The following is a 72,089-nucleotide window of genomic DNA, read 5'->3' on the forward strand; positions in this document are numbered from 1 at the left end:
CTTCGCCAGCAGCTGGAGCATCTCCACCCTTGGTGTTTCTGGTGTAAATTACTTGTGCTCTGTGCTTTGAAACTAGTTTGATAAGTCCTTTACTAAGGAGCTCCTCAAGGGCTGCCCTGGCCAAGGAACCACGAAACTTCAGTCTCTCAGACATAACAGCTGGGGTTATGAGCTTATAGTTGGGAACTTCCTTACAGAGTTTGTCACATGTGGCTTTGTCAAACAAGACTAGGTTATTGAGCTTGTCCTGAACTTTGCCTTTGGACCACTTCTTCTTTTTGGCCTTGCCCCCAGATTTGTTCACTGGGTCTTTGTCTTTCTTGGCCGACTTTCCGGCATCTTTTTTCTTCTTATCATCTTTGGGAGGCATCGCAAAGCTCAGAGCAGCAGCTATCACAGCAGCCTTGCTAAGATGTTGGACAACAAGGCTGGTTTGATTATTTTGAATTGAAGGCAAACGGGAATCAATAGAGGCAGAAAGAAACCTCAGCTCTTTCCATATCTGATAGAAGCAGGAGCTCCTGAGAAATAAGGACTCTTAAATCCCTTCTCCCGGGGGAGTTTTACAGCCATGAAAAAGAAAGTCTGTGAAGACCCCAGTGCTTCTGCACACAAATCTTACTGAAATAACATTTATTTTCTATTAGTTTCTCCCTTTATTTCCTAATCACTTGTACAATTTGCCACCTCTAGCTCAAATCCCATCTTTCCTTTGTCTTGTCAATCTCTACAATTTATTGCTAGAAGAGTATATAAACTCTCAAGTCTATCTGGTTTTTCGGATCTTCATTTTTCTATGAAGTCCTCCACATGCATGAAACTTTTCTTCTGATAATGTATAATTTGTGGGTCCCAGGTCCTGAACCAGGTAGAGGAAAGAGGATTTTTTCTTCCCTTATATGTTCACGTGAAAAGAATAACCACAGTAGGGGCCTCCTTGGTGGCGCAAGGGGTTAAGACGCAGCATTGTGAAGCTATCCACAGCCTCTGCAGCACACGTTTGATCCCTGGCCAGGGAGGTGACCCACATGGCACAGCAGACTTCTCCTGTCTCTCTTGCTGCTCCCCTAAGCAGTGTATTTAAGTAGATCTGCCTTTTCTGCTCCCCACTCAGTCTGTGGTGAATCCTCTCACTCCCCACATCTCTGGCCTGCTCTTGTATGCATAAATAAATAAATCTTTAAAAAAAACCACCACAGTAGTATGGGGGACTTCAGTCTCTCAGGGGATGTAGTGATGTCTGTGTTAAAAGTGCACCTTTGCCACTGATTTGGATGAGTTATTTTCTGTCTCTCAACCTTTATTTACCCTTTTATAAACCAGGAGTAATAAGACCTCTTATAGTAGTTATATGTATGAAAAATATGAGTATGAGATATTATATGTCTAATTTTAAACATATCCCCCATAGTTGTGGGGATGGACTAGATATGACTCATAAGTACTATTTTAAATGACTTGCATGCACTCCTGTCTAGAGACTGGGAATGAATTGACTAACATCTTGAGATTCCTTTCAGCCACATGATTCCATAGTTCTGTGAAAACTCTTTTAATAATACAGCTTTATGCAAAGGCAAAGCCAGTTTGTCTCCTTGATTGTCCAGAAGGGGACTGAGATAGGAGACACTTGCATAGAGCTACATAATCATATTAGATCACTTGACATTTTTGGATGAGCAATAAGTTGATAAATGAGGAGGGCTGGTCACTGTCATGGTTATTAATGAGAAAATCTACCTTCTTGATGGTAATGAATTCTGATGAGGGAAACGAAATCACCTCTGGGCAAAACCTTCAGTATGCAGCCACTGCCTGGTTATTGCTGTTGCATTTTCCTGGGTTGGTATTAAGGACTTAAGACTTAAACCTGGATAAATGTCATGCAAAGATGAGCCCTCCAGTCATAGTATCTGAGACTGTGGCTTAGGGTGGAACACCACAGTGTTGAAGACATCATGCGGAGCTGCCTTTTCCTGCCAGCCTCCCAGAGAATGGTCAGAATTGCAAACACAAGTATACATTTGGCCTCGCCAAGTTTTAGTCTGAAAATTCTGCAACAGAATTCTCATCTCTGATAGTATTTTGACATGAAGTTTCATCTAATTGGAAAAAACAGTAAGGTTTTCTGCCTACAGAACACTTCCAAACAGGACTAGCCATGTGATGTGGGAGGTGGTCCGAGCAAACGTGCAAACGTCTCTGTCACTGAAGACAAAGAAGAAACCACAAGCATCATCTAACACACGTGACAGTCAAGTCACCACAGGGGTCAGTAGTTAGAGTCTCTGGCCTCTAGGCAAGTCTACTTCCAGACTGGCCAAATATGCAAAATTTTATACTATTTCTTAGTCATTTTCCCTGATAGTCAAAGTAGGCACTTCGGCCAGACTTCCTAAAACCAGGTTTGTAGCTGTTACTCACCTGCATTTTGTAATTTCTTTTTCTTTAAAAAGATTTATTTATTTATATAAGCACTGGGTACAGTCAGAAGCGCGGGAGGGTGAGAGAATTCACCAGAGTCAGAGGGGAGAGCAGAGCAGGCAGACTGATGAAATACACTGCTGAGGGGAGCAGTGGGCGCAGCAGGAGAGGTCTGTGCGCCATGTGGGACCCTCGCTGGTGGCCGGGGATCGAACCGGCGCTGCAGAGGCTGCGGGCAGAGGCTGCGGGCAGAGGCTGCGGGCAGCTTCGCAGCCCAGCGTTCAACTGCTGTGCCACCGAGAAGGCCCTGCATTTTGTAATTTCTAAGGTTTACTTTTTTGGAGAAATACTGCCCAGGGAAAATGCAGAGAAACTCATGTCTTTGCTACCAGCCCAGGAAAATTAATTTCTTAAGAACTAAGGTTTAGGGCCTCCCTGGTGGCGCAGCGGTTGAGCGCTGGGTTGCGAAGCTGCCCGCGGCCTCTGCGGCGCCGGTTCGATCCCCGGCTGCTCCCCGGCCACCAGAGGAGGGTCCCACATGGCGCGCAGACCTCTCCTGCCGCCCGCTGCTCCCCTCAGCAGTGTGCTTCGGTCCTTCTGCCTGCTCTGCTCCCCGCTCTGGCTCTGGTGAATTCTCTCACCCTCCCACGCTTCTGACTGTACCCAGTGCATGTATAAACAAAACAAACAAACAAATAAAGAAATAAATAAAACATGCCTCTATTAAAAAAAAAATCTTAAAAAAAAAAAAGAACTAAGGTTTAAAACCTCACAGTATTTGTAGGTTTGTGGCATCATCTTACCTCATGCTTCCACCCACGTGACACAGTCAAACAAGCCTCCTCTCTTCCTTCTGCCAACCTGCCCACTCCCAGGATTTTTCTGTTTAATTCTGGGGAAATTGGATAAGAAAAAATAGGAAACTTTAAACTTATGATATGCTGATGAGTCTTCAGTAGGTCTGAGGAGTGGACCAAAAGGACACATGATCTATGACTTGAGGAAAAGTCAGAAAAATAGAGGCAGCCTCTTCTTTCCTTCCTAAGACCACTTTGGTCAGAGATCGTCATGAATTGGTAACTAGATATGCTTTTAGGAGATAGCCATTCTATTTCAGAAATGGATTTTCTAGCTACTTTCAGATCAGTATCTCTGTACACCAAGTAAATCAATGAAAATACCTGACGTGCCAATCTGTGCCAGAGACATACAGCTCCTTCAGCAATTATCAAGGGTAAGAAAGTCACCAGCTTTCCATATCTGACAATACCAGGTTTATCTGTAAGGTACTCTTGTCTAGTTTGGGCTATAGTTTTGGAGGTGGATTTTCATCCTTCAGGATTCCTGTCTTCTAGGGAATCCAGGGGAATCCCATCCAAAACAGTAGTTGTTCATCTCCCAGTCTTTGCACACCCCTCAGCTCCCGAATACACTCCTGTGAATAATAGCAGCACACCAGGGCACTGGGCTGTATATAATGTGTGTATCTGCATTGCATGTGTGTGTGTGTGTGTGCATGAGAGAGAGAGAGGTGGGTTATTTTCATAGGACTGCTGTAACTCATTCCCCAAACTGCTGGCTTAAAATAGTAGAAATTTATTGTCTCCTAGCACTGGAGGCTAGATGATAAGTCTGGAACCAAGGTGTCAACGGGGCCGTGCTTTCTGTAAAGGCTCTAGGAAAAGACTCTTCCTTGCCTTCTCTGGTGTTTTGCTGGCATTCCTTGGCATGTACATGCATCACTCCGATCTCTGCCCTCATCTTCATTGGTAGTTATCCTGACTCTGTGAATTCCCTTCTTGTTTGGATACTGATCATTGGATTAGGATCTACCCCAATTTAGTATGACCTCATTTTAACTTGATTACATCTGCAGTGATTGTATTTCCAAGTTAAATCACATTCACAGTTTCCAGGGGTTAGGTCTTGAACATATTCTTAAGGGGGACATGATTCAAACTACAAAGAGGGTTTTTTGCCAAGCAGCATTCATGCTTAGTTCCTTCTATATTTTCTCCTATATTATTGGGGCCAGAAGCCTGAGGAACTATGTTCTTAAAATCCCTGGGTATCAGAGTTCTGCCAATAAGAGATACTTGCGCAATAAAATAGTTATTGCTCTGGTGGTAGCAGCAAGTATACATATAAGCTTTGATAGATGACAAGCCATGAGGTTTTGCAATAACTCCTGGTTTTCTTCCTACAGATTGCCTTTTTTGGGGTTGCAGGAACCTGAGATCATCAGTAAGTTTTTTCTGAAACTCCTATAATTCCAGATTTCTTGGAAGCTAATGACATCTTTTCCTGATCTTTCCTTCCTCAGCCTTCTTAACAAATATGTAAACCTTCAGTTTTTGAATTAACCATTCCTTGAAATACCTTGAATGGTTCCTGTTTCCCTGAACAAATCCTATGTGTATGTGTGTGTGTGTGTGTGTGTGTGTGTGTGTGTGTGCGCGCGTGTTTGTGCCTGTGTGTGATGGCCTCCTTGTGAGACTCTAAAGGCATATGACTTTTCAGGTAACAATCTGCTAAGATTGCCTCTCAAATTTCTGAGGAGTGGGGAAACACCATGCCCCTTACTGACATTTGAGAATCATTTGTAAAATGATTTTAGACTTTCATACTATGCTTAAGAAAGGGAATAGAATGAGATTTCTCTGGGTAAGATCACAGCCTTCAGGGGCCAATACAGTAAGACAAATAATCTCTACCTTCTTTGAACTTAGATGATCATGAAAACTGCAAAGAAAAGAGTATGTGCTGGTTTTCCTGCTCTAAAACCTTCTTTAGTTCCCCAAAGTCTGCTGAATCAAATGCAAATGCCTCACCTTCTGCTCAAGACCTCTAGAGTCCATCTCTGCTGGAGGATACTGCTTGTAGACATGGCCTCCCACGGCTCCACCCCCACCACCATTAACTGTGCCTGGTACATATTAAGTATTTAATAATTATTGTCTAATAAAGGAATGTATATGTTTGTAAATATTGTTCTTATTGTTCACCTTTTTTTTTTTAATGATTTATTTACTTATGCATACAAGAGCTTGGGTACAGGCCAGAGATGCGGGGCGGGGTGGGTGAGAGGATTCACCAGACACAGAGCAGGGAACAGAACAGGTAGACTGACTGAAATACACTGCGAAGGGGAGCAGCGGGTGAGACAGGAGAGGTCTGCTGCGCCATGTGGGTTGCTCCCTGGCCAGCCAGGGATCGACCTCTTGCTGCAGAGGCTTCGGATTGCTTTATAGTGCGGTGTTTAACCCCTTGTGCCACCAGGGAGGCCCCTTATTGTTCACCTTTATTGCAAGACATTGCAGTGAAACCAGTTGATGATTTAGCCTTAATTTTTGCTGCACGCCTGCACATGTTGTTGTCTCTGTAATGACTTCCATCCCTGACCTCATTCTTTGTGGAAATTCAAGATCTTTTAAGGTTTGTCTCAAAGATTGCTCCCTCCATGAAGTCTTTCCTGTCCTGCTTCCTCAATTGGAAGGGGTCTTTCCTGGCTTTGAACTCTCATATACTTAAAAAAATAAAATCACTTTACATTTTAGGTTTGCAGAAAAAATAAGCAGACAGTACATTTCCCATAAACTCCTTGCAGTTTCCCTTGTTATGATTTCTTTTGTATAGTATATACATAATATATACTAATTTTAAGTTTTAATAATTTTAAGAGTAGATTTTGGTGGGGTAAGTGTGTCCACACTGTTGTGGAACCATCATCACCAGCCAGGAGTTCTTTCATTTTCCCGAATTAAAACTCTGCACCCATAAAATAAGAGCTTCCCATTCCCCTTCCCTTGGTTCCTGGCAATCACTCTTCCACTCTGTCTCTATGAATTTACTTATTCTATGTACCTCAAATAAGCAAAATCAAACACTTTTTGTTCTAACTTGTTTCACTTGCTATAATGTGTTCAAGGTTTACCTTTGTTGTAGCATGTGACAGGATTTCCTTTCTTTTTAAGGCTGAAAAATATTCCATTATAAGTATATATCACACTTGCTTGTCTATTCATATGTTGATGAATGTTTAGGTTGTTTCCACCTTTTGGTTATTATGAATAATGCTCAATGAACACAGGTACACATCTTCTTGAGTCCCCCCCAGGCCTGCCTCTAGGCTGGTTTCTGTCCTAACTCCAGCCCTTATCCTCCCCCAGTGGACAGACTTGTGCACACACCCCAACGCCTGCAAAGTCAGATTCCCTTTGTTTTTGCACAGACCCTGGGGGAAGTCTTTTCCTGCCCTATCCTATCTGCTTATGAAGAAGATTGAGACTACAGGATGAGCTGTTATAAAACCTACTTCCTTTCAGGTATGTGTCCACGTGAATCAGGAAGTCCTTATGCCAGTGAAAAGGTGAAAGAGGGTGGAGGTGGAGGAAGAAAAAGCCTCAGCAGCTAAGGCTGATGGAAGGAAAGCTGTAGCCCAGTCCTCTGTCCTTCTCTGGTTTGACCGTATGCAGCACTCAGGTCTGTGTGGGAGGGATAGTACATTAGGTATTTCCCTTTATTGTTCTGAGTGCCCCCTATCTGCCATCACAGCCCCTGGGAAGGTGGAGGTGAATGCCCTCAGGAAGGAAGGGACTATGGCGGAAGAGGCCTCTCTGCCATACCGTAGGAGAAAGTGGGTCCCGTCTGCCACCCTCCAGGAGTGGGGAAGGAAGGGAGGACCAAGGGTAGACACACAACACCCTTGTGACAAAACCCCGAGGGGAGAGGGGTGCAGGTTAAAGGTTTGGTCAAAAGCATAGGATGACAGGAGGGCTGTTAAGGAGCGAGAATGCTGAGGCCTTCAAGATCTGCCTGTTTGGGGTAGGAAGGGCCTCATCTTCTACTTCCTGATCCAGCGGACTTCACAGCAGTTCTCTGGTTCTCTTTGTTTTTCAGAGCAAGTAGAATTCTAAAATATGAGATCAAAGTGAGCCTACTCTAAGTACAATGAGGGGTGTTGGAGCCAGAACCCCCAACCCATCTTTCCCCAAATCTCCACTTCTCAGAACATAGCTTGAAAATCACAGCGAGGAGAGGCACTGCCTCTCACATTCCATACCTCGAACATGTTACTATAAATAAAACAGGAACGTTACCATGGCAACCCGACCGTCTGTTTAAATTACCCCTTATAGACCAGATTAAGCAGGATCGATAGCACTTCCTGAATGCAAAATGACTTTCCTTTTATAACAAAAGTTTGAACAAATCATGGAATAAACCTCTGGGAAACAAGGTCTGAGTCAATGCAATTAAACTGTTTTCTGAGGCTCCTCTTAAACCCATCAGAGGACGTTTCTCCACGTAACAGGGTCTCCAAGCTCAGGCTCTCCAGACCGCTGAGTTAGTCACTGCTCACTTCCGTGGTCTCTCCCCAGCAAGCTTTTCCTGCTGCTCTGCGTGTGTCGTGTTTCGTTAGAAAGGACACTCTGGCTGCAGCATCCCTCTTCCCCAGGCTGGGCTGCCCCAGTCTGGGCTGCCCAGTAGGAGTAGGATGCTGTCCTCGGTGATGGACAGATTGTAAATGACACTCCCCGTTGGCTCCTGGAAGCTGAGCAGGTGCAGGCCTGCCTCACCCCAGGGAGGAGCTTATTAAGAAGCATTAGTTAACCCTGAAGCCAGCACTGGTGTGCCACATTTTCCAGGACAGTGAACCAACAGTTCTTTTCCCAAGGAAATCCTGGAGGAGAAACTCAAGGAGGGTGGTAATGCTGAGCTTGGCTGCATTTTTGAGTAGGAAGACTTGAATATGACTTCCTGCCATTATCCATAATAAGCCGCCTTCCTGAAACAAGAGGGAACAAGTTTCAAGTTTCTTTGCACTTTTGGGTGGCTATTTTCAAGATACCACCTTGATTTCTAGGTTCTCAGTTTTTGATGTTTTATTACTTTTCAGTCTCTCAAGATTGTGAAGTATAATTATATACATTTCTTGTCAGTGTTTCATGATAAGAATTGGATAGAAGTGGTTTGTTATTTGGGGAATTTGGTTTGCATTACAGAGACTGTGTAGAAGATAAAGTTATCATGAGGACAGATAAAAAGTAACAAAGAAGTAGCTTCCCTCAGAGGAAGGAAGCCAGCCTTTATTTGAGCTTCTTGCTTTGCTTAACATGATAATGGATAAAAAAAGCTGATGAAAACATGAACCATAAATGGAAACTCTTATTGCTGCCAGAGCTGGTGTCAACAGAAAAACAAAGGCCAGAACACTTGAGTAAAAGGTAGATATATCTGTATACTTGGATCCGCTAGGTGTGGTAGCCTTTCATTTACAGTTATGAAGCCTCTATTAGTAAAAATTCCAGAGCAAAATGTCTTTGATGAATCTGAAATTCACTACTCTATTATCCTTATTTCCAATAAAGTAACTATATTTTTTCTTATAAATAACAGAAATGTATTGCTTAGAGTTCTGGAGGCTGGACGGTCAAGATGCCAGCATGATCACCTTCTGGTGAAGGTCCCCTTCTTAGTTCGTAGCTGGCACTTTCTTACTGTGTCCTCTGAAGAAATATAGATATCTAAGTGGCCTTATTACATATTCATGACTAGGACAGCATCCCGCCTGGCAAGTAGAAAGACTCTGCAAGGTTTTTATAGTCAGAAAGATGGTGAGACAAGGTTACTGGCAAGAGAAAAGGAAGATTATTTCAGACAAAGCCACCTTCCCTCAGGGGAAGGCAGAGGTGCTTTTGCAGATAATCTCGCAGTCCCAGACTAGGAGATTCCAGATTGATTTGTGTAAAATTCCATTTTGGGGAGAGGATGAGACTGCAGTTTGGTTGGGTATTAACTCTTGGTGGGATCAGGCACTGGAGACTCCATTTGGGGCCTGTTGTTTCTTTCTTTCATTCTTCTTTTTTTTTTTTTTTTTAACACTTCACAGGGTGGATGGGACTCTGAAGCAACTATCTTTGTTGCAGTTTTTATTAGGTGTGATTTTTTAAGATTTATAATTGTAGTTGTTACATCATAGCAGAATAAAGCTCATTTCTCCAGGTTAGTTACATCAGTTGAGGGGCCTGCTATAAAATAAAAAGGCCTTTATTTTTGGGTCAAAAATCAAGAAAAGCAGGTTTTTAAAGGTATATACTGAAAAAGAAAGATTTTTCCTTTTGCCACAGTCTCTCTCTTCACTTGTGGTGTTTTAAAAAATTTGCTATTTAATGTCATTCTAAGTAAGGAAAGATTAAAATTTTAAATTCTTAGCATAAATTTTATAGTTCATCTTTATATGGTGCAATCTTCATTTTAAATGCAAATATAAAAGCATTTAGCTCACACGTAGAGACACTGAAATTGCATAAATTATATTCTGTAGCTCACATACACATCTGTATTTTTTTTCTTACCAAGACAGTGCACATGCTACACAAAAGGAACACCCCATTTTCATTTCACTTCTTGATTTGTGCACATTCTGCTAGCACTGTTTACCTGTGGCTTACTGGTAGGTAAGGTCCAAAAGGAATAGAAACAGGATTGTATCTTGTTTTCTTCATAGGCCATCAGTTTTGGAGTGAGTGGTCAATGAATACAGGGAGTAACCCAATAAGAAAGGAAGTGATCAAATTCCCTGGTGGGTTATAGCCTGTAGAATGCCATTGCGCTCTTTCGGCATTTGAAGCAAATTCTGGTTTGAAAGGAAATTGTCCCCTTTGGGGCTGTCAGTGCCTCTGTTACTTGGTCACAGATAAGTCACTTAACTTGTACTCACTTTGCTGTCACACATAATGGCCCTACCAGAATTCTGTACTCAAAGAGCATCACTAATGCTAATGTGTGAGTGAGTAGTAAAAGCAATCTCATATTATGTCTATATCCTCTGCTCATGAGAATGTTCCATATCCTATTGTATTTTATTTTCAAAGCATAAGTTCAAGAATAAAATCACTAAGAATTTCAAGATGGTGACAGAAGAGCATTTACCCAACTGATGGGTTCTTTGTTTTTTCTCTTTTTAAAGATTTATTTATTTATGCATACAAGAACTGGGGTACAGGCCAGATATGCAGGGGGTGAGAGGATTCACCAGAGACAGAGTGGGGAGCAGAATAGGCATACTGGCTGAAATGCACTGCTGAGGGGAGCAGTGGGTGATTCAGGAGAGGTCTGCTGTGCCATGTGGGTTGCTCCCTGGTCAGGGATCAAACTCGTGCTGCAGTGCCTATGGATAGCTACATAGGTTGCATCTTAACCCCTTGAGCCACCAGGGAGGCCCCAAATGCTGGGTTCTTTCTGAGTAACTGCATAGGCCACATGCTCACAAAACTGGACCCGACAGCTCTTAAATTACAATGATAATTGTGATAATTCTAAATATAACAACAATTAACATATACTTAACAGTTACTAGGGTCCGCATGATGCTGGGAATAGGCCTGTGTTCTGCATCCTGTCATCACCAAAAGCCAATAAGCAGAGAAAAGAATTGAATCTCTAGGGCCTCCCTGGTGGCGCAGCTGTCCTGCGCCGGGTTGCGAATCTGCCCGCAGCCTCTGCAGCGCTTGTTCGATCCCCGGCCACCGGCGAGGGTCCCACATGGTGTGCAGACCTCTCCTGCTGCCTGCTGCTGCCCTCAGCAGTGTATTTCGTCAGTCTGCCTGTTCTGTACCCTGCTCTGGCTCTGGTGAATTCTCTCTCACCCTCCTGAGCTTCTGACTGTATCCAGTGCTTGTATAAATAAATAAATCTTAAAAAAAAATTGAATCTCCAAGCCCTTTTATTTTTCAGATCATTGACCCTTGATCTGAGAGAATGGGGCCATAGCACCCTGAAGAAACTGTTCTCCCACCTCATTTTGAGCTGGCCTTTTCATAATAGGTTAGACAAACATAGTGACAAAGAGCCCATCAGAGTAGCCCATCACAGTTGATGTCTTTAGTATTTGTTCGTTCAGCCCCCAGAACTTGCAATCAGCCTCCCAGTTATCATGACCGTGGTCTATCTGATGGCATCAGTGCCCCCACTTCCTTGGGCATCATCAGGGCAGGAATCTCAGTTTTATCATGCCAGTTTTATCATGCCAGTTTTATCATGGAGCTGGAAGAGATTGTGCTCAGTGAAGTCAGAAGGAAAAAGAAAAATATTGGATGGTTTTACTTACAGGAGGAATATAGGGGAACCAAACAAGGGGTCAGGAGAAAACAAAACAAAAGCAAAAACAAAACTAGCCGGCAAAAGATAAACCAGAGACATTCAGCAGGACAGGGGGAGGGAGAGAGATCAGAACAGGGAGGGAAGAGCACAAGAGACTTTGGTGACCCGTTGACTGGTGACTTGGCGGTGGGAATTCTACAGGGATTACACCTGAGAGGAACAATGATGTAAAAAAATGCATATATAAATTTTATTTTTTTTTAAAGATTTATTTATTTATTTATACAAGCACTGTGTACAGTCAGAAGCACGGGAGGGTGAGAGAATTCACCAGAGTCAGAGTGGAGAACAGAGAAGCAGACTGACGAAGTACACTGCTGAGGGGAGTAGCGGGCAGCAGGAGAGGTCTTCGCGCCATGTGGGACCCTCGCCCGGTGGCCGGGGATCGAACCGGTGCTGCAGAGGTTGTGGGCAGCTTCGCAACCTAGCGCTCAACCGCTGCGCCATATATAAATTTTAAAAATAGCCCCCCCACGGCTCCCCCCCATTACACAGGGGTTAAAGTCTCAGTGCTATCAAGCTATCGCCAGCCACTGTGACATGAGTTCAGTCCCCAGCCAGAGAGCTAACCCACTTGGCAGCAGACCTCTCCTGTTGCCCGTTGCTTCCCTCAGCAGTGTACTTCAGTCAGCCTGTCTGTTTTGTTCCCCCCTCTGTCTCTGGCCTGTACCCCAGCTCTTGTATGCATAATAAATGAGAACAAATCTTTAAAAAAATTAATTAAAAATAAACAAATAAAAAACAAAGCAAGAGTTTTAGTTTAAAGAAGACAGATCATTAGTCATGTAGTGTGAACGTGCAGCCTGTGCTCTGTGTATGTGCAGATCCCTAGACTAGATGTGGCCCCTTTTCTCCCTCCCCAGCCTGTCACAGCCACTTTGCATATGTTGTCTCTCTTAACATATACATGATCTTTTTTAATTAGGGAGTGAAGTAACTTGTCCCAAAGCACAGCGCTAGAAGATGATGCATCTGGCATTTGAACTTGCACAGTTTTACTACATGACATTCTATAGCCAGTGATCAAAGAATGGAGTTGGAAAATATATTTTTTTAAAGATTTATTTATTTATGCATACAAGAGCTGGGGTACAGGCCAGAGGCATTGGGGGTGAGAGGATTCACCTGAGATAGAGTGGGGAACAGAACAGGCAGATTGACCAAAGTACACTGCTTAGGGGAGCAGCAGGTGAGTCAGGAGAGGTCTGCTGCGCCATGTGGGTTGCTCCCTGTTTGGCTGGGAATTGAACTTATCTGGCAGTGGCTGCAGATAGCTTCATAGGTTGTGTCTTTACCCTTGCACCACCAGGGAGGCCCCCTGGAAAATATTTTTTAAAAAAGAATTCTAATCTGAATTATGCAATTTGGATTTGGTTGGACGACTTTGGGGGAGGACACTTCAACTTTATTTGCATCATTTTTTTTTCATTCATTCATTCTATCACTTATTTCATTCATTCTATCATTCTATTTTTGAGTATATAGTATAATTTCGGGTAGTATAAATTACTGATACACTGTTCTCATTTCATCTTGGTAGGTAGTTAGCACAGGAAGGGCAATGCCTAAAGAAAATTAATAGGCAACGTGTCCAGGAACTCAGGAAACACTTGCCAGAGCTGATAGAGCCATGGAAGAGCAGGAAATACCCAGAGGCAGAAAGGCAGTCCCCTGCCCCAGCCCACAAGCAGGTCAATAAAGCCCCAGGAGTGCAAGAAGCATCAAAGTGGGGAAAACAGATCCCACTCTCAACCTGCTGCCGGGGCAGATAAAGCTACATCCCAGGAGCTCAGTAAGAGGGAGAGTCATTTAGAAACCCCTCCCTGAAGTTTCTATTAACTAAGACTACAGGGGTGGCTGCACAGTAAGCCACAGAAAGGGATGGAATGAGCAGCTCCAAGCCCCCCATTTAAGCCAGTCTCCCACCTTCACGGCTGTTCTTCCCTTGGACTCTGCCTATCAAGACCTCTTCCCAGGTGTACTGACTCTAAGCAAACTTTTCTTTGTTTTGCCTAGACATGGCTTCGAATTCTTTCATGGCCATAGTCAAGGACTGAGGAACCCCTAAAACCAGAACCATCTAGGAACCCAAACCCAGAGTCAATCTCAAGATATTGGATGTAGTAATGAGTGTGTTATATAATGTCAACAGTTGAGGATGGAGTGGAGGTTGTTTGGTTTTCTATTGCAGCATAATAAATCACACCAAAGCTTAGTGGCTTAAGCCAATGATGCAATACATTTACAAATTGGGCAGGTTTGGTGGGCACAGTACATCTGTACTCCCTTTGGTGTCAGCTGGGACAACTCATATGTTGGGGACTGGTCTTCATCAGTCACAGGAACAGCAGTTGACACTGTTGGCCAATACCTCTTGGACTGCCTAGAATACCTACATGTGGTCTTGGAAAGAGGGAGTCGTTTTTCCTCTATAAATATGCAAAAAGTTTTGCTGTCAATCACATGGTTGATGAAGCTGTGAGGACTAAGCCTTTTTGTAAGTGATGATGAAAATAACCATATAGACTGTGTTTAGTTTCTAAGTTGTTCCAAGCATCAGAATATGGCCAGTTTTTGTTACTCCACCTTGCCCAGAAGTGAAAGGGTTATGAATTTTTGAATGATAAATCCTTATATGACAAAAGCATTGATAAGTTATTTATATATTATTTGACTGAAAATCTGGACACAGTGACACAGCCAAGTTGACACATAATTTACCATCATAGTAACCAAGAGCATAAGGTTATAGGATAAGGAAAAGATTCTGCCTTTGTCCACGCAGACTTGAAAACTCCTTGAGTCAAGGTCAAATCTCATTGCATGGAGGGAGTTCATCCAGGTATGGCAAGAATGTATGTGAAAATGTGTGTGTGTGTGTGTGTGTGTGTGTGAAAGAGAGAGAGAGAATGAGACAGAATATGTTTGCAGAGGATACACATTTATTTTCTTCTATAGTCAATGTGCTGTTGGTCTGCATTTTTTTCAATCTTCCCATCTAGGGGTTGGGCAGTTTCTTAGACACAATATTGGAAAATCTTGAAAGATTTCAGATTTGGGATTGTGGAGCCATCCTCCCTGACTTTGAATCCCAACTTTGCTACACTAACCGTATGACTGCAGGCAATTCACTTAACTTCCTTGTTTCAGTGTCTTCAACTAGAAAATGAGGACAATAGCAACTACTCAAAGGTCTGTTGTCCTGTTGTGAGGATTAAATGGATGAACTTATGTAAAAATTCTTAGAACTGTGCTTGGCACTTGAAAATGACTGGGTGTTATATTGTTTTTCACAGGGCAGGGACTCAAATGCTGAAAGTCTCTTTTTGAAGATTTTTTTCTATGTATCTGAGGACTGGAAGCTGGCGAGAAAAAAATGATTACCACCACAGCTTGTTTCAGTGGAATAACAACAGTCAACAGATGGCATTGGAAAAAGAACAATGATCAAACCAGGGGACATGCTCTTCCAAATGCTGGAACAGATTTCTCCCTGAGTGTCATGGATAAAAATCACATCAGAGGTTTGGACCTCTTGTTTCAATGGGACTAGGTAGCAGCAGCCTATGGATTTTGGGAGGTCTTGGTAGATTTGGAGGGGTCCACTGGACCTGAGGAATTTACTTTCTAGAGATGGAACTGGCTGGTGGGCCCCACTCTGGCCTCTCAATATCTGTTCTTGTTCATAAGCTCTGCTTCCAGCCTGGTGTAGGTATCTTCGCTGTTGGTGACTTTCTTCCTATCCAAGTTAATTCTTGTATTTATGTGGCATTTCCAATCAGGCTGGAGTTGGTGCTGAGACGCTGTTTGGCTTTGGAGGAATAAAGCAGAAGAGGTGTGTGTGTGTGTGTGTGTGTGTGTGTGTGTGTGTATGCACGTACATGTGTACTCATGCACATGTGCATATGGAGCGATGGAAGTGGTTGGAAGGACAAGTGGTGAAGTACTTATCTGCATTGGGTAATATCTAGGAGAGCAAACCTCCTCACCACATTTCTCTTTCTTCTGCATGAAGTTCATGAACAACTCAGCCACTGAGGAAACACTGACTTAGGTCATGATTGTTGTTCCCAATCTTTGTGATCTTCAGGAGCACAGATCCCAGCTGGGTGATTAAGTTGTTTGGAGAAGGGGTTTAGTCATCAGAATTATTTTACCAGATGGGAAGAACTCTTAGACTGTCACAGGAATTAAAGACCTTTGGTGATCTCAAAATATTTTCCCCATGGTGATGGTCCATGGTGACCCTTGCACTGCACCCTAGAACCCTGACAGGCAACAGGAGGGAACCAGAGGATCAGGGTGAGTGTGAGTGTGTGTCTCCCTGTAGGCATGGGATGACTTTCCAGAGCTAAAGATGACCCCTTAAATTTTGTCTTTTTTCCATCTCCAACTGTTACAAAGAAAATGATAGTCCCCAAAAAGAGGGGTTTGTATTAAGTCCACCAAGACTTAATATCCAACCTAACTGTGGTTCAACCTCCCCGAGGAATGTAGTCTTAACTGCTCAGTATGAATATTTCTGGTCAGCACCAATGAATTAATCTTTCCCATTCTTGAAAGAGAGATGAGATAATCTGCTGGAAGACATTTTTCCATTCCCTTAGGTCGGTTACCTAAGCCTGGAATAATTCCCTCTTCCCTCATCTTGTCTCTTTCTGCCTATGGAAACCATTTGCTTTGCACAGCTTTTTATAGCACCTTCCTCCTTGCTAGATGGGGTGCTACCTGATTCATGAATCATTTAATAAAGTCAATTAGATCTTTAAAATTAATTCAGTTATTAAATACTCTTTATGCACAATGGAAATGTAATGCTACAATCTCACTATGTACATTTGAGAGGACTAAGAAAAAGAGCTGGAGAAGGCAGGGTTAACTTCTAGTTCTCACCTTGGAACTAGTGTAGAGGAGAGAGAAAGAAGAAGAAAAGGAGGAAAAGGAAGAAAATAATGAAGAAAGGGGAGGAGAGGAGAGGAACAGAGTCGGGGTTCACACTTCACTCCTTTCCAGAGGTGAGGTGGGCAGTCCCCCCTCCTTCTCTAACTCCTTTACTTCCTGCCTCCGTGCCTCCCTCCCTCCTTCCTCTCATCTTCCCAACCTCTTTCCCTCTCTCCTTCCATCCATTCTCCCCCTTTTCTTTCAAACTTTGGAAATATGTTCATTCTGGGAAGCAAGATGGAGCTCAGTGGTCTTGGCAGGCTTTGCCATCCCACCTCCAGATGCTGAAGAGGTGTCCTGGAAGGTGTCCTGGAAGCAATGGCGTTACCAGGACATCCTGTATATTAGTTTTCTATGTCTGATACAACCAATTACCACACATTTAGTGACTTAAAACAACACATATATTGTCTCGGTTCTGCAGGTCGGAAGTCTGGGTGCAGGATAGCTCAGCTGGCTCCTTTGTTTAGATCCTTATGGTTGCTGGCAGGGCTGTGTCCCTTTCTGGAAGTTCTGCCCATTTTCTGTCTCAGGCTTTCCATGTGGCCCTTCTCATGCATTGAATCTCTGACTTTTGCTTCTTGTAGCATCTTTCTGATCTCCAACCAGAGAAAGTTCTCTGCTTTTGAGGGCTCAGAAGATTAGATTGGGTTAATTTGGAAAATCCAGGATAATGTCCCTATTTTAAGGTCGCTGATTAATAACCTTAATTCTACCTTCAAGGTCCCCTTTGAGTTATGGAACATAATACTTTTATGAGTAATACAATGTATTTGTCAGTTCCAGAGATTAGGGTGTGAATACCTTGGGAAAGCATTATTTGCCAGGTCATAGCCTATAAATAATTCACTGATTGTCTTGGCTGTCCAAGGGTCAGAGACTGTTGCAACATGCATCAGGGATCTGCCCAGGATTTTCACTAGATGCTAGGCAGGGCTGAATAGAGAAAGTGAACCTGAAATCAGGCAGAGGAATAGCACTTCTATCCTCTAAAGGGACGCAAAGTCCTCTTCTAAGCTCAGAACTTCTAACTGGACAGGCTTGTGGAGATCAGAACCTACCTTCTTCCTCAAGATGAGGCCATGGATGGCCTCCCCTGGTGGTGCAGCGGTTGAGCGCTGGGCTGCGAAGCTGCCTGCAGCCTCTGCAGCGCTGGTTCGATCCCCGGCTGCCAGCAAGGGTCCCACATGGCGCAACAGACCTCTCCTGCCATGCCCGCTACTCCCCTCAGCAGTGTGTTTCTTCGTCAGTCTGCCTGTTCTGTTCTCCACTCTGGCTCTGGTGAATTCTCTCACCCTTCTGTGCTTCTGACTGCACCCAGTGCTTGTATAAATAAATAAATAAATCTTTTTTTTTTTTTTTTTTTTTTTTAAAGATGAGGCCATGGAGGTCTAGAAGGTGACATCACTTGGCCAAGGTCAGTGATCCAAGTTCTTAGATCCAAAGAATTCTGAAAGCAACGATATAAAGCCTGCTGGGGCGATTTGGGAGCATGGACATGTCTCCAGATCTTGTGGCTCAGTCAGACTGCACTGGCTTTCTTGGCTCTAGAAAATTCAAATCAATAGCATTATAGCTTGGGGCAATCTGAACACACTGTGGCTTCTCTACAGCCCAAGGTCAGTTGCTTGAATGGCCGATAAAATATACTCCATCTTATTCTTATAATTCTTACAATTTCCACTTGGAGGCCCTGGGGGCCCTGTGAGCTGGGTCCCTTCATCCCTCCTCTGTGCAGCCATGACCTCCCAGGCTGGTGAGAAGACCCAGGGCCCCTACATGAGCTATTCTGATGCCCTACTGCAAACCCCTCTCTGTGAGAAAGCTGGTGGCCACATTTCAGCTCTGCAGGTGGCAGGCAGGCTCCAGACTGAGATGAGATGGGTTCGTTCAGAGTTTCACTCTCCTGCGCCTCTTCTCACCCCAGGCTTCTCTGCAACTGAGTCGGAAGACATCAGCCCCCAGGGCTTTACATAAGGCAGAGCAAAGTGCTCTGGGCTAAGAATACATCCACCTCCTTCCCTGGGCGATGTGCCTGGGAGGTGAGGAAACTGACTCACTGCCTTTCTGACTCTATGAAAAGACAAATATATGAAAAAACTGCTGGATTAATGACGGGAAAATCAGTATTTTTAGCACATGAGGGCAGAGTTAGTTGCTTAAAGTCCTAGAGAATGGTAGTTCTTATTTTTGAAAAGAACTCTTGGACCTGCTTGAGATGACTTCAGTGGGACATTGTAAGCATCAAGGGAGGCCCAGAAACTTAGCAAGAGCAGAATGGACTGGCTGGGGGTGGGGTGTCTGCAAAGTTGGGCCACAGCTGGATTTTCTCAGAAGCTAAACCCCCATTTGATCTCCAGGATGCATCTCTGGGAGATGTGAAATGCTGAGGGGGCAGTACAGGCCACTTCTGCCTGGGTAGAAAGAGGCACTGAAAGTGAGTTGCAGGTGAGATGTGGGTATATGGCAGCCTCTGAGAGCACCCTAGAGTCTTTCATCCCCGTGAAAGACTGTCCCTGGCCTCCTGTTGCCATGCTGCTCTTCTGAGGAAGCGTGTCTATTCCCCAAAACTTGTTCCAGTGTCCCCTAGTAGCATGGCGATGACCAGTTTGGAGATTTCTCTAGGTGGAGCTCCTGCTACTGTTGCTTCTAGAAAGGTTGAGTAAGGTTCCTCCTGCCTGTTGACTGGAGACACAGAGCTAGAGAGAACACCAGCAAGTAGTCACAAAATGGCAAGCGCTGTCACTGATGGCTTCGTGTGTGCCTGTCAAAGGCTTTAATTTGGGCCATTTGTTCCTGCAGAGAAGAGTGGCTGTCTGTATATATCCTCTGCCCTCTTCCTTGCTGACACAGACATTGAAGATTTATTCTCAGGTAGTATCCATCATGTGACTTTGGAGCCAGGTTGCCAAAGTGTGAATCTCAGCTCCCTCTCTTACTAACTGTGACCATATATAACCTGTCACGTCTCAGTTTTCTCATCTGTACAATAGGAATAAAACATAACTTTCCTGAGGTGGCTTTGGACAGTAAATGAGTGAATGCATGTTAAGTGCTAAAATAGTCCCTGGTGCATGTGAAGTGCTTAATAAAGGTGATTATTGTTATTATTGCTACTATGTCCTAGTCTCTACTGCAGCTTGAATGGGGACATATTTCACATTGCTGGCCAATGTGAGCTGAGAGGATGTCCAGTGGGATCTTCGGGGCAATGCATACCAAGTCAGGAACACTGTCCTTTTTGGCTACTCAGGACCAGGTCTCAAGTGTAGCCTGGACTCACAAGGCGAGCCTGGTCCTGGGACAATCTGCCCTAGGATGTTTTGTAATTTGAGATAATGAATTATCTCATCATTTAAGCCTTCTACCTGGTCTAGTCAGAAACAACCTCATTGATGCACCTAGTAATGGCACAGGGAGGAAAATTCCCTAGAGTATAGGTAAATTACTGTATTTTGATAGAGTTACAGTGATTTAAGCCACTATGTCATTAAATTCATGTGACAGTATTGTTAGGGTAGTTCTTAAACATTTTTTTTTAAAATCTAAGATACATGGTAAAAATACAAAAAATTATAAAAAAGCTTACAGTGAAAAACTTCCTTCCCACAATCATCATTTTTTTTTATATTCTGTTTCCAGGGCCCAATGTCCACATAACCAATTTTCACTTTATTGAGCCTTCCAGAGATTCTGAAAATAAATATAAAATAAACATAAACAATAAGAAAATTGTTTTACAATGCAAATTTTTTTTGTGTTGTGTATAAATGTTAGAATGCTGTAGATATCTTGTGGTACCTTGTTTTCTTCATTTAATATCTCTTAAAGAAATTTCTATATCAAAATATGAAGAGTTTTTTTATTTCTTTTTGCAGTTACAGAGTATAAAGTTATTTACACTGTCCCTTACTGATGAATATCAGGTTCCTTACAATATTTCAGTGTTGAGTGTAAAGCTGCAATAAATAAACTATATGTGTGCCATTTTGTAGATATGCAAATGTATCTGTAGGGCAAATTCCCAAGAGTGGCTGCTGGATTCGAGAGCACATACATTTGGTATTTGCTAGCTGTTGCTGAATTGTTCTCCATCTGGGTTGTATAAATTTATGTTCCCGCCAGCAAGGTATGACACTGCCTACTTCCCACAGCCTTGGCAGCAAAACATGTTATCAAATTTGGGATTTTTGCCAATTTTATGGTGAAAAATGAGATCTTAGGGAAGTTTTAATTTATGTATTTTTACTTTGAGTGAAACTGAACATTTAAAAAACATATTTAAGATAATTTGCATATTCTTTGAATTGTCTGCTTATGATTTTTTTTTCTAGTGAGTTATTGGTCTTTGTTCTTCTTAATCTCTAGAACTTTTTATATATTAAGATGATTTTTCTGTGTCATTTCTTATTATAATTGCTTTCCAATTTGTTATATATGTTTTAATGATGGGCTCTGCTTTTGTCAGGCAGAGATTTAAAAACAGTATTTGTAGTAAGTTTACTGATTTTGTTTCATGGTTTCCAAATCTTGTATCATAGTTAAAAAGTCCTCTATATGCTGAGATTATGAAAATAATCCCATCAATTCATTTACCCTCTTTATTTTTATTATTTGAAAAAAAATTTTTTTGTGGGACCCTTGCTGGCGGCCGGGGAACGAACCAGCGCTGCAGAGGCTGCGGGCAGCCTCGCAGCCCAGTGTCCAACTGTTGCGCCACCAGGGGAGGCCCCATTTACCCTCTTTATTGATTGATTTTATATTCAAACATTTGATCCATTTTAAATGTATCATGGGACACAGAGTGACAAAATGAGTCCAACATTATTTTTCCCAGATAGTTACCTAATTGCCCCACCATTATTCATAGTGGGGCTTCCCCTACTGATTTGGAATTTGTGTCTTTTTTTTTCTGAACTTTCTTTTTTATTCTTTTAGTTCATCTGTTCATGAACCAGTAGTATGTTGCCATAATTACTGGGCTTTCGAGAAGATTTTTACATCTGGTAATCCTACTTCTTTGATCTCTAACAGAACTTCCCTTGCAAATCTTGTTTGCTTATTTTACAATATGAACTTTAGAATTCCTTTGTCTAGCTAAAAAAACTCCAAAATTATTTGCAGGTATTTGAGATTATACTGAAATTAAAAATCAAATGCAGAAGGTCAGCATACTCTTGACGTAAGAACAGAATATGACATTGAGTCATCTTTCCAAAAATATGGCCTGCTTTCCCATTCAAATGTTTTGCTATGTCCTTCTGGAATGTTTTAAAGATATTCTTAAGTCTATGTTTTGTACATTTATTTCTAAATTTATCCCTGAGGCTTATCTTATTTGTTGTTCTTATTACTGTCAGTAGACTCTTTCCCTCTATTATAATCTTCAAACTCCTAAATATTGACTTTTTAATGTTATTTTCTACCTCACAATATTATTGACTCTAATTATTGTTTTTTGTAGTCTTTTAAAAAAATTGATTTCCTTGGGTTGTCCATGTAAACAATAATCTTTGCAAATAAGGTTATTTTTATCTATGCCTCTCAGTTTTTGTAACTTAAATTTTCTTATTTGCATTTTATTGAATAAATTACTAGTAAAAATTGATAAAAATAAAAGGAGATTCGGACAAATTCACATTCATAGTGGACAATTTTAACTTGTCTTTCTCAGTAAATCATAGAACAAGCCCACACACAGAAAATTAGTATTCAACAACCAAAATGTGCCTTCATTTCAAGGAGAATGAAGCACCAAAACTGATTGTATGTCAATCAATAAATCAAATAAACTTTAAAGAACTGAAATAATATATGAAACTTAAGGAAACCAATAACAAAAGGGAACTAGAAAATCCCTAAATATTTAGAGAATAGAAAGAAGAAAAGTTTTCCAACTCATTTGAAGGTATAAAAACTTGACAAGTTCTTTATGAAAAATAAAAATTACAAGTCAATCACTCTAATGAATAGAAATGCAAAAATTCTAAACAAAATGTTAGCAAATTAAATCCAGTGGTATTGAAAAAGGATATACTTTATTAATGTGATGTTGATTTTTTTCAATCAAAAATCAATGTAATTCATGTCATTAACAAAATAAAGGAAAAATGGTATAATTATTTCAATAGACATAGAAAAATAATTTGATACAATTCAATTTTATTGATTTGTTCATTTTAATAATAATTTCCTAGAGAACTAAGATAGAATAAAATCTTTACCCAGACGAAAGTTATATATACAAACCTAGAGCAAACATCACACTTGAGGGGGCTTTCATCGTGGCACAGGGTTTAAAGACACAGCACTGTCAAGCTATCTCCAGCCACTGAAGCACTAGTTTGATCCCCAGCCTGCCAGGGAGCAAACCCATATGGTGCAGCAGACCTCCCCTGTCTCACCCACTGCTCCCCTCAACAGTGTATTTCTGTGGATCTACCTGTTCTGCTCCCCACTCTCTCGGGTGAATCCTTTCAACCCCTGCACTGCTGACCTACATCCCAGTTCTTGTATGCATAAATAAATCTTTAAAAAAAATTACACTTGAGGGGCCTCCCTGGTGGCGCAAGGGATTAAGACACAACCTATGAAGCTGTCCGCAGCCTCTGCAGCATGAGGTCGATCCCCGGCCGGCCAGGGAGCAACCCACATAGCGCAGCAGACCTCTCCTGTCTTGCCCACTGCTCCCCTCAGAGTGTGTTTTGTTGGTCTGCCTGTTCTGTACCCCGCTCTGTCTCTGGTGAATACTCTCACCCCCCACACCTCTGGCCTGTACCCTTGCTCTTGTATGCATAAATAAAATAAATCTTAAAAAAAAAATCACACTTGAAATATTGAACATTTACCTTCCGGAACTGGAAATGAGATGAGTATGCTTGTTATTACCATTTCTATAAAGTTCTGTACTAGATCCTGGATAGTACAATAAGGAATCATAATTTTTAAAAAGATAAATGCGTTGGAACTATTATAACTTACATAGTGACATAATTACATATATAGGAAACACAAAAGAATCTATAACAAAACTATAGGTATTAATAAATGAATTTAGCAGAGTCATAGACACTAAGGTTAATATATAAAAATAAATATTTCCTTAATCTGGGAACAAAGAATTAGAAAATTAAGTAAAAAAATTCTGTCATTTTTAATAAAATCAAAATGTGTCAGTTACCTGGTAACTAATAAAAGATATGTAAGACTGCCACAGTGAAAGCTCTAAAACATTATAGAGAGATATTAATTAAAACCTATTTAAATGGAGGGATAGGTGTTTATGGACAAAATAACTCAAGTTAATAAAGATGTCAATTCTCTGCAAATTGATCTATAAATTCAATGTGGTTTTATTCAATATCACAGCAGCTGTTCTGGTGGAAATTGGCAAGCTGATGCTAAAATTTATATAGAATTGTGAAGAGCCAAGAATAACAAATACAATCTTGAAGAAGAAGAAAGTTGGAGGATTGACTTTAACAGATATCAAATTTTATTTTAAAGTTTCAGTAATTAAAGAAGTACATGAGTGAAAGTTATCTGTTCCTCAAAAGCAAATATAATTGAGTAGAGTTAAACAATAAACCAATATGTACATGAATAATTGATTCATGACAAAGGTGGGATTCTAGAGCAATAGGAAAAATAGATGATGTTTTGAATAGGTGGGCTAATTGGCTATCCGTTAGAAAAACACTTTTGACTGCTACATAAATAAATCCCAGGTAGAGTCTAGATTGAATGGGAAAAGCAAAACATTAATCTGGAAGACTGCATTTGAGAATAGCCCCATGACCCTGGGAAGACAGATAAACATACCATGAAAACTCTAATAATAAAACCAAAAAAATTAAAATAAAGATTGATAAATTGGACCATATTAACATTATCAAGAGTCACCATTAATTGTTGGAAAAGCAAGTCACAAAGTGGGAGAAGATATTTGTAATACTTATAGCAAAGGGCTTATTTGCAGATTATTAAAAAATCCTCATATCAATAAGAAAATCACAGTTTTATAAAAAATATATGGGCAATGTATGAAAAGCTGTTCAGTCATAGTAGTGGTCAGAGATGTTGAAGTCATAAAGAAATTAAAGTCACATAGCTGCCAGTGTGATGAACATTAAAAAGACACATGGAGTGTTGTCAAAGACTGGGGCTCCCACATACTCCTGGTGGGAGCATACACTGAAATAATCACTTGGGAAAAGTGTGACAATTTCTAATAAAATTAAATTAACGTGTATTCTAGGACCTAGCGATTCACTCCTCGATCTATGCACAATAGAAATACACATATACAAGAAAACTTAAATAAGGGACCAGGAAAATGAATATAAGAAAGTGAAAATCAAAATCAACAAAAAACTATGAACCAGAGACACTTTTTGGGGGGTGGGGGGCGGGAGGGGAAGGATTGGGGTCAGAATGGGGCGTTTGCAATTGTATGGGGGAATATAAAAATAAAATTTATTATTTAAAAAAAAAAAAAAAAAGAAATACACATATACATACCCCGAGACTCATGCAGGAGAATGCTCACTGCTGTTCTATTTCTAATAGCCCAAATCAGTAAACAACACAAATGTCTTTCAACAAACCAACATGATTTCAAACAACCAAATACCTTTGTACAATTTTCAGTGGTCAGAAAGCACATGTATATTTCATGAAAAATACATGCAGTAGAATACTGGGGTAAAAAATTAGTCATCCATTGAACATGGATGAATCTCATTAACACAGACTGTACAATTGCATTCACATCATGTTCAAAAGCAGACAAATTGAAATTATGGTGTTATAATGAATATTTATTTTCTTCCATGTGTGAGGTGCCATGGTTAGAAAGTGAATAAACAATTGTGTTAAAATTAGGATAGTGTTTTCCTTTGGAGAAAAAGTGGCAGGTACTCTGGGGAGGCTTCTGGGTTGTTGACAGTATTTACTTCTTGATCTGAATTGTGGTGACTGGGCTGTCCTAACTAAGGGTGACTTCCTGAGTTCATTTCCTGGGTACTTTTCTGTGTGTAGAACCTTATGCCAAGGTTTGCTAAGCACTGCATACGTGTGTATAAGATGGTGTTGGATGCAATGCTCTCTCTTCCTTTCACCCCTTTGTTGGTTTCACCCATGTGACGGGCCTCCTTTTGACTAACTCCTTAAGCACAGTAAGTGCAACCAGGCTCTGCAGGTCCACTCTGAGAATGGAAAACAGGACCCAGTTAAGTTCAGGCCAGAGATTCAACCACTTTGATATACAGAGTCCTCTTTATTACTTGCCAATTTACGACAGCTTTTCTGAATAGCACTTGAATTTCCGAAAGTAATAGTTCTTCAGCTGGCCTTGAGGCCTCTGTCCCAAAGCTTGAGTGACTTTCATTGATTCTGACTGCCCTCTGGCATTGCAGTTGTTAGGAAGGTGGAGGAAGAGCTTGCTGCAATGCCAGTGTGTTTGAGTGGGTGGGAGGCAATTCAAGTGTGGACTAGGGAGAGTCGGCTTTGGCAGCACATTAACTTCATTACTTATTTTCTCAGCTATAGAGTTGTAAGAATAGTAGTAATACACATGTTAGTATTGAGGAGGACTTGTTTGCTTAATTAAATTGCTAATGACATCAGTGTGTGTGGCAGTCTTGCCTATATCCAGATGGAAGTTTTAGTTATGAAGTTAAATAAAAACATTTTGATTTGCAGAGGTGGTGGAATTGTGAGCACATTTTCCTTTTTAAAAAATATTGTCATAATGTTTCTGTTTAAGTAATCAATAATAGCAATACACAGCCCAAATTCCTTCCCCCCACCCCAAGAGAAGTATGATCTTTATTTCATGTATATTCAGACAAAAGGAAAAAAACCCCACTAATCCAGTATTTTATACAAATGACATGTAGACATTTCTTAACTAATTTGAAATTTTAACCAGGGAATTTGGTCAAATTTAAATGTGACATTTGCTTGTTTCATGTGTCAAAAGCAGAAAAATAACCTTCCATTTATAATATGAAACTGAATTTAGATCAAGTTTTAGAACGCATCATTTTGACAGGTGTGGATATAAGAGGCTGACATTTGCTGCTGAAAATATTTCTTCACGTTTATTTAACATATGGCCTCCAGCTATTGGGAGAATTTTTGTTGTTATAACAAAAAGCGGCTTCTGAATTGATGGAGGAATGTTTTAACCTACTCTGGCCTAAACCTGGTGGCTAAACATACCAGACTGTGTTTGATTTGTTTAGTTGTGAAGGAATGCACTTATATCCAAGAATGCCAACGCCTTTATTTATTTCTAATAAGCAAATATTTATTGAGCTTAACTAAGGACAAGTCACTGCACATGAGTCTAAATACAGGCAGTTGCCAGCTAAGCAAATAGTGGTTTGGAATTAGGAACTCATTTTCTTGCAAAAGTAATATATGCAATGGTAGGTTCCCAGGATAATTAAAAAAAAGAGGAAATTAAATTCAATATGTAGATGTAGATGTGTATTGTTGCAAATTTTAAGATGGCTGCTGGTAGTGAGACAGCCTAGGTGAACGATTTTGTGAGTTGGTAGGATGAGTTGCCTGAAGTCCTGTTTGAAGAGGTGGCCTGATCTTGGACCGCCGGGTCCTGCCCAACAATTTTGCTTAAAACACTTGGTCCACCAGATGGACTAAAAGCTCCACACCTAGACTAAAGGTGCTATATCCTGACTTATGACTGTTTCATGATTTCTTAAATGGAGGAAGGCCTGGGGTCCTGCTGCGCAGTTAGTAAAGATCCTACCAAGTGTGACCAGAGTCTCCCTAGGATCTTTGCATGCGCATCCCTGGGTGGAGACTTTAGGTGCTAATGAAACAGGCAATGTATGAAAAAGCATGTGGCTCGTCTGTAGATGCACCGTCATAGTCAGCATCCAACGTGCTCCCCTCTCTCCCACCCTGGTAGACTAATCCCTTAAAACTCATCACACAGCTCTCCTAATGGGGCCAGGCTGAACATTTCTTCTTCCAGTGCTGGTTCCCTGGGCCACAGGTCTTAGACAAACCATGCCCAGTTACTTGATATGTTCTGGTGAATTATTTTTTTTAATATTTATTTAGTTTTTAAAAAGGATCTATCTATCTATCTATCTATCTATCTATCTATCTATCTATCTATCTATCTATCTATCTATCTATCTATCTATCTATCTAAACACTGGGTACAGTCAGAAACGCAAGAGGGCGAGAGAATTCACCAGAGCCAGAGCGGGGAGCAGAGCAGGCAGAAGGACCGAAGTACACTGCTGAGGGGAGCAGCGGGCGGCAGGAGAGGTCTGCGCGCCATGTGGGACTCTCGCCGGCTGGCCGGGAAGCAGCTGGGGATCGAACTGGCGCTGCAGAGGCTGGAGGCAGCTTCGCAGCCCAGCTCTCAACCGCTGCGCCACCAGGGGAGGCCCTGGTGAATTTATTTTTTAGGGGGTTCTTGAACCCACATTTTGAATAACAGCTGGGGAACAGAAAGCTGTTAAGCAGCTGAGTTGGGAAGGCGGGAACGGGAAGAGAAGAAGAGGAGGAAATGAGAAAGGCGGGAAGGATATAGGGGAAGATGAAGGATGAAGGGGCCAGAGGAAGGCGAGAAGACTAAGACAGGAAAAAGGAAGTAGGAGAAAAAAATTCAGAGGTGAAAACAGTATCTTCCCCCTCCTTTTTTTCTTTTCTACCACAGGACCGCATTCCCTGCTGTTTTCTTGGCCACTTATTCTGTTTTTCTGCACCGCTTTCACTTCCTGATGCCCCCCTCCCAGATTCCAAGTGCTTCCAGTTTGCTTGAAGCGTTCCAATGAGACACCTCACCTAGGTACGCAAACCCCCAGGAGGGGCTTTATAGTACAAAAATTCAGTGGAATTTTTTCAGTGGAATTCAGTGTTGCTGTCATTTTGGTGTTAAGAGGGAAACCACCAGATAAAACTATCTCTAAGGCTTGAATGACTAATAATCTTGCATCTTTAAAAGTTGTTTGAATTGTTGTGCCTCCCTGGTAGCACAAGGGGTTTAGTCTCAGCAGCATGAGTGCAATCCCTGCGGCCAGGGAGCTACCCACATGGTGCAGCAGACCTCTCCTGTTTGGCCTGCTGCTCCCCTCAGCAGTGTATTTCAGTTACTCGCCTGTTCTGCTTCTCACTATGTCTCTGGTGAATCCTCTTACCCCCCACCTATGGCCTGTACCCCAGTTCTTGTATGCATAAGTAAATAAATCTTTTTTAAAAAAGAGTTGTTTGAATTATTAAAATAGAAGCAGAGGGATCTCTAACTGGTAGCACTATGAGTTCCATTATAGAAGAAACATTGAAACATTCTGGCTTTTTGGAATTAAGGTTGAGCTCTTCGGTCAGGGCAAAGCCCTAGGAGGAACTAGTCTTGCCTGTGATGCTGTGTGGGATCTGCCACAGCCACCTCCTGTGGGCTGGCCTAGTCCTTCAGTTTCTTCTCATTTTACCATTTCTATTCCACAGACTCTCTAAAACTTGATGGCAACAGTGGGTACCAACGTACATGTCTCTTCGTGGGTTGGCAGTTGGTGAGTTAGTTAATGACTTCTATATGTGCTCTACATGATTGGACTCAAGTTAAAGACGAGAAAATTGAGGCTTTTAGGGACTGAAGCCACATCCATTTTTGCACAAGGAATATACACATGTGGTTTTTATGGTTCAGATCTGCGCTGTCCAGAACAGCATCTGCTCACCTCATGTGGCTCTTGGGTATTTGAAACAGGGTTATTGTGGTTGATGAACTGAATTTTTACTTTCATTCAATTTTACTTAATTTAAATGTAAAAATTGATATGCAGTTTAGTTCTTGGAAAACGTTTAAGTGTGTTTGAAACAACTTGGGCATATGAATCTACTTTGTAAACTCTAACTTTTATAAAATCTAAATATAAATCAAGCATTTCCAATGTAAATTGAATTTTTAAGGCTGGACACTCTCTGCGCAGCTGGAGACACCGCCACAAGACCACTTCCCCCAGCTTCCCTGCGGGCTTGCTGAAGCTTTGGCTGATACTACATCACACAGTCCCAGGGCTCTTTTGGCCCAATCCTGCATCTTCCCCTCCAAAAATGTTAATTCAGAGTTTTCCTAAAAATCCTTCTACCCACTAATATCCATCTCAGAATCTGCTTCCTGGAAATCCAACCCACTATAATATGATTTATAAGAATGGTAATATAATAATATAGAAAACAGTTGGGGCTTCTGGAACTGCAAACATTTGGGGTTTTAAGATCTGTTTTTTTTTTTTAAAGATTATTTATGTATACAAGAACTGGGGTACAGGCCAGAGGTGCGGGGAGGTGAGAGGATTCACCAGAGACAGAGTGGGGAACAGAACAGGCAGATTGACTGAAATACACTGCTGAGGGGAGCAGCAGGTGAGACAGGAGAGGTCTGCTGCTCCATGTGGGTATCTCCCTGGCTGGGGATTGAACGCTTGCTGCAGTGGCTGCAGCATACGGGACAGCCATAGAATCCTAAACATATCCAGAGAAAAGTCCTTTGTTTAAAAGGTCCTTTTGTTTAAAAGGACTTCATAAGTTGTGTCTTATCTTAATCACTTGCGCCACCAGGGAGGCCCAATATCTGCTTTTTGAGATGGGTCAGTCAGCAAACTCATGGGTGCCTGCTGTGTGGGTGACTCTCACTTGAGGACTGTGAGAAGCTCAAGGAGAGGCATCAGGGCAGGATGGGACCAGCCAAACCCCAGGTCTCCCCCTGGAACTCAACATGTGTATTCGTGTCTAGAAAGGGGAATCTTGATCCCATACTCAGACACTGGCCGGACACTGAACCTGAAGCTGAAAAGGGGTACATGTGATTCTCTGGGTGTGTGTGGCTGAGGATGGAGGGGAGATGTTAGCAAGTACTAACCTAAACACACATCAGTCAGTTCATATCCTTCTAGTGCATGCCTATGCTGTGTAAAAGCCACGTTGAAAATTGCTTTTAAACAAAGGACTTTTCTCTGGATATGTTTAGGATTCTATGGCTGTCCCTTATGTTACAAAATATCACAATAAGCAATTTAACAGAGGACTTTTAAAAACTGAGTACTCTGAACACATAGTGGGATCTTTCTTTGGCTTTGGGGAATTTTCTTGTTATTTCACTGGTTACCTTCCTCCTTTGGTTTCCTCTCATCTCTTTCTCAACCTTATTTCTTGGCTTGTCCCAATGCACCCTCTTCTCTTTTTCCTCACTTTTCTTCCCTATTTGTCTTAATGCTTTACATTTGGCAATATATTCAAGAATTTAAGCTTTCAATTCTTAGTTGCTTTTAAAAATTTCAGCAGTCTTTGTGAGTTCGTAAGAATTTTTCTCTCTAGATAGCTCTGCTATCCATTTTTATTGGTGTACCATGTTTGATTTGTCCCTGGTAGCTCTGGAGGTTTTCTGAGATGGAGCAGTGATGCAGCATCTAGATGTATACTAAAATGTTTTTTAAGCCTGTTCTTAAAAAGGAATTTTTCCTTTTCTTGATGGTCTCTTTTTCACCTTTGTGTTTTATGGATGTTGTGTCTTTTCATAAGTTTCTAGAAATACTAGAACTTTTTCATTTTAATTTTCGTCTATCTTTTATTTTTCCTCCAAGGTCATTTTATCTTTTATTCAGTTTTAAATTTCAGGCTTTTCTTAGTAGTCTGGTCATCTTGACTGTTTAAGAACAAAGCAGTAGAAAGTCTGCTCAGGAGCCTATATTTGTGGGTGAGGCTTATTGACTTGCTTGGCTTTGGTGAGTGGGAATGTAAACACTCATTCCTCTGAAGGGTCTCTAAATTTTACAAGAAGGGCATACTGCAGGATATAATTTTCTCATGATAGATGCCCTACTTGCCATATTTCTATAAAACTAGTCAAGCAAAAATTCAGCTTTAACTTTAGGTTTTATTCCCTCCCAGACTTGTTTGTAAAACAAGTTTGTAAAAATCCCAGTCTGGCTACCAGATGTTTTGCAAGCAGGGGCATTGGAGGGCAATGTCAGGAGGTTATTCCATCTAAGACTTCCCATTAGTGAACCCATTTCCATCCTCTTTCCTCATATCTGCCATCCATTGTTTTTATCTTCTCTGCAACCTTTTGTGCAGAGCTTCTACTTAACACTCCTCCAACTGCTTTGCATATTACAGAAAGATTTTGACATCTTTGTCTCCTGATGAATCCCTCTTGGATTCTTTGTAAAGAGAGGAGATAAACAAACCTGTGGGCTGAGTCTGTTGCTTTGAGCTGGAAGCCCTAGGTCCTTTGGGTTCTAAATAGTTGCTCAATGTGCTCAAAATTTAGAATGAGCCACGACATGGGACCACATATCCCAGCGGGTGGAATGTCTCAGGGTTTATTTGCGCCCCACAACTTTGAAATCATTAGCAGCTGGAGTGAATAGCCCTGAAGTAGTCTGCAATGTTTCACTTTGTAGGGAGCACTTGGTGAGATTGACAAGACACATCTACTACTGTTTAGAAAACTAATAGAGGGATATTCCAGACTGATATGTCTCAGATGAGGGCTTGGAAGGGGAAAAGATGACTAGGTTTATAGGAATGGCAATGTTTACCCCAGTGTGCTTCAGATGAGTCAGTGGTAGAAGAGAGTTCAGCTAAATGAAAAGTGGTGGAGCTTGAAGAATCTGTAAGGAGATGCGAGCTGTCCATCCTATAAGGAATTTGAGTAAAAGTCCTGCTAATGAGGGCAAGTTTGAAGTTGGACAGTAACGGCATCAGCAGTGTCATCTGCACACACAAAGGATGTTGACAGGTTGTCAAATACTCCCCTTACATTTCTGGGCTAACGAAGACACTGAAGCATGAATAAATGAAAACCATAGCTTTCACATTAGTTTCAACTTACTTCCTCCAAAACTTTCCACTGCAACTTATAAAAAGTGTCCCCCCTTCTTAGCCTACCAGAAGAGACCATTAAGATGGAAGAGGCAAGGCCCTGGAGGGAGGGGGGATTTGATGAGCGAGACCCCCTAGGTTAATCTATTGGAGACCAGGTTGTTCTGCATGGTACAATTCCTGATGTAAGTTTTACATTGGTAACATGCATCGGGGCCACCATTTGAAAGAACCCTTAGGGTGGTAATGTCTGTGGGTCCCCATCACCTTTTTGGCACAGTAACACATACAGAACAAGAGTAAACCTGGCTCTTGGGGAAGTCCCCGACCATGCTGGTCCAGAGCAGAACAGAGAAGCTTAACTGCAGATCTTCTGCAAGATCTGCATAGTTGTTTCTCATTATCTCTTCTGGCTCATCCTCTGAGAACATTTTGTGGATTCCTGGCAGGAACCGGGACTATTTGAAGATTGTCTCTTGTGCCGGAGGAGAGGGTGGGATGGGGACGGAGGTCCATTGCTTGCTCATGGCTGGAGACTGATTATTCGTGCTGGGTGTGGTAAACATACACATTTGCTGAGATGAGAAAATGTACTCCTGGAACCTATACAGTGTTGCAAACTGATGTTAACTCAATAAAAGAAAAAATGAAAAGACTGTCTCTCAGACTTCGCTGAACATATCTGTGCTAACCTCATGTGTGGGTGAATTGCAGCCTTGCCAGTGTTCTATCTCCTCTCAGTCTTTGTCCACCATGCTTAGTGGACTATTCCAGAGCTCCTAACAACCCTCTGGCTTTTGGAAAGCAGTCTTGGTCACACTCTGTCCAGTAACAGCGCATAATGTTACCCCCCTCCAAGGCATGAAAAAGATTCCAAAGCCTCCTACATAGAAATATCCTGTAATGACTTTCCTCTGACTAGAGGGAGCCACTCTCCCCCACCCCGAGGCCCCCTTCCTTCAGGGCAAGCCCCAAAGCAGGCAAACAATCATTCATTTCTGAAAATGAAGGATTTATGAGGGACTCCGCAGGGCAGCCAGCAGAGTTTAGGCAGGTCCTGATCTTGCTTTAATTGAATTAAGCTGTGTTTATTTAATCAGCCCAGAGATATGTATCCTCAAGCAGGAATTTGCTGCCTGCCTCTGAACTAAATTTTTGTCTATGGGAGGAAGAGGCCTGTGACCTATCCAACATTTTAAAAAGCTTTGGGGCCCAAGAGGCAAGGGAGTATGTAGGGTCAGGAATGGCCACAGTGCAGGTTTTCTAAGATCCAGCAGGCCGGGTAAAGGAGGAGTCAGAGTCCTCAGTGGCTTTTTGCAGGCTTTTATTGGGATTTACCGGGTACACAGCAGGCAGGGGTGCTGGGGGGCTGGGAGGCAAATCCTCACTCTATCTGGGCTCTCCGGCATTCTCTGCTTCTCTCTTGGCTTCTGCTGCTGCTTTCTTGGCTTCTCTTTCAGCTTCTCCTGGTGACCCCGTGACACTGCCCTTAAAAGCCCAGTCTCAGCCCAGGTGAATCCCATCTACCTATGCCCACACCCTACTCCAGGTGCCCGCCATTAGGCATGCATTCAGGACCGCAAGGATCCGTCATCTATGCCTGATGGCGGGAGGGCAGAAAAGCCTGACATTTTTCCTTACCCTACAGAGTAACTGGTGGTTGAATTCAAACAGGCGCTGTGGGGACGCTACGTTCCTTCAGCAGCTGAGAGTGTGTGTGTGTGAGTGTGTGTGCAGAGCCCCTACAGCTCAGTGCTCCAGGTTCTGGTTCTGCTGCAGGAGTGTCAGAGAAGCCAGGCTTGCCAGCAGTCTGTGTTCTCAGCTGCCACGAGAGGAAAGCATCAGAGACATGGCCACTCCGTGGCTTCAGGACAGAGTTGCTCAAAAAAGCTCCAGAGGGCTCTTCTGGAGCTGGCTCAGCATGCTGCCTCCCTGGCCCCACAGCCAGTCTTGCTGAGTCACGCCAACGTTTAGGAACTGTGTTTGCAAGTGTTATTTGCCTCCGGTGTGTCTACCTTTTAAGGATGGAGGTGGAATGGGCAGAGGATAACAACTGAAACTTATTTAGAAGGAGCCATTGCACCTTTCAGAAACAGGGGATGATAAAGGAAACAGTGTTTTCTAGGAGGCTTAAATCACTTCACTTAGAGGACTGCCTCTGCTTTCTGCTCATCAGAGCAGAACTGAGGGCAACAGCTGTGATGTGTGTGTGTTTGTGGTGGGGGAGAGAGTGATGAGCCAGGATGGTACAAATGGATGTCTGAACCCATGGGGTAAGTTCCAGTCAGCCCAAAGTTTGAGAACGAGGAACACTGATGTCTGAGGGCTGGAGACAGAGGCCTTGCTTAGGCAGAGAGCAAATTTGTCCTTCCTCTGCTTTTTGTTTTATTCACCCCTCACTGGATAATAAATCCCTCCATATCTGTAATCTATACTCTCTATCTCTGTATTGATAGCTCTATCTATCTACTTGTAAGTCTGTGACTATGGTCTGTTGGTTCTGTTTCTCTGGAGAGTGACGGCAGTGTTCCCTACCCTACCTCTTCCTACTCTGAAGATGGACATGGTAGTAGAAGGAGTCATAATGAATTTATCCATTTGCCAAGAAGCTGAGCTCTTCTTTTTGCCTATTTTTTGTTTAAAGATTTATTTATTTATGCATATAAGAACTGGGGTACAGGCTAGAGTGGTGGCTTTTGGAAAGCAATCTTATCACATTGGATTCACCACAAGAGGATTCACCAGACAGAGTGGGGAGCAGAACAGGCAGATTGACTGAAGTACACTGCTGAGGGCAGCAGCGGGCGAGTCAGGAGAGGTCTGCTGCATCGTGTGGGTTGGTCCCCGGCCAGCTGGGGATGCACTCGCACTGCAGTGGCTGTGGACAGCTTCATAGTTTGCGTCTTAACCCCTTGCGCCACCAGGTAGGCCTTTTTTCCTAGTTTTGCTGAATGACTCTGATATTAATAAGGAGGCGTATACTGCACAGGGAGAATGTCCTGAAAATACTTTTAATTTTTTTAAAAAAGATTTATTTATTTTATACAAGAGCTGGGGTACAGGCCAGAGGCACGGGAGAGTGAGAGGATTCACCAGAGACAGAGCGGGGAGCAGAACAGGCGGAAGGACCGAAATACACTGCTGAGGGGAGCAGCGGGTATGACAGGAGAGGTCTGCTGCACCATGTGGGATTCTCGCCGGCTGGCCGGCTGGGCTCAAACCCACACTGCAGAGACTGTGGACAGCTTCACAGCGCTGCGCTCAATCTGCTGCACCACCGGGGAGGCCCAATACTTTTAATTTTACTGAAAACAAAACAAACACCATACTGTTCTACATTTATGCAACACTTTCACTTAGATACATTTTATAAATCTTCTCCAAACAATGTGAATCAGGTATAACTAGTCCCATTTTATGGAGGAGGAAACTGAAGGTGGCCTAGGACAGAACTTAAATTATCTGATTTAATACCTTTTCCTTCAGACTTATGCTGTCTAATGTGATAGTTACCAGCCACTGTGGCTACTAAGCCCTTGAAATGTGGTTACTCTGAATTGAGATGTAAGAGTAAAATACAAAGATTTAATAATGAAAAAAGAATGTAAAATATTTTAATAATTTTTATACTGATGACATGTTGAAGTGATAAAATTTTGAAATATTAAGTATACTATTAAACTTAATTCCATCACTAGTTTCATTTTACTTTTTAAATGTGTTGTGACTACTGTAATTTTTAAAATTACATGTGAGTTGCCATTTGTGGTCTGCATTGTATTTCTGTTGGATGATTGCTCTAAACCAAGACTAGAACATTTTCAAACTCTCATGTACATGTACAGGGTATGATAGCATCCCTGTACTGAGAAGTCAATTTTAACAGGGGCAGAAGAGCTGAAAAGAGGGTCATCTCAAAAGAGATGAGAGAAACAAAAGACTGGATAGAAAGTCAGTCACTGAAAACAAATGACTTACAAAGTTTTCACTTATTTATTCCTGTATCAAATATTTATTTATTGTCTAATGAGATAATGTAATAGTCAAGGATAAAGGTGTCTATCCTCTCAAAATTTGTTTTCTGGAGGCAATAGAGAATAATATACAGTAAATAAAAAAATATTATAATTTCAGATTCTATTAGATTATAGGTTGGCTGCTGTAACAGAGAGACTCAAATAACAACAGCTTAGGCAAGAGAGAATTTCATTTCTTTCTCATGTAAAGGTCTGGGGGTGAGCAGACTAGGAAAATAATCAGGCCTATGGTAGCAGGGATCCACATTCCTGATCTGCCGTCACTAAATGTGGTCATCCACTAGGTTGGAAATGGCTCATCATCTCCTCCATGTTATAATCAGGCAAGCAGGAAGAGAAGGGAAAAGTGAGGACACACCTCTTCCTTTTAAGGACCTGATCTGGCAGTTGCACATGTCACTTAATTCAGAGTCTATTGGCCAGTATGTAGTCACATGACTGTACCTAGAGCCAAGGGACTCTGGGAAATGTAGTCTTTATATAAAACAACATAATCCAGTTAACAGTTCCTGACCAATGGTAAATTGCACAACAACTGTAATTACAATATTTTCATAGTTGGAATGTATTACTAGAAAGATGAGTCTTTGACAACTCTTGGGTAAATCCAGCAGAATTTACCTATCTAAGGATAGAGAAGGAAGTCAGCACTGTTGAGACTCATAGCAGCGAGATCAGTGTCATTTTCCAGAACATATGACCTATGTTGCAAAATGCTTCCAGAATACAAAATCCTCTCTAAGAGATTACACAGTTGCAAAAGATAATATCTGAGAAAGTAGGGGTCACATTAATTTTTCAGAAAGCTTAATTGATTCCTTTTAGACATAGAATTTATTCTGCAGAAACAAATCACTGTAATGGGATGGAAGAGAGAACAGGAGATGTCTTACTAATTATTAGCAACAGTGTAAAAGGAGTGTGTCTCTAAGGAACTAATATTTAAACAGAGACCTGAAGGATTAGAAAGAGTTTCTTATAGAAAGAGTTCCAGGCACAGGGAATAGCAGATACAGAGACTTTAAAATAAGATTACCTCGGGCCTCCCTGGTGGCGCAGCGGTTGAGCGCTGGGTTGCCAAGCTGTCCGCAGCCTCTGCAGCACCGGTTCGATCCCTGGCTGCTCCCTGGCCACCGGAGGAGGGTCCCACATGGTGCGCAGACCTCTCCTGCCGCCCGCTGCTCCCCTCAGCAGTGTACTTCGCTCCTTCTGCCTGCTCTGCTCCCTGCTCTGGCTCTGGTGAATTCTCTCACCCTCCCGCGTTTCTGACTGTACCCAGTGCTTGCACAAATAAATAAATCTTTAAAAAAAAATAAAAAAAATAATAAAAATAAAACAAGATTACCTCAATGTGTGCCAGAAACAAAGCTTTTCAGAGACGCGAAAGTGTCATGAGTGTGGAGAGTGAATGTAAGAGAAGGAAGAAAAAGGAAGAGAAAGGAAGAGAGATGGGAAAGGAAGGTACTCCTCCAGGTTAGCTCTGGAGGGACATCTCCACCAGACAGGAGGAGGGTAGTTTCTGTTTCCGTCAGGTATTTGCTGGTGGTTGTCTCTTGGCAACTTTCTATTCAAATTGTCCCAAAGTAGGACTGACATTAGCTTTACTTCAGCTCATAGTCCTCTCTTTTCCTTCCATTTGCTTTCCTGAACTGTGTACTCAGGATAAAAATACCTGCCCTCCTCCAGGGTTGTCATGAGGATCAGATGAAGGAGGAGGTGTGAGGGTAGCTGTCGTGTGAAATGTGAGTTCTGGGGGAGGGAGGCACAGAGGCCCACACTAAGTAAGAACTCAGTATCATTTTCTATATTATGGTGGCAGTCAGTCGTTTTCATCAATTTTCAGGCCTTGAGCAGAGAGAATAGAGAACTAAGTCATGAGTTCTTTTCCCAGCATACTAATTAAATTTTTTTGTGTGTGTCAAAGCAAGTATTTGGTTTAGGAGATTCCCTTAGTCAAAGATCTTTATGATTTGACATGGAGTGGTATGAGTTGTACCCAATGGAACATTTATGCCATTTGTTGGGTAGAACTGTGCTCTCTGCATTGTTTTAGAATGTATATGTGGATATAACTTTAAATAAAAGTCAGCACCTTCTGAATCTTTTTTTTCATGCCAGCCTGTACATAACCCCTGTAAAAATTACAGCACGTTATCAAACCTTGTTTTGCTTCTCCATTTTACCACATGCTTCTCCCAGATAACTTTTGGGACTTTGCTTGGCACAGGGCTTGGGAGCCATTTTGCCAGGTTACTCTTTCATTTCTGGGGTGTGAGACCTTGAAGGATGGGAGTGGAAGACAACTTCTTTGACTGCAATTCCATTTGAGTTTCAATCATCTACATATTCATTCATATCCACTCTATCATCCACCCACCATCCTACTCATCCTTCCAGTGAGCATTGCCTGTATCTAAGTTACATGGCAGTTTGAGGAACTGCAAGTACAAAGATGAAAAAGACAATGCATGTCTTTAAGGATATTAACGTTAAAGGGGGACATATTGTAGGGGATAGACTGTAGAGTAGTGTGCATAGGAAGGAAGGGTTATTGTCTGTTTTCATCCCCAACCCAGGATTATGGATTAAAGATTGAAGGAAATCTTCCTATAGGATATTATACCTGCACTGAGTGATCAACAATGTTAGAGGAGGCTTTCCAAGTAGAGGAACAGCAGTGTAAATGTATATGGAGGTGAAAAGTTGGCATGGTACCAGAACTGCAACCTATTTTAGTATGGTTAGAGCAGGAAACACAGGATGGGCATGAAGAGTGCTAAAATATGCTAGAAAAATAGGCAGGACTGAATGAACAAGAATCCTCTAGGGCTTGATAATGAGCTTGAATCTAGGAGGATTCCATTAATGTAATTTAAAGCAAGGGAATGAGGGGCCTCCCTGGTGGTGCAAGGGGTTAGTCTTAGCACTATGAAGCTATCTGCAGCCACTACAGCACGAGTTCGATCCCCGGGCAGGGAGGTGACCCACATGGTGCAGCAGACCTCTCCAGACTCGCCCACTGCTCCCCTCAGCAGTGTATTTCAGTACATCTGCTTGTTCTGCTCCCCACTCTGTCTCTGGTGAATCCTCTTACTGCCCCCACCTCTGGCCCATTTCTTATATGCAGAAATAAATAAATCTTTTTTAAAAAAAAGTAAAGCAAGGGAGTGATGAGCAGATTTCAGTTTTTGAACACTTCTTCCAGCTTTGAGGTGGAGGATGAACTGAAAGAGGCAAGGCACATTGAGGAAAGTGAGATTGGTTGAGGCCTCTCAAAGCATCTGCAGGGCACAACAGAATCCTGAAGTTAGATGGTGGTTGTGAGGGAGAGACAAGTGGACAATTGAAGATAGTACTGAGCAGTAGAATTGACAGAGTTCAGTGCTAGATTGAATGTGTGGGTGTCTTCTGTATGTGTCTGCCTGACAGAGGTGTCATTAAGTCTTGCATGTAACACAGGGAGGGGACAGCTTTGTAACACAAGAAGGGAACATTGAGTTCGGGTTCAGAGAACTTGAGGAGAGACCACTGTCCAAATCTTGGTGAGAGGTCTGGGTGGGAGATGGAAATCTGGCAGAGACGAGTGTGAGCGTGGATGCTTGGGGTGAATGGAGAGAGTGAGGAGGATGACCCATTTATCAAGGAGCAATGGAGGAGGAAGGAAGAAGGGAACAGGAATGAGTAGTCTGAGAAGTAGGAGAAAAATGGGAGTCCTGGTAGAAAGGCAACAGAATTTTAAGGGGTCATGTGCTGCTGAAAAGACACGTCAAATGGGCACGGATAGGTGTCTATTGGATTTAATGATGAGAGGCTATTGACTGTCTTGAGAGAATATTTTTGGTGAAGTGTACAACCAGGACTGCAAAGTGGTGAAGAGTGAATGGCAGGCAAGAAAGTTGATATAGAGAGTGTGAGCAAATCTTTAAAATGTTGACTGTGGCCTTCCGCCCCGGGCCCGGAAGGGTGATGTGGCTGGGGCTTCGCCGGCCTCACTATGTCTGCCATTTTCAATTTTCAGAGTCTTCTGACTGTAATCTTGCTGCTTATATGTACCTGTGCTTATATCCGATCTTTGGCACCCAGCATCCTGGACAGAAATAAAACTGGATTGTTGGGCATATTTTGGAAGTGTGCCAGAATTGGTGAACGGAAGAGTCCTTATGTAGCAGTGTGCTGTATAGTGATGGCCTTCAGCATCCTCTTCATACAGTAGCTTGGCAAAATGCCAGAATTTAATAGCGATCAGATTTCAATATATAAAAGGACTTATCAACAGAAAATAATGGAAAGAATGGTTTACCCTTTTATCTCGGAACACTGAATGAGATAAATTTCCAGCTGCTGGTCTCTATTTTTTGTTACTGGACCAATGTTCTATATAAATAATTAGGATGTAACCATTTAATACAGAAGAGTTTAATATGTCTGTAACAACCTCAGTACTGTCACTACAATATTGCATTCTGCAAATGTCATTCTGTTGTGTCAGATACCAGCTTTTGGTAAGGTATCTTAGAGCACATAGTAGAAACAAAATTGGTAAATAACTCAAGTTTCTTTCACTGTGATTTGGAAATGATAAATCTTTATAGAATGAGAAAAAAAAAATAAAATGTTGACTGTGAAGAATATAAAAAATATGTATATGAGAAATACATATAATTCATCTGAATCTTTCTCTTGTAAATCACAATGTTGTGGCATATAAAGGTCCTATGTGTTACAGCATGCACAGACTACACTGGGGGTGGGCTATAAAGGGAAGCCATTCTTCCTCACTGCTCTGGGGTCTGTGAAGCTCTGTCTCTGGATTTGTAAGGACGAGATAATGATTTAACAGACAAAAATGCTAAAAAGTGTCTGGTTGTGCAGCACTGTTTATAATGGCCAAGTTATGGAACCAACATAAATGCCCAACAACAGATGAGCAGATTAAAAAGATTGTGTGTGTGTGCATGTGTGTGTACACAATGGAATACTACTCAGCAATAAAAAAGATGAAATCATGCCATTTTTAACAACATGCATGTGATGATAGTAAATGAATTAAGTCAGAAGAAGAAAGACAAAAGCTGGAATGTTTCATCCATATGTTAAATACAGAGAAACAAAACAAAGGAGCTGACAAAACTGAACTAAAACAAACTCTAGAAATCTGACTGCAGAACTGAGGTTACCAGAGGGGAAGGATGGAGGTGGGAAGCAAAGTAGAGGATAATTTATGCGTTGGTATGGAGTGTGGTGTGGTTACAGACATCTGAAGTTATAAGAACCTATGCCTCTGAACGATGTACAATATTGTAGACCAACGTTACCTCAATAAAAAAATAATACAATTAAACAAAAGATTTTCTGGTCAGCAGTTAGTGCCCTGTCCTGAAACTCATGGCAGAAGTGAGTGGCTGTGGGAGAGACACTGTGGAGAGCCACTCAGGCCTGGCCAGAGGCCATGGCAGTCATCCCTGCACCAGAGGTGTGGGTGATATGGAACATGCTGAGCTACAGGTGGCCTCAGGGTGGGGTGGGCTGACCCCACCTCTCATCTAAGGCAGCAGTGGTGGCCCTGTTACTGGAGTCTGGGTCTTTTCCCTGCTGGCACAGGTGCCGTGCTTTTCTCATGACCCTTCCCTACCCACCACTTAGATCCTCAAGGCAGCAACAAAGATAAAAGCAAGATGCTGAGGCAATTCCCCTCTTCATGAACTCCTGCCTGGATATACACAAGAGGCTGCTGTGGACATTTTCTCTTTAGGAAAATAATACCTACTCACTATTTAAAAAAAAAAAAAAAGAATCGTAGGATAACACAGGGGAAAAAAAATCACTCAGAAATAGTTAATGGTTTCAGGGTCTTTTTTTTTCCCCCTTTGATTTCTATACTCTCTGCCTAGTATTTAATATACTCTCTGCCTAGTTTGCTTTTCTTCCTGGACTTAGAAGATGGCCAGAGCTGCTTTTCCTGGAAGAATGGTGCTCGGCGACTGGCAAAGCCAGTGAGAGACACTTTGGCACATCAAGGAGAAGCCAGAGACTCGTTAGTGTCTATTTACCACCTTGCAGAATGCTCCAGAGGAAGGACCTGAGCCCATCATCTCCTGGAATAGGCTCCCCTGAGCTCCAGGTCAGGATGTGCATAATGAATGTGGGCAGCCTGGGCTAAGGGGGGGAGTCTCTGGGGTACCTCATCTTTCTTTGGCTCCTTGGGGAGGCAGGAGTTCTGGAGGCAGGGGAGGCTGATGGGCATCGTCTGTGTTTGGGCTCAGTGTGGATGTGTGGGAGACCACAGGCAGCTCTGTACACTGGCCTTGCTGGGAGGACCCTGGATCTGCACACGCTGTCCCGGTCTGCCAGGGCCGCAGAAGACCAAGTGATCTCACAATTGTTGCCCTAGGGCCAGAAGGTGAGGCACCAGAGCAGATGAGGTCTGCCGAAAGCCCCCAGGGGGCCCATGTGGGAGCAGAGAGAACTCCCTGGTTCCTGGTCGGGTGCTCGGGCCCCTGCGTAGCACAGGCCCATCAGTTCCATGGTTTCCAGATCACCTCTCTTCCGCACTTATGTTCCCATTTGGAAAAGTGGCTGATACTGATTTTTTTTTTTTAAAGATTTATTTATTCACTTATACAAGCACTGGGTACAGTCAGAAGCACGGGAGGGTGAGAGAATTCACCAGAGCCAGAGCGGGGAGCAGAGCAGGCAGAAGGACCGAAGTACACTGCTGAGGGGAGCAGCGGGCGGCAGGAGAGGTCTGCACGCCATGTGGGACCCTCCTCCGGTGGCCGGGGAGCAGCCGGGGCTTGAACTGGCGCTGCAGAGGCTGCGGGCAGCTTGGCAACCCAGCGCTCAACCATTGCGCCACCGGGGAGGCCCTGATATTGATTTTTTCCCCCCCTCCATTTCAAAGAACTGTTCTCCACATGGTATATCAAAGAATGAGAGATGCCTTGAGTCCTAACCCTGAGGGAGCTTGGGTAGGTCGCCTTGCTGAGCCTCAGTTTACCCTCTGTAAGACATGGGAATGATGATGATAATTACAGTCCTGATAGTTAGACTTCTTGAACCCTCGCTATGGGCCAGGCACTGTGCCAAGTGCGAGGAAAATTTCAGTTTGTCTTTTTAACAACCTTCTGGGGGAGGCGTGTTATCTCCATTTTAAAGATGACAAAACTGAGCCTCAGAGTTTTACTAACTCGCCTGGGGTGGTAGTGTCTCCTCGCAAGGCTGATGTCAGAATGGCATTAGCTGTGTGTTAATATGTAGTCCAGCTACCACACACACATGCAAACACAAACTTAATTTTCAATGTAAAAATGTATCAAGTTTTTCAACTCAAATCCTTAATTTCAAGTTACTACTCTTTGATTTTATTCAGCAGACATTATTTGAACCGCCGTTGAATGTTAAGAACTATGTTAAGTGCTGGAAGGAAGTCACCACACACCCCCTGTCACATGGAGATCATGGGCAGCAGGTAATAGTCATCCAGGTAAACATAATGGCCCAGCCTGGCGCTGCAGCCCAACCCAGAGATTCTGGTTCCCCACAGGGAAGGATGGGGCCAGACATCATTGTTTTTTAAATCCATCCCAGGGGAATTCTATGGGCTGCCAGGGCTAAGGACTCCTGATCCAGACAGTTGAAAGAAGTAACATTTAAACTTGGGGCTGCTGGAATCTGAAGGTGTTTCTTTCCTTCCACTGGAAGCTGACAGTTTTGCCACATGAAGTTTTTTTCTTCTGTTAGGGGTGAGAGGGTAGGGAGATTAAAAGATGGGGAGGTTGGGGGTGCGCTAGAAGTGGCTTCCAGGTCATCTCCACCTCTGGAGAAAAACTGGGCCAGACTGCAAGCCTGCCCGCCCCCACTCCACAAAATCATTGTCAGCCTCAGCATCAAGCATGAGCTGAGGAAAGTGGTTTCCTTGGGAACCTGGTGTTCCCACTGCTGACCTCTGCTCGGCCAGCTGCTACTGAGCAAACTGCTTGAGGAATAGAACGTTCTTAGAGATGTGACTTTGAGGAAATGTTTCTCCCTTCATTCAGCAGGCTGCTGATGGGGGCTTCTCCCTCTCCCCCTCCTTCCTGCAATACATGGTCCTCATGTATTGTCATGAGGTCAGGCCTCAAAGACACAAGCTTGAAAAGCACAACAGCTCATACCATTCTGACATTAACCCTGCCAGGTGGATAATATTGCCCAACTGTGAGGTCATGGGCACGTTAAACTCTCACTCTCAGTCTCTTCATCTTTAAAACGGGAATAAAGTCCCTCCCTCACAAGGTGGTTTTTATGAAAGAGTCAGCAGGACAGACATACTCCCTTTGATGCCGACCTGTGGGCAGAAGCTCATGCCCACCTCAACCATCTGCTTGGCCTGGCCGGTTGCGGTGTGCATTCAGACTGGGAGAGGAAGTCGCACTAGGCCAGGCCGCAGCATGTGTCATTGGGAGTGGAGCCAAGAGGGCTGTGCTGAGGCCCCGGATGAGGGATGATACTGTCTCAGGCAGTTAGCATGCAGGCAAGCACACCCTCCCAAAGGGGTTGTTCCTGAGCAGCAGTGGGGGCCAATCACTTGCCCTCTGAGTTAAGTAAGAAGGGCATATTTGCACATGCCCATTCATCCTCCCGAGTTAGAACCAGATGGGTTAGCACCTCTGTGGACATGGCATGGGTCAAAGGTGAAGAGAGTGCAGAAGTGATGCACTGGGCCAGTTTCCTCTTCCAGAGACATGTTAAGATGTCACGAGTGGGAAGAAGCAATGGACCACCCTATCCCATATTGCACACATCAGACCCTGGGATTTCAGATCTCAAAGTATTTTAAAGATTATCTAGACCAACTAGCTCATTTACTGGAGAGGAAACTGAGACTTGTGAGGGCAAATGACTTGATGAAGGAACAGAGCTGAGGCCAGAATGGGGGCATTGACCTCTGCAGCCAGGCCCACTCCAGCGAGCACAGCATGTGGGCAAGCTGCTGCGCTTGGGCTTTGCTGCGGCTTTCCTCTGGTTAAACGTCATGTGAATAAATGAGATGAGGTGCATCCAGGAGGCACGTTCAGTTGTAACGTTATACCATTCACCGATATGCATCTATCAAGCAAATGTCTGTTCTCTGAATTGACCTTTTTTTTAATGCATAAGGGGCCACACAGAAAAACAACCTTGTACTGACAACATCCTGGTAGATCTGACATCTTCCCTCCTGATTCTGTCTTCTGCCACTCAGCTCGGGCTTTGCCTCTGGCAACACATCCCAGACAATGCCACTCCCAACTGACTCAGCTCTCAGGGTGCCACACCTGCCTCATTCTGGTCACGCAGGAGTCTCAAGCACAAGATGTTGCAGCTGAAAGGGATCTTATAGATGACTTGGTTCAGTGATTTTTACGATTCTTTATTTTCTTAGTGAAACCCTTTTATAAAACAAAATCTTAAGTGGAATTCTAAATGTAGAACTCATAGGATGAAGAAGGGCCTTGAGGGCTAGAAGCAGAGCATCCACTGGGCTTTCCTCTTGCTCTGTTCCCTCAGCTCCTGGAGATAAAGGGGAAATTTTACAAACAAGCTGTAGGGGCAGGACAGGACATGGAGCAGGTTTTCTGATCCAGCAGACGAGGTAAAGGAGGAGTCAGAGCCCTCAATGGTTTTGCAGGTCTTTTATTTAGATTTACCAGGCATATGGCAGGCAGGGGTGCTGGCAGTCCTCCCAGCCCCCAGCAAATCTTCACTCTTTCTGGGCTCTCCGGTGTTCTCTCTGCTTCTCTACTCTCAGCTTCTCTGCTTCTCTTCGTCTGCTCTCGGCTTCCGTTTGTTCTTGGCTTCTGCTGGCGTCCCCGTGACGCCGCCCTTATAAACTCAGTCTCTCAGCCCAGGTGTACCCACTTCAGGTGCCTGCCATCAGGCATGCATTCAGGACCACAGGGTTCCCTCATCTATCCTAATGGCAGGAGGGCAGAACCTCGTACATTTTTTTCTTACGCTACACAAGCAAAGTGAGTCACAGAAAGTGAACAGTCAGTGACCAGACTTCTGAACCTAGATTCTAGAATTCTCTAACAAGTTGTTTACAAAAATAAAACATACCTTTTTTGATTTTCATTTGTTAAAATTCTTATATTTTTGGCACTAAATAAGTGAATAAAATGAACTTAAAACTGATGGAGTTAGTCTTTTAATTAGCTTGTCAAACATTTGTGAAGCACATGATCTTACCAGGTGCTTAAAGAATTCCTGGTCTGAAGGCAGGTACAAGCAAAATCAGCTTCAGGTGCAAATGAACACAAAGGCGTGACTATAGTTAAGATCAGATTCGAATGTAAATAACAGACATCCTAAATAACTGGCTTAAAGATGGAAGTTTGTTTCTCTCTCACATTAAGGTGTGGGGGTAGACCGTGTGGGTGAGTGTGGTGACTGTTCCACAAAGGTCTCTGTCTCACACTTGGAGGATGGCCCCTGACTCCTTACAGCAAGAGAGTGGCTGGAACTCTAACCATATACACCAGGGTAGAGGCAGGATTGGACACGGAGCAGGTTTTCTGATCCAGCAGACCAGGTAAAGGAGGGGTCAGAGCCCTCAGTGGCTTTTGCAGGTCTTTCATTTAGATTCACCAGGCATATGGCAGGCAGGGGTGCTGGAGTGCTGAGGGGCCAGGAGGCTGGCAGTCCTCCCAGCCCCCAGCAAATCCTCGCTCTATCTGGGCTCTCTGGCGTTCTCTCAGCTACTGTTCGTTCTTGGCTTCTGCTGGCGTCCCCGTGACGCCGCCCTTATAAACTCAGTCTCTCAGCCCAGGTGTACCCACTCCAGGTGCCCGCCATCAGGCATGCATTCAGGACCACAGGGTTCCGTCATCTATCCTAACGGCGGGAGGGCAGAAAAGCCTGATACTTTTTCCTTACCCTACAAGCAGGCAGCACGATGGAGGAAAGGACAAAGAAGACAGGGAGCAAAAGACCCAGACCAGCTGCACTTTCATGGACTTTCCTAGACATCGCCAGAAGAAACTTCTGTTTGCATGCCATTGATTTCAGCTGCTCCTATTTCATCTTAACTGTATTCCAGGCAGCCAGCTAAAAACCAGGTGTTGTACTGTGTTGCAGGAAGGGGAGGATTATAAGGTGGGGGGGATTGTGTCTCATGTTTATTTCCCTAGTCTTTGATTTTATAAGCAGATTTTAAGGAGCCTAAAGAAATTGAGTGTGTAGATGTGTATGGAGGGGGAAGTAAGGTGGGGTCAAGAGGAGGGGCTGGTAATGACTGAGGTAGGCATAAGTGGGCCAAAGAAAGTGTGAATGGTGCAACAATCTGGACGTCTCTATGAAGTGCTCACCAAATGTTGTGTCCCGCAAGGATTTATATATCTTATCCCCTAGATAGGCCTGTTAGGCAAATTGTTTATTAATTGAACAATATTAATGATGCAATAGAACATCACCTGATGCTAGATCTTGTTTTTGGGGTAGAGGACTATGGCAAAAGAAATAGTTAGAAAACAAACAAACAAAAAAACAGGAAAACTGAGCTTCTAATTACAAATAGTCAGGGCATGTCAAAGACAGAAAATACATGGCACAAGAGCATGATAAAGTTAATATGGGAAAAAAAACTAAAGTGACATGAGGATGTATAACACACCATTATTTCATTTTGAGACTTGTGGGCAGCTGTGGACAGTCAGCTGCTTTAAGTAATGAATAATGATTATTGAATTATGTTATCAATAATGACAGGATTTCTTTTTAAATTTAAGATCTGTTAGAAGGCTCTTGGGTCTTATCTCTGTGTATAATGTAGCAAGTATGGACAGTTTCCTGGCTGCTAGAGTACATCCCTGCATCTGAGATAGGAATGCATTTAATAGGCAGAATCAGTGCAGCTTTCTTTTGGGAAATTTCAATTTCATTGCAAGCAATTTACATATAGAGTCACAGCTTGAATTCATAGCCCATATCTTGGTTGCTTTGGAGATAGCTTCTCTGTTGGAAAGGCAATTACGATCTGCAGGAGAAGCCTGTCTACCATTAGTCTCCAGTTTTAAACGTTGACAGGTGGAAATGGAGGTGGGGGCAGGGGTGACTAATAAAGGCCTTTGTCTTTCTAGTCCCTGGAAGGAAAGGGATTTAAATGTCACAATTTCCTACTCTCCAAAGATTGTTTTGGAGCTTTTGACCAAAATAAAAACATGAACCTTTTTATGAGTTTAATACATTAAGATATAGATATAAATATAAGAAATGACCAAAAGGTCAGTCCCTTAAAGTTTTAGTAAGGAAAAGAAATTTAGTGAGGCTGTAAAATTTGTGGTCCATCCCTGAATGTGGATATCTTTGAAATCTAGACAGTGACTTGGTATAATCTGTGTTCTTAGGCAGAGGTGAAATTGCACCCTGTATGCTGATCCCACCACAAAGCAGTCTTTATGATGCTGTTCATGAGATAAATTTTTCCCTTAACAGCCAACATGGCGAAATTGTTGTGTCCACAAATTAGATCACAGGTCAGCCAAACAAATGTGTATTTTCTGAGTGACTTATTCTCTGCGAGGCCCTGACATAGCCCAGAGGCTTGTGCATTCAAATACAAGGCCTGAGCTGAGACCTCAGCATTTTCATCTAATTGACTTCGGCATGGGGATCCCTGATTCCTTCCCCTTTAATCATCACCTTATATTTGAGGCTAAAAGGCTATAATTATTTGAAGTAGCTGAAATTTGAGTGACCCAGATAATTATCTCAGCAAGATGGGCTTAAAGTTTATTGACACAAATGCCAGTTTCATTAAAGGTTTGGTACAAAAGGCAAGTCCCTGAGACAGCTGGTTGGCTGAGGTGAATTGACAATAAAGGGCACCAAAGACACAGGAATCACCAGGGACTTTGAAGTAATTACCATCATTTCCATAATTCAGTTAGCAGAGGATTATGGGAAACCAGGAAAACCTTTATAGTTGTCGTACTTTGCTTTGTTCAAATAGAGGCTAAGCTGCTTGGAATCAGAGGGTTTCTTCCCTCATCATTCCTCAACGTGGACCTCAGCACCATGACTCAGATCCACCCAGGCATGTACTTCATTCCCCCAAAAAGTTGATGAGTCAAAGTTAATAAACACCATACCCTTGCCTAGACTGTGGGTAGTAAAAACTAACACTGTAATAGTAAAATTCACACAGACAGATATAATTTTTAAACCTTACCTTATGCATTTATTTCTTTTCTATGTTTAATGGATGATTAAAGATAGCACAATACCTACCTGCTCTAAAGTTTTAAAATAATTTTGACAATCATCATCTGAATTTAAGCACACATAGTTAAGCCCTCAATATATTGTGTAAGGGTGTATTACTTGACATTAAATAGTAAGAATTCCACATGTTGATTAACCAGAGATCACTTTTGGAATAGTTTTGTACTATCTGTCAAATGCTGCTTCCTACTGTTGGTTAACATGTAATAGGCATGCCATGTTTCTCTTACTGGATTGTAAACTATTATAGGCAGATGCCTCTAGTAATATTACCACAAACTTGTGGCTTAAACAACATATATTTCTTATCTCACAGCTTCTGTAGATAAGGAATCCAAAACTGACTGAATTAGGGATTTAGCTTTGTGGGACTGTAATCATGTGTCATTCAGGGCTGATGTCTTGTCTGAAAGCTTGACCGGGGAAGAATCAACTTTCCAGTCCACAAGTTTTATGGTTTTTGTCTCCTCTAGCATCTGACATTATACTTTGCACATGCAATAAGTACTTGTTCAGAACAAATGGTGGTTTTAACTTCCATGTATAGAAATATATAGATGGGTAGCTAAGAATGAATGTAGCTAATATACTGGGCTTGAACTCTTTGAGAGATGGCTAGAAATAGAGGTAATAATTTTCCGATTCAGTTGGATGGTAAACCAGCCGTTAGTGTGCATCTGGAATGATCACAACTCTGGGTAAAAAAAATGTGGATAAAAATAATAATAGCTTTGATTCATTGAGGGCTTAGCCTGTGCCTGTGTTCTTCTGTGGAGCATGTGAGAAAGCAGAGGCTGAGTGAGGTTAAGTGTCTCATCCAAGGGTCATGCAGCTAGTAAATGACAGAGGTAGGAACCTTGTTCTATTTATGCCAAAGTGCATGTCCCATCCACTAGACTTTACTACCTCTAATATATGGCACTTTGGGTAGAGCACAGAGTAATTTAGCACTGTGGAAAGTGAGGTATACTGCTGTCTTAATCTTAAGGTTCTTTTGTCTAAGAGAGGGGTTAAGAAGGAATAAAAACTCTCACAGCAAGATACCTTTAAAATTGCTTTCCTTTTTATATAGGCCAATTTTAACAGCAAACAAGCAATAAATCAATGTCTAACCCCGAGCATAGTGTAGCAGCTAAGGCTGGGGAGAGGAGGTGTTGATCATTCACAGCTGGCAGCAGTGTGTAGAGATAGGCAGTGAGGCTGGTCTTCTGGGGTGAGTGGTCAGCATAACACTGGAGCAGAGTGGGACGCAAGTTGGACACATGCAAGCTATATTCCTTGTCACCTGTCCCCTGGCTTTTAGCCAGGGTAGGATTTCCCCCCAAGTCAAATTATTTTGCCATTGTGTTTTGGGGCCCCCAGTGTCCCAAACCATTAATGTAATAATCATATCACTCTGGTCAGGTTTCTGTCACGTGTCTTCTGTGACATATTGTCAAGATAAATGAGAAACACATTTATCAGTCAGAACTAGTCAGTCACCAGTCATCTTAACTAATACAAATAACAGTTTATAGTTCTATGTGTTACACCCAGACATATGCCCCTGGAACATAGGCACTGAGAAACTGACAATTTTGTATATGGTCTACCAATTTATGACAAAAGAGACAAGAGATTACCAAAAAGCAGGGAAATTCTCTTCAATAAACGGTGTTAGGAAGAGCAAACAGCCACATGCCAAAGGACAAAATTAGACAATTACCTGAAACTACATACAAAAGTTAATTCAAAATGGATTAAAGTCCTGGACATAGACCTGAAACCATAAAACATGTAAAAGAAAACACAGACAATACACTCCCTGAAGTCAGCCCTAGAGATATGTATGGGAATTCAACTTCAACAACAAGGGAAGCAAAAGCAAAAATGACAAATGGGACTATATCAAACTAAAGAAATTTTGCACAGCTAAAGAAAGTTGTATCAAAATAGAAAGACATCCTACTGGACAGGAGGATATATTTACATTATCACATGTCTGACAAAGGGTTAATCAAAATATACAAAGAACTCTTAAAGCTCAATAATTTAAAAAAAAACAAAAAAACAAGCACCTGGGTTGAAAAAATGGGCAGAGGATCTGAAAATACTCTCCTCCAAGGAAGACTTACAATAAGCATATGAAAAGGTGTTCATCATCTTATTATTAGAGAAATGTAAATCAAAACAATGAGATATCACTTCAGATCTGTGAGACTGGCTATTGTCCAAAAGGCAAGGAATAACAAATGTTGGATAGGGTGTTTACAGAAGAGAATGCTTCTGTACTGTTGATGGGAATGCAAATTGATGTAGCCATTATGGACGGCAGTACAGAGATTCCACAAAATATTAGAAGTAGAAATTTGTTAGAGGTCTAGTTATCCCATTTCAGGGTATTTACCCCCAAATACAAAAACACTAATCTGAAGAGATATGTGCCCCCCATGTTATGGCAACATTATTTACAATAAACCAACCACTGGAAATACCTTAAGTGTCCATTGACTGACTAGTGAATAAAGAAGATATGGTGTATATACACAACAGAATATTATATAGGTATGAAAAGACAAAATCCTGATATTTACAATAACATGGATGACTTAGTGGGCATTATGCTTAGTGAAATAAATCAGGCAGAAAAGACAAACACTGTATCATTTCATTCATTTGTGGTATATAGAGAAACACCAGAACTAAATAAATAAACTTTGGACTAAATAAATAACCTTTTGGACTAGGAGACCAACTAGTGGTTACCAGAAGGGAAAGGTGCTAGGAGGGGTGGATAAATCAGGATAAAGGAGATAATGATACGAAGGATTGAAATGGAAGTTTAGTGGTGAATTTAATGAAATATATGCACATGCTGATTCTCAATGATGCACTTCTAAATTCATATAATGTTCTAATGCATTGTTATTTAAAAATAAAAAACCTCAGCTGGCAGTTTTGTAGAAATCATTTATCTGATTCTAAATATGTGGAAAATCAATGAAGTTAGAATAGCCAATTTTACTTTTAAAAAGAATAAAGTTGGAGGACATATACTAATTTCTAGATTTAGTATAAAGCTATAGTATGTGAGATATGTAGTTATGATGAAAGGATAGATACATAGATCAAAGGAACCAAGTGATGGCTAAATATACAAACATAGGTCTTTATAGACTATAAGATAGATTTTTATAGTGGTGAAGAGGCAACACAATGGAGTCTTTTCAATAAAAGATGCTGAAAAATTGGATATTCCTTATATAAAAAATCTTATCCTATAGCTTGCACTATATTAAAAATTTAGCTTGAAAGACCATACACTGAAATGTAAAATTGAACACTATAAAAATCCTAGATGAAAACATAGGAGAAGCTCTTCATGTGCTTGGCTTAGGCAAACGTTTTCATAGGAGACAGAAAACATAAACCATAAGAGGAAAAGGTAATAAAGCAAAATTAAAGATCTCAAGTTTGTCTGTATTGGCAAATGGTGTAATTTTTCACATAGATAATCAAAAACAATCAGAGAATTTTTTCTAATTAATGAATTTAGTGAGTTCATCAGTTAAAAATATATATACAAAAGTCAACTCCATATCTATTTACTGGAATTTTCATTTTTATAAAGAGATCATGTATAATGCCACCAGAAAAGATTACCTATGAATAAATTCAAGGACAGATGGGAAAGAGTTTTATCAAGAAAAGTTAAAAGAGAGAAATGAAAATGCCTCTCCAGCTTATAACTGAGGTATTGGTTATTACACTACCTATGAATTTATTAATAGGAAAATGATTACACACCTATTGCCAGAACTGTCTAGAAAGAGGTGGAGTTGGGGCACATAGGCTCACCTAGGACAAGAAGTGTAAAATAGTGTAAAGGAAAATAACTTCTTACACATACCCAATATCTGGGCAGTCAATACTTAGTACTCAACGAGAACTTCCAACCTACTTTCACCCGATTGTCCATATGGCCTAAGACACACTGGTCAGTAGTAGAGCTAGAAATAAAAACAAGAAACACAATTCAGATTATTTCTCTTATATTTAATTTATTAGAAAATATTTTAAATTATGAAATGATTGTAGAGAATAATAGAATGACCACACTTGGACCCTCTACCCAGCATTATAAAGTTTGCCACAATCCAGTAATGCTTTTACTTAATATTTTTTTTAAGCCAGTTATGAATTTTATTTTTTTTTGTATTTTTATTTATTTATGCATACAAGAACTGGGGTATAGGCCAGAGGTGTGTGTGGGGAGGGGTGTGAGACAGCGAGGGGAGTAGAACAAGTGGATCTACTGAAATACACTGCTGAGGGGAGCAGCTGGTGAGACAGGAGAGGTCTGCTATGCTATGTGGGTTAGCTCCCTGGCCAGGGATTGAACTCATGTCGCAGTGGCTGGCCATAGCTTGATAGTGCTGAGATTTTAACCCCTGTGCCACCAGGGAGGCCCCACTTCATACTATTTCATTTAATGAGGAAAGAGTTATGTGGAAGAAGAGAATAATTTTGTTGCAGTAGATGACATGGTAAGTTTGTGTTTACCTCTTTTCTTTCTATGGTTATAATGGGAGGCGAGGACTCCATGCACGGCATGGTTCATGGCAGTGAGCATGCTAACACACACTGCTATTGAGGCCATCCTGGAGGATTCTCAGGAGCTGTGAAGAATGATGGGTCTTTCCAAAAGGCCTCGAAAGGTGAGTGAGTTGACAGTAAGAGGATTAACGGCCTTGTGTAAGGCCCGCCATTCGTGAGACAAGTTAAATGTAAACCCAAAGGGGTACCTCACCCTAGGCTCATAGGTACCAAAAGCTGTAATGGCTGAACATGGTGAGCAGAATTCACTAGCCCAGTTCACCTGGGATTTCTGGTGTTTATCTCCACTTTCATCTCCTGACTTTGACCAGAGTGAATGAGACTCAGAGTTGAATTCCATATAGGCCATTGATCAAAGCTAAACCACAGAGATTACAGGACTCTTTGCAAAGCTGAAGACTCAGCAATGTCCTTGTGAAGGTTTGTGGCAGCACCCGAAAGGGTGTGAAGTTAATTTCAGGGCCCTCAGATTCAGGGTCAAGGATAAGAGATTCAAGGAGCAAGTGAGGTTGCAGGAGAGGGGAGCTCATGCTTTCAGGAGGACCAGATACAGCAAAGCCCAAAGGTATGTCCTCTTACAGCTCAAATGTTGGGCACTTATTTATTTCAGGTATTCCTGCCCTATGGTGTAGCAGCATTTCTTTTACACTCAGTTAAAAAAAAAAATCTCGCTTATGTCCAACCCCCCAATAAGGATATTCAAACCTGCTTCACTGATCCAGGAAATGGTGCCTTTTAAGAACTAAAAATAAACCAGAAAGGTTCAAGTGAGGTTTCCATGGCAGATTCCAAGTAGTTCGAGGGATTTCTAAACTTGGCCAAAGGCTTTCCTGATTTTCTATTTCAAGTTCATTCACTTGCAGATTTTAAAAATCTGAAGATCATTCCTTCCTTTTCCTGGTGGTTCAAAATAGAAGAACTCTTACTTAACTTTGGAGCAGATTGTAATTTAAATTTGGGTCCTGTGGTGTGGTGATGAATGTACAATAAGGCAGTTAAAGGTATGGGCATCAGTCAAATCCCAGTTCTGTCACTGTCCTGAGACCTTGGGAGGTTACTTATTCTCCCTTAGCCTCAGTCTCCTTATCTGCAAAATCAGGGTTGATGTGAGGATTAAATAAAATAACATGCATTTAACACAGTGTTTGATAGACACTTGCTTTTGCTTTATTCTTATTACAGTAAATATTACCATCTCTTGACTTGCCATAGTGGTCCTGGAAATGAAGCATTAGAATTCCAAACCAGAGAGGAGAAATAACTAAATACACATACCTTCTGTATAAGATGATACAGACTATTGATTAATCTATTTTCTCCCTATTTTGGGGCATAGAGGTACAAATACATTTCCCATCCCCCTTTACAGTTAGGTGATACCACGTGGCTAAGTTCAAGTCAACTGAATGAGAATAGAAGTCACCTGTGTCATCTCTGGGCTCATCCCATAGAAATCTCCCATTAAACACTCCACCATGTTCTTTCCCTTGGGGTGGAGATGATTATTACTATCTTAGAAACCACACAGCATAAAGATGGCAGAGCTCCTGTCAACCCGAGTCCTTGAATGACAGTTGGTTAGTGGATACAAGTCCGCCTCTAATGAAATGAAACATCTGCCTTGAACTGAGGTAAATAAACTTTTATTATGTTTGAACCATTCTGTTTATAGTTATTCAATACAGTTTGTGCGAGAATCCCTAATGCCTAGTGACTTCTTGATTACCTTTCCCCTAAATAAAACTCCTTTCCTGCTTCTCATTTCCAACTTAAAATTCTTGAATTAAGTAAAAAAGTTAAAATAGAAAAGTTCTTGAGGGGCCAATTAACCAAATCAACATCTGGAGGATCTATTGGTTTTATGGAACACTTCTGCTTTTTATTTTCTAATATCTAGGAGTCTTGGGAATTAAGCTTCATTAAGACAGCATTTTGAGGGTGGATGTGAGAGGATTCAGACTGCCTGGATTTTACTGTTCTTGATATCAGATCCTTAACTGTAACAAGTAGGGTTCACTCAATCATCTGTCTCCATTTGAACATGCTAAAAGTGTTCATGAAAATGAAGAAAGGCGTGGTTGAAAACGACTGAAAACATTAATGAAAATTAGACACAATTTGGTACACATAGTCAATTTCAAGAGCTTTGAAAGAACATACAGCAGATTTTCACATCAACCTCCAGTTCCTCTTCACTACAGAACAGTCAGCCGCCCTTAACATACCTGGCTGAGGAAAGAGGCTCTGCTGCATGCTCTTCTGTGAGCCCCTGTTGCTCGGTCTCCAGGTCCCTGTACCCTCCTTTGATTATCCTCCCTCCCTTCTCCCTCTCTCCTCTCCTCTCCTTTCTCTCCTTTCCTCCCTATACTTGCTTTATGTGTTGAATCTTACTAATGAATGTTTCCAGGCAGCTCTGATTTTCTCTGATATACCTGATAAAACGTTGGCTGCTTCCTTTATCTGTTAATAAAAATGGCTGACTGTTAATGAAAATGACTCACCACAGTCCTCTGACTGCCCTCTCTCTGCAACAGTGATAAGAAGGAAGTTTAGCCTCCACTTAAGAATGTGAAAGACGAAGTCTGAAGAAATGTTGAAGTCTGAAGAAAAATTCATCCTTGGACAGTACCTTGACACTTCCTTTACTATGTGCTGCCTTATTAACCATCCCTCCAAGCACAGAGACTGAAAAAGTTATACTGCAGGCCTTGTGTCTCACACAGAGAGTCTTAGCAGCAGCCTCTACTCTTGGATTCTACTCTAAGGGCTTATCATCTAAGGAGTCATTACATAAATATATGATGTGATCACACACCACTCTTTTATTGGGTCCCCAAAAGGTAGGAACACTTCTCTATAACAGAGCAGAGAAAAGTTCTAGCAATCCAAAAATAAGTGTGAGGAGGGATACTAATTTTTCCTTGAAGTTGGAGGCAGTGGTCCATTAAATCAAATTAAGTGCGATGTGGCTCATCAGTTCCTGTGTAGATGGACAGATAAAGCCCTTGTCAATGGGTCAGCATTGTTACTTAAAAAGAAAACAGAGCCATAATCCTAGATACAGTCTCCCAGGATAATCCACACAGTAGTTACAAAGATTAAATATTATTCAAAAGAAAAGAATTTTTATGTAGGAGAATTTTAAAATCCCACTGTCCACATATTCCCGAAACATTTCTCATGAAGAGAATTCCAAACTATATTGCAAAACAGAGGTTTCTAACATTTGGATGCTTATTAACTCACTCTGAAATTTTGACATAGCAACAATCAATTAGAACTGGTAATGAATAATTAATAGAAATCAAATCTTAAATTAGAATTCCACTTAAAAGCAATTCAGTCCTTCTTGTCCTACAGCTTTAGGCTTTTTCAGCAGTTTCATTTTGCCCTAAATTGGATGTGGTATTTTCCTCAAAGTGTTGGGAAAATGGTTAGTACCTAGACATACATCTTCTTTGGGGAAGAAGTGAAAGGAATGTAGGATGAGCAACTAATATGCAGTAGGTGCTTTACAGATTATTATTTACTCATGGATTTTCTCAAAAATCAGTTGGTATAGTATTTTTGCATTTCTAGTTAAGCAACTTGAATGAGGTCACTTGGTTATTAAGTGGAAGACAGTACCCTAATACAGGTCTACCAGATACAAAACTCACGTGTTTCCACCATCCAATGCCCTGATATTATCACAGAAAATATGTGCAGGCTGAGTTCCTGTCCTACTACATGGGGATGATTTAAGAAGATATATAATGCAACAATGACTGTTCCAATGTCAGCGTGAAATTCTAGTTCTGTGACTGAGCCTTAAAATGTTCTTGTCTAATACAACAGTTACTTGTTTCTTCCAACATTCAAATCTCTTCTGAGTCAGGCTGAAAGATTCCTTTGAAATTAGTGGGGTTTCAATTCATAGGGATGCAGGAGTACAGAGAAATGGGTAGGCTTTGATTTTCTAACCCATCTCAGCCTTCAAAGCTTACTCTGTTCTCCTTTCTTGGGACTTTAGCAAAGTGGTTGTTAAACTTTGGTATACATAAGAAACAACTTATGAAATGTTTAAAAATGAATGCCTTGGTTTCTCCCTAGAGATTCAGGAGTTCTAGAGTCACATCAGTAATCTGAATTTTCTATGAATAACCCACATAATCAGAGAAATTTGAGTTTGTAAAGCATCCTTATTTTCTGTAATGCTCTCATTTTTCTGTTTGACTATTGTTTTTGATTTAAAACAAAACAAAACTCACACCCACTTGGGGGTAGGATTTCTTTTATAAGCCAAGTTCTATGGTTCCTGCCTTCTAGAACTTCACTGTTCCTGTTTGGTCCAGTGATAGCCTTATGAAGGCTTCGGGACCAAATCCAGTAAAACAGAAGCAAGATCTCATAGACAGAGTCTCTAAGAAGGAAGGTGCCTCGGTTAGGAAGGGTAGAAGAGCCTGCTAAATAAAATATTAGTGTATAATATTAGTCTGTTGGAAAAAAAATGGGCACATGGTCAAAGACAAATTCAAAGGGGTGACACAAATCTGAGGGAATCATGCCAGAAAGGTGAGGACCCAGAACAAGCTGAGGCTCATGGAAAATGCTAAAGGCAAAAACAAGAGCTTTTAAGAAACTAAACAGGGATCAAAAACAGTGAAGAAATAAAGTCCAGGAGCAGATGATGTAATACTGATGGATGGCAGAGCAAGCAGCACTGCTCATTTCCTGTTTTTCTGCCCTATGCCACCAGGGAGAAAAATCTCCAAACTAAAAATCTGCAGAATAAACATGGCTTAGAGAAAACATCATTCAAAGACAAGATTGGGGTGGGAAAGAAGACCTGTAGGTACGAAGTGAACATAACTTTCAAGACCAGATGAGTTCTATTACAGAGCGCCAAATATTAGCATTGGAGTTATAAACCTGCTATCAATTACCTCTAAAGCCTATGGGGAAAAAAGGAGCCTAATGATTGGAGGCAGGCAAATCTCCTGAGGTTTCCTAGTTTGTTTCTAGAAACCACTGATGCTAACCCCCTGCAAAATCCTAGAAGAGATGACAAATCCGAAAATCTGGCAGAACTTAGAAGGAAGTGGTGATCAGCAGGGGCCAGTGCAGGCCTGGCAGACACATGCTAGGTCCAAATCCCTCCTTTTTCTTTGTTTTAAAACATTGCCATGTGGGTAGCTTGGAGAAAACTATAGACAGGGTTCAGTATCAACAGATCCTATATTCTGAGTATCTGCTTGGTAAATCATTTTAAAGAGAGGATCCCACCCTTTAAAAGAGGTCTTTTAGAAACTCTGCCATTGAGATCAACCACTGGATTCAACCAGGTGGCTTCTCTTGCTTCTTATTCCTCATTTCACACCATGTAGACTAACATCATTTCTTGTGCATGCCATAGAACAAGTTGCCATGGTGACAAGGTTCCACCTGGCCTCTAATTCAGGGACTCAGATGTGTCCTCTCTCCTTGCTTGGCTTGAGCATTCTGTTCCCTATCTCTCTCAACTTCCTGTTCTGATCACCCTTTCAAACAGCCCTGCGATGGCCTACTCAGTTAGCATTCTGATGTCCCAGCCACCTTCTCAACTCGGTTCTTACTATAGCAAATCCTCTGAGCCCCACTACATATTCCAACTAACAAGTTCTCAGCAAAGCTCCTCAGGTTATCTCTTATCAAAGACTTAAACTATGACTCCCTGTTACTATACCCAGGGAGGTATTATTTGATTTATTGAGGTGTTATTTGTTTACAATACTGTATATGATTCAGAAGTATAGATTAACACCCCTTCAGATATCTGTTACCACACAAGTAACAGATCTCTCCAGTAGACAATTCAAAAACCACTGCTATCCCAGTCAATATTTTTTATCTACAACCTGGATGAAGACACAGAAAACTAGATTTTCAAATATACTGGCGTTGTAGACCTCAGACGAGAAAAAGCATGTTGGCAGGTAAAGCTGAGATTCAACATAAAGATACATTGAGTAGAGACAAATGAGAAACCCCATCTTTAGGTTAAGAAAATAACTGCATATACCTGGCACCAGTGACCTTTACATTAACAGGACTTGATGTGAAAAATCATCTTAGAGAGCTTTTGCTAATTACAAACTCACTGTGGTCATTAATGTGGTATGGGTTCCAGGAAACTAATATTAGCATCAGTTGTGTTAATAAAAATACAGACTCAGAATTAAGAGCATCAGGGACCCCACCGGCTAAGCTAAGGAGAAGTCCTAATGTCCCAATAATGAAAGAAACCTGCAGCAATTATGTAAGCAGTTATGTCACAGGATGAACTGAGGCTTACCAAAATAAACTCTGTCTAGGGCATTTGTTATACAGACTGCTGGTATCGATTGCAATATAGGAGTGGTAAAAAATGAATAATGTGTGGATTTAGTTCTGAATAAATTTTTGAGAGGAACATTAGCAAGGAAATGCATCTGGGGGAATATGATCAGGCTAGTGTTTGTTGTGTCTGCAAATCTTATTACAAGTGATTGATATATTCAAAGGAACTGGGACTTTCACCTGTGGGAGAGGAAAGAAAGACATGATAATGTACCAAATGTTTTGATGTGCTCTCTTGCAGAAAAAAAGCTAATCTCATTCTCACTAGGTAGATGTGGGACTCAAGGGTAGAAGCTGACACAGCGTTGGGCTCTAAACACGAACACGTATATCTATTCCAGGTGCTTTGTGAGGTAGGAAGAGAATCTCAAGAAGGTGTTTCTTGTATCTGCTATACCTCAAGAGGTCCTGAAGGGCACTACGACATGAGGACTGGAGTGATGCTGGTGTCCTACAAATTGCACCAGGTATTGCCCCTTGAGTGATGGGGAAAGGAGTATATGCAAAGGAGCTGGGCCCTCCATAGGCTCAGACCTATTGAAGGTTGTGCCTGTATAGTTCTAGTTTGAACGCTTGGTATGGGTTGCCTGATGCTGGGGCACAGGTAGTTGGCTTTCTCGGACTCCACTTGGAGGATAAGCCTGCTGGGAAGCAATGTGCCCAAGAATGCAAACAGCTTCCTGGCAACAGCATCATCTCCCCTGCTCTGCCAATGTCTGCAGAAAAGAGACACTGTGAGAAGAAGAAAGAAATAGACCCAGGGGGCCTCCCCGGTGGCGCAGCGGTTGAGCGCTGGGTTGCGAAGCTGCGCGCGGCCTCTGCGGCGCCGGTTCGATCCCCGGCTGCTCCCCGGCCACCAGAGGAGGGTCCCACATGGCGCGCAGACCTCTCCTGCCGCCCGCTGCTCCCCTCAGCAGTGTACTTCGGTCCTTCTGCCTGCTCTGCTCCCCGCTCTGGCTCTGGTGAATTCTCTCGCCCTCCCGCGCTTCTGACTGTACCCAGTGCATGTATAAACAAAACAAACAAACAAACCAGCAAACAAATAAATAAAGCATGCCTCTATAAAAAAAAAAAAAAAAAAAAAAAAAAAAGAAATAGACCCAGGGTAGCAGGAGACAAGGAAAGTGAATGGGGTAGGGGAGGAAGGGCTTTGGTCTAGCATTTGCTGGCATCAGTTTTTTTGTTGATGAGTATCTAAGGCAAAGGCATAGCCCAACAAAAGAAAAGCATGGCTTGTTATACCATTTAGAGCTTTCCTTGATCCTCCCATCTGGTGATGTTACCAGTAAGAGGAAAGGGATCTCTGAGGAAGAAGACACTGACCACCAGAACCTCTGTGAAGATGTACAGCTGGACCACTGTAGTATTTATTACCTTAAGGCAGAGGTTCTCGATGGGGGAGGGGTAAGTGGAGGGGTAGAGCATGACTGCCCCCCAGGGGACATCCTCAAACTTATTTTTGGTAGTTGCTCTAGGGATTTGCACTAATCATACTTAACTTTCCACATTCTATTAAAACTTAGTATTTGGGTAGTTGAATTCAAGTAGACTGTAGAAACCTTATCACCACACACAAAAGACCCCCGAGCCCCAAAATGTTATAGTGTTGACTTTCAATAGTCATACATATTTTTAAAATTTAAGAGGAGAAAGGCAGTGTATTATACTTACCCAGTGTTTACCATTTCTGTTGAGCTTCCTTCATTTCTGAAATTTTAACTTTCCCTCTGGGGTCATTTCCCTTCTATCCAAAGAACTTCCTTTAGCATTTATTTTAGAGCAGGTTTGTTGGCAGTGAAATCTCTCTCTCTCTCTCTTTTTTTTTTAAAAGATTTATTTACACTAGTACTGGGTACAGTCAGAAGTGCGGGAGGGTGAGAGAATTCACCAGAGCCAGAGCGGGGAGCAGAACAGGCAGACTGACGAAGTACACTGCTGAGGGGAGCAGCGGGCAGCAGGAGAGGTCTGTGTGCCGGCAGTGAATTCTCTCTCTTTTTTTTTAATCTGAGGATGTTCTTTATTTTGCCTTCTTTCCTGAATGATATTTTTGTGGGATATAGAATTCTAAGTTGATGGTTATATGGTTCTTTCTAATTTATATGGTTGCTGTGAGAAATTCACAAATAGTTATCACCTTCTTCTAATGTGAAATTTTCTCTGGTTGCTTTCAAGATGTCCTCATTGCCTTTGGTTTTCACAATTTGATGATGATGGTTATATTTGGATTTATCCTATGTGGTATTCCCTGAGCTTCTTGCATCTTTAAGTTTGTGTCTTTCACTGAATTTGGGAGGTTTTTTGGTAATTACTTCTTCAAAAAATGATTCTATGCCACTGTTTTCTTTACTCCATAGAAGGTCCAATCACATGCACATTAGACTGTTCTATATTGTCCCACAGGTCCTGAGAGTCTTCATTTTTCAACCTATTTTCTATCTGTTATTTAGATCAGATGCTTTCTCTTTAACTGTCCTCAAGTTAATGGACTCTTTTTTTTTTCTGGCAATCTACTTTTTTGAAGACAGACTACAATTGTTTGAGTCTCTGTAGTGAATTTTTTATTTGGATATTGTATTTCTCATTCTAAAATTCCATTTGGATCTTTTGTTATTGTTTCTGTTTCTCTGTTGAGAATTTTTTTTCATTCATGTTAAGAATGTTTGCTTTTACCTCATGGAGAATGATTATTATAGATGCTTTACAGCCTTAAACTGATAATTCCAATGTCTTGGTCATTTGGGGGTTGGCATCTGTTGATTGACAATTCCCTGGAGAAATGGTTGGATTTTCCTGCCTCTTGGTGTGTTGGATAATTTTGGATGGCATCCAGGACAGTTTGTATATTATATCATGAGACACTGGGTTCTGTTAAAATTCTCTGGAAAATGTGTGGGTTTTTTTGTTTTAGCAGACCACTGTGCCAAGTAGGTTTAGACTACAAGTTCTGTTCCACCTTCTGAGAGTGGGTTCCCATGTCTATACAGTTTTCAAAGCCTTTGTTATGTGTTTGGAGGTTGCCCCATGAATATGCCACTGAGGGGTAGTCTAGCATTTGCACAGTGGTTTATAAGGCTTAAGTCACTAAACCTTTGCTCTGCTTCTTGAGTGTGTCCCATACATGCTCACCTGTCTGTGAGCTCAGGATTTATGTCAACTTACAGATAGAAATGGGTGAACCTCACCCTTGCTGAATCCTCTGCATGATTTTTCTCACTCTTTGGCTTCCATGGTCTTATTTTGGGGGACATTGACTAGAAAGGTAGTGCTTCTCTCTGAATCATCTACATTCATTAGTAAATTAGGAAAAAGGGGAGAGAGAAATAATAGGTAATATCCTATGCTTTGCATAGCTGGGAGAGATGGATTTTTTCTCAGAGTTTGTAGGTACCTGATACTACCACCACATTTGGTAACAGTTCTGATATGGGCAGGGGTTGGCCTCAGGACAGGGCCTCAAGGGGAAATGAAAAAGGGAAAAAAATTCGCAGAATTTCCCCTACAGCCTCCCAGATCTTTTTTTCCAAACCTCTGTACAGAAAGACATGCTTTCTTCAGAGTTTTGCTGAAATGTGTCCATGATTTGACTTGCCCTTAGGTCGGACTTGGGAGGGAAGTCGAAGAAATAGAAACCAGGGAACTCACTCTAGTCACTGGTATTTTTGTTTAGATTTGACTTTCCTTCCTAATCTGCCTATTATTATCTACATTCATTGATTTTTAGAGGCCTCATTTTCTATTTTGTAATCAGTAGAAGACAAACTGCAGTAGGCTTATTTCATCTTTCCTAGAACTGGAAGCTTCAAGTCAAAGCATTAGAAAAAACTTCTTGTTTTGAAATAAATAGAATCATTAATGTGCTAGAGAGATCATGCAAGTGGTTGTTGAATATCAATCCCTAGCTTCCATCATACTTACAAAACCATGATACATTAATCAAAAGTAAGAAATTGACATTGATGCAATACTCTTTACTAACTTAATGTCCTTTTTCTGTTCTAGCAACCAATTCAGGATATCACATTTCATTCAGTCCTCTTAGCCTTCCCCAAAATTCACAGTTCCTTAGTCTTTCTTTGACTTTCATGGTCTTGAGAACTTTGAAGAGTAGTGATCAGATATTTGGAGGATGTCCCTCATTTGGCCTTATCCGGTGTGTTGTCGTTAATAGCTGAAGTAAAGTATTTTTGGAAAAATGTCACAGAGGAGAAGTACTCTTCTCAGTCTATGATATCAGTGGGCACGTGATATCAACATGATTTATCACTGGTGATGTTAACCTTGGTCGCTTTGTTAAGGTGATATTTGTCATGTTTCTCCATGGCAATACGACTATATTTCTCCTGGGCATCAGCACCCCACCCACCCCACTCTCTGCTGCACCTGGTTTGGCGTTATGGCAGACTGTCAGTAAGTCTGCACTAAGAGAAGAGAATTAAGCACCATTTATAAAGGGCAGGGCATTAAAAAATTTGTGATCACATGTTAAATCACCACAAAAATTGGTAAATTTTGGGAGAAATACTTTGAGACTATGTTTTTCCTTAATGTTTTGCCCACTATTTTAGCCTGCCTGTAGCAATGTTCTAATGATCTGTTTTGTTCATTTCTCCTATTTACTTATTCACTGGAATTCTTTTGTAAAAATTTGTTCCTTCTCTCCTATTTTGCCATTTGTTTATATCAGAATGGGCCCATGGATATTTATTTATCTTTTTAGGTTTTGCCCAATACTATCAATGTTTATTTTTTGGCTCAAATTGTTCTTGTTTTGGCTATTGAGAGCTTTTCCAGGTTGATTCCTATGCCCTATTGGCTTATCTACCCCCTTCTGCCTCTCCCCCTCCCCCAATCAATCATTTCTCCAAATAGCTATTGATCCTTTCATTGGAGAAAGGTATTTAGAGACCAAGATCTGAGCACTGGGCAGGTATGTGGCTACTGGGTCATCACTGCTTCTAGACTCTCTGTGGACAGAGCTAAGAAACACACATTTGTGTACTAACCCATGTGTGGTCCAGCATTTGATTTAGACTTCTCCTGTAAGAAATCTGCAACGGGCCTCCCCAGTGGCGCAGCAGTTGAGCGCTGGGTTGTGAAACTGCCTGCAGCCTCTGCAGTGCCAGTTCGATCCCCGGCTGCTCCCTGGCCACCCGAGGAGGGTCCCGCATGGCGTGCAGACCTCTCCTGCTGCCCGCTGCTCCCCTCAGCAGTGTACTTCGGTCCTTCTGCCTGCTCTGCTCCCCGCTCTGGCTCTGGTGAATTCTCTCGCCCTCCCGCACTTCTGACTGTACCCAGTGCTTGTATAAATAAATAAATAAATAAATCTTAAAAAAAAAAAAAGAAAAGAAATCTGCAACGTGACACCAACTACCTTGCTTTATGGTTGTAAAACGTAAGCATACATAAAATATAAGTATACACAACTTACATTCTCTACCATGCCACTTCCCTGAGAAAGCAGAGCTGAGGTCTGAGGCATTGTATACACACACTTTGGTGCCTGGCATGTCATGTGAGCCCCTTACATGCTCACTGGTTGCCTAATGTAGAGGTGAGATCACAGGCCTCATGCCTGTCTCTTTTTTTCTTCCAAATGGTAAACACCACAGGTATTGAGTTGAATAATGATATTTAAAGTTATCAATATCAAAAAGTTTTGTCATTTAAGGGGAGACCCTCCTCCTGTAGAACAACTTGGTCTTTTCCAGTGCTGGAACCATGAAAGTTTCCTACAATGTTATTGAAACAGCTGCTGTTTGAAGAACTGGGATTGGCTGCCTAGCAGGAGACAAGCTGTGCTTCTGTTTGAGATTCCCATATTTAACTCTCCCACAGATGCCCAAGGCTAGAGCTTCATCTGCCCTGCCCCCACCAGCCTGTCCACCTGCCCCAGGTCCCCATTAACCAGCCACTCTCAAGCATGGAGATCAACTATATATTTATTTATTTTTTATTCAAGTAACTGTTGGGGAGCAAAGGAAATTGTCCCTTGTCTCTCTGGATTCTTCTAGTCTGGCAAATAATCAAGCAAGCATTATATTGGTAGGAGAAAAAAGCCAAAAAGAAGTTTAATAGTAACAGGCATGCGTCCTGTATACATGGGAGAGACCCAGCATTACAGTGACTTATTGCCAGCTTCAGGTACCATTTCAGCTAAGACAAGGGAGGTTGGGTGGAGAGGAATAAGGAAAGTCAAGGAAGATACATTCAGCAAAAGTATCAGATTTAAGTATTGCCTTCTCAATTGAAAATAGATAAGGACATTAGGTCTTCCATATAGTGAGGGAGCTGCCCTCTAGAGAAAAGTTTACATGTAAATGTCTTTTTCAAAAGCATGTCCACCCATCTTTCAGAGCCCTTCCCATGAAATCAACATTTTGCCCTAAAGTATTTTGGGGTAGTAGATTTCTGTTCTCTTACATAGCATTGGTTTAAAACAACATATAAGTTTCAGATGTGCTATAGACTTACATTCAACATCTGTATATACTATAAGGTACTCATCACCTGAAGTCTAGTTTCCATTTGTCACCGTATAGTTACTCCCTTTTGCCTAATTTATCCATCCCCCTCCTACTTCCCTTCTGGTAACCACTATTTTGTCCTGGTAGTCTAAGAATCTGTTTTTGCTTTGTTTGAGAACAAATATTTTATCCCTTTACCATCCATTCCTTCTATGTTCCCCAAACCTCGGTGCTAAGGTCATAGTTTCACAACTCAGGAAAATTGTCTACCTGTTAGCTTGGTGTCTTATTTGCAGATCTCTTTTTAGCTTCCAGTTTTTTCTAGGGCTTTCTATGTGGGAATCCAGAGTATTTCTATTTCTTGTTGTGATGTCCTTGTTTCCACTCCTGGGCACCAGCACCCCACGCACCCCACTCTCTCCTGCACCTGGTTTGGTGTTATGGCAGACTGTTAATAAGCAAGTGCTAGGCTGACACCCCTGGACATCTGTATGGGGAGAGAGAGAGAGGGCTTGGGGAAGGGTGATGGGGCTGGGGCTGCCAGGGCCCAGGCTGCCAGTTGGAGAAAGAACCCCACCTAGCCAGTGGTTTGCCCTCCTGCTGACGGTCTCCTGCCTGCTAAGAGACAAAGCAGCATGCGGTTCTCTAACCTCTGGGCTAAGCACCAGTGCCTGCAGCGTGGAGTCAGGCACTCAGAGGGTTGCTGTGAATCACGACCTGGAATTTGGTAGTTTGCAATAGGGATGTCTGTGAGAAACAAAAGAGTCTGTGGGAGAGCAAATTTTCCAGGGAGACAGAAGGGCAAATGAGAGTGAGTGGTTCTGGGGAGACAAGGGTGAGACTTGACTAGGAGGTGGGAGGACACTTGAGCATCTTCTCAGGACTGTGGAGACAACAGGAGCTGAACACTCTGCCCAGAGAATGACATGGCATCTTCGCTGCTCACTCAGCCCCTTCTCACTCTCCCCCGCTTCTTACCACCTTACATTAGTGCAATACAGAGTGAGTGACAGAGAATAGCACCCTATTCATACCCTGAATGTCATCAATTAAAGAAGAAGGGATTCCTTTGACTATCACCTGCCCCTCTAAAGCACACAGCTGGAGTGTCACTGGGAACTTGTGGACCAGCTGGCCCGCCTCTCTAGTCCCACCCCATTTCTGAAGTCCCTCAGGAGTTCTGCAAAGGACTGGCCTGTATTTTCTTCTTGCACACCCTGGGCCTACTTGTCCCTCAGGCCCTGCCCATCTGTCTGTGACAGCTGATAGGAGGCTGGCTGCAAAGAGAACCTTTCCCCAGGGCAGGGCAGTGTTGTGTGTCTGAGCATTTAACACACTTTATTATTATTTTTAAAATATTTATTTATTTATACAAGAACTGGATTCACCAGAGACAGAGTGGGGAATAGAGCAGGCAGACTGACGAAATACACTGCTGAGGGGAGCAGCAGGCGAGACAGGCAGGGTCTGCCACACCACGTGGGACCCTCGCCGATTGGCCGGGAATCGAACTGGTGCTACAGAGGCTGCGGACAGCCTTAACCTCCTGCACCACCAGGGCAGATCCTCAACACACTTTAAATGGCTTCAACCTGGAGTCCCTTCTTCCCTCAGTTAGGACTACAATATTTGTTTCTTTTGCATAGTATTCTGAGTCACAGACTTGCACACAGGCTATGGTCCTGAGGACTCAGACAGGCAGCATCAGATGCCATCCAGTTACCAAATTCCTCCATGTTGGCAGGAGATGACTTTTAAAGGTACATTATCATGAGAAGTTTCCAAGATGCAGGAGACCCCAGGAACCCACTGGGCAAATGCCCAATGACCCTGGTGGTAGCCAAGGTGACCTTGGTTTCAGGGGAAGAGAAGACAGCAATGCTTCAGAGGACATCTGTGAGCAAACCTCTTAGAAGAGAAAAAAGAGCTTATGCCAATGTCAAACTTTAAGCATGATTCTATTTTAGTGGAGAGATACATGATATTTTTTCTTGAATAGCAGTTATTCAACCAATTTTAATTTTTTTTCAATTGGGCTGCTAATACCATGGTGTGACCAGTGTCTTTTGAAAAGTATGACAATGTTCATCGCTACCTTAAAAGGAGTTCTTACATTTCCCCCTCTACTTTCCCTCTTCTGTCTTCTTTACTGTTAGGCCAAATATCATCTCTTAGGGACATACTAATTCTCCTATTTATAGCTTCTAGTCTTGTGAGCTACCAGCTTAGATTTATAAACTTGTTATGATTGTGTTTAAAGAAATAAAAATCCTAATTGATTGTATGTCCGCCCACATATACATGAATAAATAAACAATTCAGCAAGGTCATAGGATAAAAAAATCAACTCTATTTCTATAAGTGAGCAATAAATAGTCTGAAAATAAAAGAAAAAATTCCATTCATCTTATCATTAGGGAGAATAAAATACTTAGGTATAGCAGTGATAATGAAGGCAAAGATAAACAGCTGGTACTACATCAAATTAAAGAGCTTCTGCACAGCAAAAGAGACAATAACCAAAACAAAGAGAAACCCCACAGACTGGGAAAAAATTTTTGCACCCAACACTAATGATAAAGGACTGATCACAAAAATCTACAAAGAGCTGAAGAGACTCAACAAAAACAAAGTAAATAATCCAGTCAAAAAATGGGCAGAAAAGCTAAAAAGAAACTTCTCCAAGCTTCTCCAAACTTTTCCAAAGAGGAAGTGCAAATGGCCAACAGGCATATGAAAAAAGTGTTCAACATCACTTGTCATCAGGGAAATGCAAATCAAAACTACAATGAGATACCATCTTATACGAGTGAGAATGGCACATATTAAAAAAACTAGCAACAACAAATTTTGGCGAGGATATGGAGAAAAAGGAACTCTCCCGCACTGCTGGTGGGAGTGCAAACTGGTCCAACCACTATGGAAAGCTGTGTGGAGATTCCTCAACCTACTAAAGATAGAGCTTCCATATGATCCAGAAATTCCACTTCTAGGTATTTACCCAAAGGACACAGAAACATTAATTTAAAAGGACACCTGCACACCTATGTTTATAGCAGCACTATTTAGAATAGCTAAGCTATGGAAACAACCCAAATGCCCACAAATAGATGACTGGATGAAGAGATGTGGTACATATACACCATGGAATATTACTCAGCAATCAAAAAAGATAAACTCATGCCATTTGCAGCAACATGGATGGAGCTGGAAGGGATCATGCTCAGCGAACTAAGCCAGAAAGAAAAAGAAAAATGCTGGATGGTCTCACTCATAGCAGGAATTTAGAAAATAAATAAGGGACCATGGAAAAGAATAATTATAATAAAGAAAAAATCAAAATCAACAAGCAGCTATAAATCAGAGACACACTATGGGGGTGGGGGGGAAAGCAGGGAGAGGAGGGATTGGGGTCAAAATAAGGGGGTGCAATTGTATGGGGAATATAACCAAGATGAAAATGCATACATTGTGCAAGAATGAAAAATGATGTAAGAAATATATAAAATAAAACATAAAAAAAAAACCCAAAACATTTTCTTGGGGCCTCCCCAGTGGCACAAGGGGTTAAGCACCATGGTGTGAAGTGATCCACAGCCTTTGCAGCATGAGTTTGCTCCCTGGCTGGCCAGGGAACAACCCACATGGTGCAGCAGACCTCTCCTGTCTTGCTTGCTGCTCTCCTCAGCAGTGTATTTCAGTCGGTCTGCCTGTTCTGTTCCCCACTCTGTCTCTAGTAAATCCTCTCACCACCCCCATCTCTGGCCTGTACCCCAGCTCTTGTATGCATAAATGAATAAATCTTTTTTTAAAAATAAAATAAAATAAAACATTAAAAAATACTTGCGTATACATTTAACAAAAGAAGTATAAGGCTTTACACTGAAAATTACAAAATGCTATTAAGAGAAATCAGAGAAGTTCTAAATAAATAGAAAAGCAAGTCATGTTCTTGAATTAGGAGAGTCCATATTGTTAAGATAGCAATTCTGTCTAAATTGATCTATAATTTCTATAAAAATTCCAGCTTTTAAAAACAGAAAGTAACAGGCTATTCCTAAAATTTATCTGGAAAAGCAAAACCCTAGAATAACCAAAGCAATTTTACAAAAAAAGAACAAAGTGGAGGACTTTCATTTTGCAATTTCAAAATTTACTGTAAAGCTACAACTATCAATACAGTGTAATACTGGTGTAAGGATAGGCATATAGATCAGTGGAATAGAATTTCCAGAAATAAACTGTTATGCTTACAATCGATTGATTTTGACAAAGGTGTAAGGCAATTCAATTTTCAACAAATAGTGCTGAGACAACATACAAAAAGATGAGCTTAAGCTATTTGCTCATGTAATATAAGATTTAATTCAAAATAAGCCATAGACCAAACTGTGAGTGCTAAAACAAAACATTTTAGAAGAAACTGCAGGAGCAAATCTTTGAGACCTCGGGTTAGTATTTTATAACAGAGATCCCAAGAGCTCCCTAGTCCTTCAGGTCCCATCGAGAAGGTGCTGGCTGTGAAGCAGGAGGAAGCACCTCTATTCATAGAGTGTCATGTTGGCACTCTGATTTTTTAAAAAAAGATTTATTTATTTATGCATACAAGAGCTGGGGTACAGGCCAGAGATGCGGGGGGTGAGAGGATTCACCAGAGAGAGAGTGGGGAGCAGAACAGGCAGATTGATCGAAGTACACTGCTGAGGAGAGCAGCGGGTGAGACAGGAGAGTTCTGCTGTGCCATATGGGTTGCTCCCTGGCTGGCCAGGCATCGAACTCATGCTGCAGAGGATGAGGATTGCTTCACAGTGTGGTGCTTAACCCCTTACGCCACCAGGGAGTCCTGGCACTCTGATTTTGAACTTTCCACAGAACCACAAAAATATGTTTCTGTTGTTTATAAGGTATACCAGTCTGTGGTGTTTTGTTATAGCAGCCCGAATGAACTAAAGCAGCCATAAAAGAAAAAAAAATATTTATTTGAATTTCATCA

The 72,089-nt window shown here is 41.8% G+C and overlaps 2 protein-coding genes across 2 annotated transcripts in view; one reads left to right on the top strand and one right to left on the bottom strand.

Moving 5' to 3' along the window:
* LOC119260986 (40S ribosomal protein S25-like) overlaps window positions 1–376 on the bottom strand; it is a 390-nt gene extending 14 nt beyond the window's left edge. Inside the window, exon 1 of the mRNA XM_037530167.1 lies at window positions 1–376. This exon is cut by the window's left edge and continues 14 nt beyond it. Within this exon, the coding sequence (XP_037386064.1) occupies window positions 1–370 (370 nt within the window). The 5' untranslated portion in view covers window positions 371–376.
* Window positions 377–40,392: 40,016 nt separating this feature from the next.
* LOC119260806 (protein kish-A) lies at window positions 40,393–41,031 on the top strand. The gene has a single exon (XM_037529887.1). The coding sequence runs from the start codon at window positions 40,432–40,434 to the stop codon at window positions 40,648–40,650; it is 219 nt and encodes a 72-aa protein (XP_037385784.1). The 5' UTR covers window positions 40,393–40,431; the 3' UTR covers window positions 40,651–41,031.
* The last annotated feature ends 31,058 nt before the right edge of the window (window positions 41,032–72,089 follow it).

The sequence above is a fragment of the Talpa occidentalis genome, unplaced genomic scaffold (assembly GCF_014898055.3).
Source record: "Talpa occidentalis isolate TD23 unplaced genomic scaffold, MPIMG_talOcc4v2.1 talOcc4.6, whole genome shotgun sequence".
In the NCBI taxonomy this organism is placed as follows: Eukaryota; Metazoa; Chordata; class Mammalia; order Eulipotyphla; family Talpidae; genus Talpa; species Talpa occidentalis.

What these genes read in the sequence shown, in the direction of transcription:
- LOC119260806 (XM_037529887.1), top strand. Translation starts at nt 40,432, where the DNA reads ATGTCTGCCATTTTCAATTTTCAGAGTCTTCTGACTGTAATCTTGCTG.